This window comes from Choloepus didactylus, chromosome 4 (assembly GCF_015220235.1).
Source record: "Choloepus didactylus isolate mChoDid1 chromosome 4, mChoDid1.pri, whole genome shotgun sequence".
Lineage (NCBI taxonomy): Eukaryota > Metazoa > Chordata > Mammalia > Pilosa > Megalonychidae > Choloepus > Choloepus didactylus.
Window position 1 is genome coordinate 736,815 of NC_051310.1, and position 71,687 is coordinate 808,501.

General features: G+C 45.1%; 4 protein-coding genes across 4 annotated transcripts; all 4 read right to left on the minus strand.

Moving 5' to 3' along the window:
* Positions 1 to 5,019: 5,019 nt before the first annotated feature.
* Positions 5,020 to 12,225, minus strand: LOC119533109 (olfactory receptor 13A1-like). The gene is made up of 2 exons (XM_037835216.1): positions 12,178 to 12,225; positions 5,020 to 6,163 (listed from the first exon to the last, which is right to left on the minus strand). Exon 2 carries the CDS (start codon positions 6,081 to 6,083, stop codon positions 5,166 to 5,168), a length of 918 nt encoding a protein of 305 aa, XP_037691144.1. The 5' UTR covers positions 6,084 to 6,163; positions 12,178 to 12,225; the 3' UTR covers positions 5,020 to 5,165.
* Positions 12,226 to 35,714: 23,489 nt separating this feature from the next.
* LOC119530955 (olfactory receptor 13A1-like) lies at positions 35,715 to 36,650 on the minus strand. The gene has a single exon (XM_037831609.1). It carries the CDS (start codon positions 36,645 to 36,647, stop codon positions 35,715 to 35,717), a length of 933 nt encoding a protein of 310 aa, XP_037687537.1. The 5' UTR covers positions 36,648 to 36,650.
* A 13,145-nt stretch (positions 36,651 to 49,795) lies between these two features.
* On the minus strand, positions 49,796 to 50,728 carry LOC119533110 (olfactory receptor 13A1-like). The gene has a single exon (XM_037835217.1). It carries the CDS (start codon positions 50,726 to 50,728, stop codon positions 49,796 to 49,798), a length of 933 nt encoding a protein of 310 aa, XP_037691145.1.
* Positions 50,729 to 62,854: 12,126 nt separating this feature from the next.
* On the minus strand, positions 62,855 to 63,787 carry LOC119530956 (olfactory receptor 13A1-like). The gene has a single exon (XM_037831610.1). It carries the CDS (start codon positions 63,785 to 63,787, stop codon positions 62,855 to 62,857), a length of 933 nt encoding a protein of 310 aa, XP_037687538.1.
* Positions 63,788 to 71,687: the final 7,900 nt, after the last annotated feature.

Sequence of the window (71,687 nt, forward strand, 5' to 3'; positions counted from 1 at the left end):
TCCCACTTTTTTCTGGTTGTTGTTTGTGTGAAATATCTGTTTCCAAACTTTCAATTTCCACATACTTTTGTCCTTGTGTCTATAGGGAGTCTCCTGTAGACAGCATGTAAGATGGGTCCTGTTTTTTAATCCAATCTTCCAGTCTATGCCTTTTTATTGTGGAGATTAATCCATTAACATTTAGTTTTATTACTGTAAGGGCAGTACTTTCTTTTACCATTTTGTCTTTTGGATTTTATATATTATATCTTATTTTTTTCTCTCTCTCCTTTTACCCTTCCTGATATTATTCATTTCTACTCTTCTCCAAATGTCTCTCTCCTGTCTTGTCCTATCAGTCTCTAGCACTCCCTTTAGTATTTCTTGTAGTGCAGGTGTCTGATTCACAAACTCTCTCAGTGTCTTTTTTGCTGAAAATATTCTAATCTCACCCTCATTTTTGAAGGACAATTTTGCTGGTTATAGAATTCTTGATTGGCAGTTTTTCTCTTTCAGTGTCTTTAATATATCGTACCACTGCCTTATCTTTTCCATGGTCTCTGTGGTCTTCCATAGTCTTATCAAGCTTCCCTTGTCTGTGATGGATTGCTTTTCTCTTGCTGCTTTCAGAATTCTCTCTTTGTTTTTGATATTTGACAATCTGATGAATAAGTGTATTGTAGTAAGTCTATTGGGATCTACTCTGTTTGGGGTATGCTGCAATTCTTGGATCTATAATTTTATCTTTCTTAAGAGTTAGGAAATTTTCAGTGATTATTTCTTCTATTATTCTTTCTGCTCCTTTTCCCTTCTCTTCTTCTGGGACACACATAACAAATATATTCCTGTGCTTCATGTTGTCATTCAGCTCTCTAAGATCCTGCTTGTATTTTTCCATTCTTTTCTCTGTTTCTTTGCATGAGTTCAAATGATATCATCCTGATCCTTTATTCTGCCTCTTCAAATCTACTGTTGTATGGCTCCATTGTGTCTTTCATTTCTTCTATTTTTCCTTTCATTCCCACAAATGCTGCCATTTGTTTTTACAAACTTATGAATTCTTCTTTATGGTCATCCAGGGTCTTCTTTATATCTTTCATCTCTTTTGTTTTCCTTTAGCTTATTCATTTGATTCAGGAGATTTGTTTGAAAATCTTTAATTAGTAGTTTCAACTCCTGTTACTTAGTTGAAGTGTTAGTTTGTTCCTTTGTTTCCTTACAAGAAGTATGGTTCATTATTTTTTTGTTGTCTAGGCATCTGATTTTCTTGATTATTGTATTTTGGTTCTTGTTTTCACTCTTTTACATAGGGTTTTCTTGTTGGTTGACTTTGTTCTCTATCTGTTCTTTGGCATTAAGTTCAACTTTTTCTAGACCTCTAAGCTTCTGTTTTGTTCATCAGAAATTTTCACCTCTTGTTTTCCTGGGTTGTGCTGGTTTGGATGTATTATGTCCCCCAAAATGCCATTATCTTTGATGCAGTCTTGTGTGGGCAGGAAACATTTTGGTGCTGATTGGGTTGCAGACTTTTGATTGTATGTTTCTGTGGAGATGTGATCACTCAACTGTGGGCAAAATCTTTCATTGGATAATTTCCATGGAGGTGTGGCCCTGCCCATTCAGCATGGGCCTTGATTAGTATACTGGAGCACTATATAAGCTCAGACAGAAGAAGCAGGCTTGCTACAGCCAAGAAGGACACTTTGCAGAATGCCCAGGTGCTGAGAGAGGAGCTGCAGTTTACAGAGACATTTTGGAGACAGTCTTAGAAAGCTGACTTTTGCTCTGGAGAAGCGAAGAGAGGACAAATGCCCCAAGAGCAACTGAGAGTGATATTTTGGAGAGAAGCTGAAGCCAAGAGAGGAACATCCTGGGAGAAAGCCATTTTGAAACCAGATTTCTGGAGCAGATGCCAGCCACATGCCTTCTCAGCTAACAGTGAATGTACCTGATTGTTGATGTGTTACCTTGGACACTTTATGGCCTTAAGACTGTAACTGTGTAACCAAATAAACACCCTTTTATAAAAGCCAATCCATCTCTGGTGTTTTGCATTCCAGCAGCATTAGCAAATGAGAACATGGGTCTTGCCCTTACTCTATGTAACCTTTTTGTGAGAGGGTCACCCCAGATATGCTTGACCCCAATCAGGTTTTCACATTCCAGACAGGCCCAGTTCTCAGGAGAAGGCTATGAGGTTTCCCTGAGAATGAGACCCTGCAGGTTGTCAGGCCCTCCTGGGAAGCCTCTAGGCTGTGTTTTTTCCTATCCTGTCCAGCAGGTGGTACTTGTCAGCTTGCAGTGCCCCACCAGTGTAAAGACATGTCACAGGTGTCTTTAATTCTCTGCAGACCCTGTCCCTGCCAGGGGCATGGCTGACTAGCTGATTTCTGTTTTCTAGCTGCTGGGATCTAAGTTCTTTGAAGGAGGGCTGCCACTTGATCTAGGCCTTGCCCCCCTTTTCTTGGGGAAGTTATGCTCTCTAGGGAATTGTCTCCCCCACTAGACTCATTGCTTTTTCTCTCAGACCTATCTTAGCTCCACCCTTGCCTGGGTCCAGTGGTCAGTTGCAAATATTTGAGGCTTTCTGTAAAGAGCTACTTAGAATAGTTATTTTGAAAAAAATCCCTCTTCAAGGCCTTTCCCCAGCCCACAAGTTTTGTCAGTCCTAGTACAGACTATTTAAAGAAATATGCTTTAGGCTATTACTTCTTTCACCTGAATAGTTACTCTCAGGCAGCTTTAATTCCACCCTTGCCTGGGGCAGTGCTGAAGCAGGATCTCTGAGGGCTGTTGATGATTAAACAGATGAAGAGTCAGGGTGCAAGAAAAGAAAAGAAGAGGAAATAAAAGAAAAAAAAAACTTTTCAGAGCCAGACCCCAGTTCCCCAGCTTTGGAAATCAGAACCGTAGTTGGTAACCATTTCTATGTGCCCATTTTTCTTGGAGCTCAACACTTTTGCAGTATTATGAGCAACTCAAACTCCAAAAGCCTCTGTCTTTGGCTGTTGTTATCCCCACCTCCTCTCTGCTGGGCTGAATCCCCCAGATTCCTTTTGTGCCTGCTCCTGGTGTATCTGTGCTTGGAGCGTTTATTCAGCAGTACCAGTTTGTTAATTAATTCCGTAATTGGAGCTGGATTGAGCCCCCTTCTTGCTCATAGAACAGATTGCTTCTTTTTCCCTTGGGGGAACCAGCCCCAAGACAGTCTGCTGTGCCTTGGGGGAAGGGGCACTGGCCCCCTGCTGGGGAAACTTACAGGTCTGCACTGTGATATTAGCCATTCCACTCATTCCAGACTGGTGTATGATTCATGACTAGTCACAGAAGTCCCTGAAAAGACTGTTCCATACAGTTCTTGGCTATTTACCAGCTGCCCTAGAGAAGTAACTAAATTCCACACCTCACCACTCTGCCATCTTGGCCCATCCCTCTGGTGTGCAGGAACTTTCAAAGGTAATGGGAAAGTTCATGATCTCAACTACAGTGAAGGTTTCAAGGCTTTATACATATGTCAAAACTTATCAAATTGTACAATTTAAACATGCATTTTAAGTCAATTAATCTGTTTTTAAGCCTAGCTATTCACTAGTTTATAAATCAAAGAAATATGGTTTTGCACTATGGACCCATGGTTTCTGTCCATCCATTTCTCTTTTTTTTTCTCAAGACTGTCTTCTTACATAGCAGTGGGAAGTCACACTTCTCAGAAACACCTGATTTCTGTAAGTGTAGCAGAATATCTTAGAACATTATGAAACCTCACCATAAGGGCCCATAACAAAATTTGTGAGAGAAACAAAAAAATCTAAGTTGTAGAAAATGTTTAAAATGACTTTTTTTTGACAAAATAAAAATGTCACCATCTAATGCAATATCAAGTTGAACCCATCACCCTAAATACCCATCCTCCCCAGTCCTGCCCCTAATGTGGGTGGGTGATGGCTTTATTCCTAGGCAGACAAGGCTAAATTTACAACCTGATTCTGTCCTCCAGAATGTTAAAGGGAAGCAAGACTCCTTGGAAAATAGCTGAGGCCATTGTCTTGTGGAAAAGAGAAAGGCAAAATGGGTCTAACCATCCTGCTTCCTAAAAGGAAAGATGCTTAAGGAAAAATGTGTCCATTACAGTGCTGAATCTGCTGGCCAAAATGTAACAAGCTGAGTGTCTACAAGAAGTCCAGTTTAACCAAATGGAAGAACCTGAGTCTGTGCAAAACCATTCATTCATAAAGAGACTCAAGAAATCATTTTATTATGTACACAAACAATAAAATAGTACAAAGATTTAATTTTTACAATTAGCTTCATTTGATAAGGATTTGCATACATGAGCTTTCTACAGCCCAGTGTACTAGAGAGGAAAATCAGTCATGAAGACTCAGTGGCTCAGGTCTTGGGAGATGGAGCTTGTCTGCAGCCCACAAGGTGAAATGGATGAACCAAGCACCACATCTACACACATCTGTGTGCATGCAACACTTCAGGTCACAGTAAACCACCTAAGGATGCTCCCAGGGTCACCATGCATGGCACCAGGTAAAGACACAGTGCTAATTTGAATGGTGGGCTTTCCCCATCCTAGAGGAATCAGTGTCTGCAGGAGGAGGCCAGCTCTGAAGGCCTCTGGCCTTGATGCTGCAATCAGACCCTGGGTCTTGAGAAGAATCAGGGTTGTTACCGCAGAAATTCTAACCTCTTCTAGTGTACATCAGTATTCTTCCTTTAGGCCTGTCAAAAAATAAGGCCATAGAAAAAAAAACAATACTTGAAAAGTTGAGAAACATTCAGCCCTGTGATATCAAGGATTTTATGATAAGTTTAAGCATGGTTTAATGAGTTTTGTTATCATTATCTTAATTTGACCATGTCTAAAATACTAGGGCTGCAATCTAATTAACAGGGGATTTGAGTAAATGAGTCTAATATTTCAACATTTAAGATATTTTAATGTGTAAAATGTGGGTTTCAAATGTCCAGCTGTGTAATGTTTAAAGTTCTAGTAACAGTTTATATGATTTACAAGTCAGGCATTAAACAAACAGTGACAGTTCTATGCATACAAGAGTCCTTTGCAAAGAGCCTAGCAAAAATTTCTTGGAGAATGGGCCTTGCAAAGGTGACCAGCGAGCTCAAATGTCCCTCACAAGGATATGGAGTCAGGCTTCTCTCCTCTTCTCACAGCATCATTTGGAGAACAGGAAGAGGAGTTTTTTAAGGGATGCTTTGAATTCCTTGTTCCTCAGGGTATAAATGAGTGGGTTCAGAGTGGGACTCACGATGGTGTACAATACGGCAACCACCTTGTCCATAAGCCCAGCAGAGCCAAGGGCCGGCCGGATATAGGTGTAGAGAACAGTGGAGTAGTACACGGTGACCACGACGAGGTGGGAGGAGCAGGTGGAGAAGGCCCGCCGCTTGCCCTCTGCCGAGCGGATGCGCAGGATGCAGGCGATGATGCAGCCGTAGGACACCATGGTGAGCAGGAAGTTCATCCCGGACAGGAACATGCCTGCCATGATGGTCATGATGTCAGTGAGGAAGGTGGGGGGCAGGACAGGAGGGATTTCACAGAAGAAGTGCGCGATGGTGTTGGGGCCACAGAAGGACAGCCGGAGGACAAGTCCGGTGAGCAGGAAAGCACTGAGTGCTCCCACAGACCACACGAAGGCTGCTAGGGTGAGACAGACCCTCGTGCTCATCAGGGTGCCGCAGTGCAGTGGCCGGCAGATGGCCAGGTAGCGGTCATAGGCCATGGCAGTGAAGAGAAGCAGCTCCGCACTCAGTGACCAGGTGAAGAAGAACATCTGGCTGATGCAGCCACCGTAGGAGATGGTGTTCTCTGCAACCAGGCTCTGCAGGACCTTGGGCAGGATGGACGAGGTGCAGATCATGTCCAGCATGGCCAGGTTGACCAGGAAGAAGTACATGGGGGTGTGGAGGTTGGGGCTGCAGTGTATGGTTGCAATGATCAGGCCATTTCCGACCAAGGCCACCACAAAGAGGGAGAAGAAGAGGCAGAAGAGGGCAGCCTGGAGCTCAGGGTCTTCTGTGAAGCTCTGCAGGATGAATACGGTCACCTCTGTCTCGTTCCCAATGGCCATGGGCAGAGCTGGCTCACCTGTGCTGTGGCCAGTGCAGTGCCAGCCTCTTCCTTGTCAGGAATGGGGGACTTTTATTTGAACTAAAAAAAAATAAAGAATAAATGACTCCCTTTAATGAGCAATCCTTTGCAGAAAGGAAAACAAAGGATTTTGAAGCTTCTATTCATTTACAGTTTAATTAATAGAGGAAAAAGCAAGCAAAGGGCAAATTAGTGCCATGAGGAGACCTGGTACATGCCAAGGAGCCAAATGGCAGTGGCTCACTCCCCTGGGTCCCTTCAGGCATTTGACATTAACCCCTTGGACACAGGCTGAGGCCATCCAGGCTCCCAGGGTGCAGAGGCCATAACAAATGGGACCACATTTCTATGAACCTCCACCCTACCCAAGGGGAGAGAAGGACAATGCTCCAGCCAGTCCATCAGGTGACAGCCCTATGTGGGAGGTGTTGAAATGGGGGACAAAGGGTCCTAAAATGCAATGGCAACTCTGAGAGAGAAGGCAGAGGGCTGGAGAAAAAGTTGATGCTCTGGTGCCATCACTGTCCACACTTCCCCTTAAGGAATAAACACATGTATACCCTACACAGGTGACCAAATACTCTGCAGGTACAGAGAATAGCAGGCCCTATGGAAATGACACACCTCACTTTTCACAGAGAGACCCAGGGGCCATCCCTCTAGAAATCTGACTCCCATGAGTTCTCACCTGCCTCTGGGATGTCCAGGTGGGGAGAAGCCAACAAGTCAGCAGGACTCAGGCCACAGGGTGATGTGGCAGCAGCCACCGCCTGCCACTTGGAAGAGCCCCCACCTGAATTCCAGGAGCTTTGTGCTTTGCTGACTGCCATCTTCTGGGTTGTTGCAGGACACTGTTATCGAGTTCTGACTTGGCGGGCCTGGGCCAGGGGAACTGATCAGCCCCTAGGAAAGGTAGTGGGGCACGGGTGGTTGCGCCCTCCACGGCCCCCCGGGCCTGAGAAAGTGGAGCCGAATGCAGGCCCCATTTCCTCACCCCAAAGCAAAAACCATTGGGGAGAGCTTGCCGGAGAAAACCGCCCCCTTTACCTTGCCCACCCACTCCCCGTTACCGGAGCAACTCCCGCCCCTTTTCAATCAACCTCCGCGCCCTCTCAGAACCAATCCAAGCCTTTAACCCTTACAGCTACCCCGCCCTCTAAATGCCCGATATAAGCTTGTACTCTCCCCTAATAAACTCTCTCTTGGTTTTCATCATCCTAAAAGAAACGTGTCCCGCCTGTTCCTTTCTCGCCGCCCTCCATACTTGCACGCCTCCCGCCGGGGACCTGGCCAAGTCCCCCGCCTCGCCCTCGCCTCCGGGAAAGAGCCCCCGCCGCCGGTACCCTCGGAGCAATCCTGAGAGCCTAGGATTTAGCAACCGGCTGCCACCCTCCCCCAGACGAGTCAACTGAGACCACAACTGGCGCCCAACGTGGGGCACCTGGAATTAAAAGTCCTCTCTACGCAGCGGTCCAGTGAAACCACCCGCTCGCCCGGACGCCTCTCCAGCTCCCCTTCTCCTCGCCTGCAAAGTAAGGGCCGCCTCTCCCTCGCCGCCCCGCGGAGCCGCCTCTCCCTCGCCGCTCCACGTCCGGAGCCGCCTCTCCCACGCCGCTCCGCGCCCGGGCCGCTCTTCCTTTCCCGCATTAACCTAACTCTTGCCCCCGACTACCTTTCGTCTTCTCTTCCTATGTCCCCCCATTCCTCCTAACACTCTTCCTCCAGTAGCTTTCCCTCTTCCCCTCCATTACTTTGCTGTGGTCCTCTGTGTCTTTGTTTCTTTGTTTAGCGCAGTGTGCCTCTTTGCAACCGCCCCCCCCCAAACTGCTCTCGCTACTAGAGGGTCCTGCCTTCTATTCTCACCGTCTCCTTTGGCCTCGCGGCCACGGTTTACCTCATTTTCTTTACTCAATAATCAACCCCCCTTTTTTTTCTTTTCTCACTCCGCTATGGGTAATCGTCTATCTGCACGCCAAGCACCCCAAGTTCGTGCTCTGGCGGGTCTCCTAGACACACATCGCTGTAAAGTGTCTGTCCGGCAGCTGCAGGTATACTGGGACCTCCTGCTGCCCTTTAACCCATGGCTCACCACTTGCCATCTTTGGGACCCTGTTACTTATGATCGCCTTATTGATCGGGTCACCAACGCCATGGAACATGAGAGCAAGCGCTTCCCTCCCGGCTTGCTCCCCACCTTAATAACCGTCCGCTCCTGCCTTCAAGGCTCCCTCCCCCCTGATCGAGGCCCCATTAAATCCAAGGAGGCCCTATCAACCCAGCCAACAGATTCAGACAGCGATACTAATGTAGACCGCGATTCGGACACAGAATCCTTAGTCGAGCAAATTAACAACGCGCTCGAAGTCGCCCCCCAAAAACAAAGCAATACTAAGCCTCGCCAAGATGGCGAACTTCCTCCTTCTTCTTCCATCGAGGGGAGGAAGTGCTCCGGCGATGACGTCAGCCCTAAGCTGGGCCGGAAACTGCAAGCGCTTTACCCCGCCCTTTCACAGGGCGGAGCTAGTCCGCCATCTTGTGTCTTAGCCACGCCTACCGCGCCGCCATCTTGCGACGCTTGGGGCCTCCCACTTCCGCCTCCCCCTTCGGCGAGCTCCCCCTCGGAGCCGCTACCGGCAGCTGCCGCCGCTCCTCCCACCCTGCCGACTAACAACCCCTGGCTGCCTTCTACACCTCAAGGCAACCCTTGGGGCAACGCTCCCCCTACCCCCACTCCCGTGCCAGGCCCTCTGCAAGCGCGTCCTCCTTTCTCTCGTGCTTTTCGCTGCTTTCCTCTTAACCTTACCCCCACACCACAGAAACCGTACGACTGGTATAACCCCCTTTTTCCACAGCCCCCCAGCCGCACCTCGAGTACAAGCAGCACACCCGGAAACCGCACCTCAGCTGCAAACGGCGCGTCGCCAACACCACCACCCCAACCTCGTCTGCCCCCCGCCCGTTACTCCTCTCCCCTCTTCAGCCTTATCCAAGCAGCCTTCACCTCAGTGAATTCCTCCAACCCCAATCTTACCTCCTCTTGTTGGCTTTGCCTCTCCACTTCCTCCCCCCTGTATGAGCCAGTTGCCTCCAACCTCTCCTTTTCAGAAAACACAGAGGACAGCCCCTCGGAATGCAATTGGAATACCTCTGCCGTCCCCCTAACCTTTCATTCAGTCTCCTTTACAGGAAAGTGCATCCGCCCTCGCTCAAGTAACTCTCCCAACCTCACAGCTTGTGCCGACTACTCATCTCCCAGCAGCTCTGCAAAATTTCTCATTCCTCTTAACTCCTCCCAATGGCTCTGCTCCCCTACAGGGCTTACCCCCTGCCTTAACGTGCAAACCCTCAATACAACTAATAAAACTTGCCTCCTAATTGTCCTCATCCCTAGGGTCCTATACCACAGTGAGGAAGACTTCTTCCTCCGCCTGGAAACAACTGCAGCTTCTGCCCCACTGCAAAAGCGAGAGCCCATCACCGTCCTCACGATTGCCTCCCTCCTAGGTCTTGCAGGCGCTGGCACCGGAATCGCTGCATTAGCCAGTCAAGGCTCCGCCCTAACTCACCTCCGGGCGGCTGTTGACGAGGACATTCGTCACCTACAAAACGCTATTTCCCATCTTAAAAATTCTGTCAATTCCCTCTCTGAAGTCGTGCTCCAAAACCGCCGAGGTCTCGACCTTCTCCTCCTCAAAGAAGGAGGCCTCTGCGCCGCCCTAGGAGAAGAGTGCTGTGTATATGCCAATTCCACAGGGCTCGCCGAGGACAGCCTAAAAAAGGTCCGAGAGGGACTAGAACAACGCAAAAAAGACCGTGAAGCCACCAGCTATTGGTCCCACATCTTTACCCCCCTCCTCCCATACCTCCTCCCTCTCCTCGGCCCCCTACTAATGATTATTCTAGCTCTCACCTTAGGACCCTACATTATCCGCAGAATTGTCCAGCTTGTAAGGAAACAAACGGATGCTATTTTTTCCTCGTTCGTGCAAGTCCAGTACCAGCGACTCGCCACCTCTGACGCTCCCTACTCCGAGATGACAACCAACCCTCCGCGACCTCACCGCCACCGGTCAACCCGCCGACCGCGAGGCCCTTCTCGATCGCCTGAACATCGCACCAATCTCGAGCTCCAGCCTCTCTAACTACCATCTACCCCTATCCCTTCCCCCACCTCCCCTTTCCCTCATCCCTTGGCGGATCTCTCCGGTAAGCTTCTTCCTCTAATTAGAAAAGAAGGGGGAAATGCGGGACACTGTTATCGAGTTCTGACTTGGCGGGCCTGGGCCAGGGGAACTGATCAGCCCCTAGGAAAGGTAGTGGGGCACGGGTGGTTGCGCCCTCCACGGCCCCCCGGGCCTGAGAAAGTGGAGCCGAATGCAGGCCCCATTTCCTCACCCCAAAGCAAAAACCATTGGGGAGGGCTTGCCGGAGAAAACCGCCCCCTTTACCTTGCCCACCCACTCCCCGTTACCGGAGCAACTCCCGCCCCTTTTCAATCAACCTCCGCGCCCTCTCAGAACCAATCCAAGCCTTTAACCCTTACAGCTACCCCGCCCTCTAAATGCCCGATATAAGCTTGTACTCTCCCCTAATAAACTCTCTCTTGGTTTTCATCATCCTAAAAGAAACGTGTCCCGCCTGTTCCTTTCTCGCCGCCCTCCATACTTGCACGCCTCCCGCCGGGGATCTGGCCAAGTCCCCCGCCTCGCCCTCGCCTCCGGGAAAGAGCCCCCGCCGCCAGTACCCTCGGAGCAATCCTGAGAGCCTAGGATTTAGCAACCGGCCGCCACCCTCCCCCAGACGAGTCAACTGCGACCGCAGGTTGTGAGAACTTTTGTGCTGGCAAACACCCCAGAGCCTTACTACCTTCCTGGAGAATGTTGTATAATTCAGATCTGTGCCCCACACCCTGTTTTTAATCCCCACTCAGTACCCAGCAGTTAAGAAGCTGGCCCAGGAGCTTCCAGAGCAGGTGTTCTAGAACCACACCAGCCAGTCACTGCCCATCAGTGTCTCCCTGATTGCGGGGACTGAAGTCCAGGAGGTGTGGGTCAGAGTGGAACAGGGCATCAGGGTCCATGTGACCTGAGCTCAGGTGCTCTCCACTGAGTGGGGAGGGAATTATTGTTATATCTAATTGGTAAAAAAAAATATGTGACATGCAATTGTCACAGTATCCTTTTTTTTAAGTGCATAAAACATGGCATTAATCACTTTTATGATGTGTTACCACCACCACTTTCTATTACTAAAATTTTTCATCACCCCAAGCAGAAACTTTTTATCCATTAACCCAGCAATTCCACTTTTAGGTATGTACCTCAAAGAAAGGAAAACAAGGACTCAAACAGAACCTGATACACCTGTGTTCATAGGAAAATAACTAACAAAAGCCAAAAGGGGAAAACAAACCCAGTGTCCATCAACAGATGGATGGGAGTTATCTGCATAGGCCATTTAATTGGGACAGGTGAGTCCTGCCAGCCAGACTGTGACCCAGAGGTGAAGCCAAATGGAGGTGCCCACATGTGTCAAGTGTATTAACTTAGTAATAAGGGTCCAGTTGGGGTTGATACTTACCTTAGGGTGTGTGTGAAACAACTAGTTCCTCTGCTGTCACACTGAAAGGGTTCAATGCAAGTTAACTAATATGACATGAACACTATAATGAGGTTGAAAGTGATAACTACACACTCACAAAAATACATTTTTTGGCTGTTTCCCATGCAACATTTGCTGTATACCAGAGTTTTGCAGACTGTTGTGGTTGTCCTGGTTGTTTTGGAGGCATTTGTTACACATGGCATGGACTCCCAGCTGCCATCCTGACCTCACAAGATTTGCTTCCTCCGACTGCTCATTGCAGACGTGCTGGGTCTAGGAGGTTCGTACAATGAACACTCCTGAAAGATAAACACTGTGTATCTGTCCCTTAAAGGCCTTTCCAACTTCCCCGATTGTGTCAGCTCTGCATGAATCATTAATGTTTGTACAAGCTTCCACTGCAGCGTGCCATTCAGCACTCACCCTTCTCCCACACCAAAACCAAAACAAAAGGGTAGTAAGAAACATACCTTCAAATCTCGGACACACCTGACACCTTGTCCAGGGGTGGTTTCTTTATTCACTTTAACCCAGGAGAAAGGGCAGAAGGAAGGTTGTAGAACCTGGACATCAAGTTGGTAGTCCACCGCCCAGCCTATCAGCCCTCCTGCCACTGCCCCTGAGGACACTGAGGCCACACACCCTCTGGCTTCTTGCAGAGGACCCTGCAGGTGCCAAGGCTGGGTTTCATGGCACAACCAAAGATCTTAAACTACATTACTGGTCAGAGACTGAGAGTGTTGAGTGTCTGGAATAGGGTTTGCCAGATTTTACAAACAAGGATACAGGACGCCCAGATAAACCTGAATTTCAGATAAACAATGAACACATATTTTGTCTCTCAAACATTTCATGGGAAATTCTTATACAAAAGTTACCTATTGCTTATCCTGAAAGTCAAATTTAACTGGGCATCCTGAATTTATCCAGCTAGACTAGTCTGGAGATGACCCAGACACCCACCTTTTTAAATAGCTTAGGGGCTGGCAGCCTTTGGAAGAACACTCTGGCTCCAGGTTAACACCTGTGACGGAAACCTCAGGTCATGGCTGGTTTCAGCACCACGTCCCTGTCCAGAAGCCGCGCTCACCCACACCTCACCTGCAAATGCCTCCCCAGAGGAGCAAATGCCCTGCACACCTCTAAGTCTGTCCGGGATGGCCCTGCCCAGGGCAGAGCAGAGTCAGTGATGTACCTGTGAGGGCTTCGTCCCGGCTGGTCCGACGTCATGGAAGTGTGAGAAAATGAAGGTGCTTTCTCTAGGTTTGCAGCAGGAGGGGCACCAGCACTTGCCCAGCAGTGTGCAGGATCTGTGGGGGATAGATGGGAGGTGGAGACTCTGCCTTCAGACATTTCACACTGTGTTAGGGGATGACAAGGAGAAGTGAGAGCAGGTTCCCCAGGAACAGGAGTTGGGAGAGCTCAGGGGTACAGCAGGGCTTGGGGGCTTCACCACAGGGATGCTGGGATCTAGCATTGTGGATTCCTGAATTATCCTGAAATCTGACAGAAGTATATCTGCAATCTAGGGCAAGATTGTACATTAACTCTCATTGAAACAAAATGCCTCGTCTCCTGAAACTGGAAAGACCATGTGACTAGGAGCCCCTCCCGGTGCCTCCCCGGACCCCTGGTGGGCTTCCATGGAGGTTGCAGAGAGAGCACAGCAGGAGAGTGGGTGAGGGGCTGGCACCCTGCTCTGGTCCCCACTCCCCTCCATCCCTGCACTTCCCTGCTGTGCTGCAGACCCCACGGGATTGAGGGCACAGGAAATCCCACTCCTCTCTTCCTCATCCACATTCTCCCTTTTCATATTGAAAATCATTGGAACTCCCTCACTAAACATTGGCAGTGCTCAAGGAAACTCATTTCTGTCCTTGTCATGCAGGAAGGATTTTCCAGGATCCTGGGACTTTCCCCCAGATTCAGACTCAGTGAGGTGAATCCCTCTAATTTTTCTGGGATGAAACAACCTTTGAAAAGGCAGGAAAAAAAATGAAAATAAATAAAAACACAGGTTGTATTTTCAAAGCAAGAACAAAGGGCTTTCCTTAAACAAATGAAATATTCCAGGTAAGCTCCTAAAAGAACTCAACTCTGCCTGTACCAAGGGAAGACATTGCCCAGTGCTGGCAGGACCAGCGTCCTCATCCTTGAGCACTGGACAGAGGTCTCCCTCCCCACAGGTCCTCACCCACTCAAGGGGCTCCAGCATGGCACAGTCTTGCTGTTCAGGAGTCCAGAGATGTCTCAGAAACACTGGTTTAAGCAGAGCTGCCCCAGATGTGTGAGGTAACCCCAGGCAGTCACCAACACCTCTGAGAGTCACCCTCCAGGTCCCTCCCTTAGATATTGTCAGCGCTTGGCTGTCACCCATAACCAGAGGGAGAATCAGCAAGTCAAGCATGTGAGGGACTTCAGAAAGCCACCACAGTGCAGTGTGCGGGCCTTCCCCAGGGGCAGCCTGACAGCACCTCGTTCTACTGTGTTCCAGCTACATGTGGCTGGGAGCCAGGAGGCTGCCCGAGCACCAGCTGGGTCCACAGCATCCAGGTGCCAGGTGGGGAGAGATGGAGGAGAGGGTTCCGTGGAAAAGAGTCTTATTTTTTTCCAACCTCACCCACCAGTTCAAAGGCAAAGATTAATCTTGTTGGATGACATGGTGAGAGAACCACTGGCATGATGAACATTGGAGCAGAAGCCAAGGCAGGGTCCTTGAAGCTTGGAGATGAAGTATGAGAAGAGAAGTATGAGATGAGAAGAGTCCATCATCAGTGCCACAGCCACCTTTGAAAGTTCTGGCAGTCTTGGCATGAGTCTAGGCTACCTCTCATGAGGCCAAAGCAGAAAGCTCTCCCTGAAATGTATAATTGTGTTTTCTTTCTTTTTTTTAAAACCTTTTATTGTGGTAACAAATATACAGCATAAAGTTTCCACTTTAACCACTTTCACATACACAATTCAGTTGTATCAATTACATTCACTGTATTGTACTACTATCATCACTTTCCACCACCAAAACCTTTTCAACACTCTGGACAGAAATCTGTACCAATTAAGTAATAACTCCCCATGCCCTGTCTACCCACACCCCACTGCCTTGGCCCTGGTCACCTGTAATCTACTCTCTGCCTCTTAAATAATCACGTTTTCTTTAATGGACTTGATTGATTCTCCCACTTCTGGTGTCATAATTTGTGCCCCATAATGAAGATTTCTTTCAGGTTATACAGACACTTTCAGTAATAAACTGTTGGAAATGGAAACAGGATGATGGTGAAAATTGCAACATAAATGTCAAGAAGCATTTAAATTGTTTTGTGATAATTTCACACCTAAAGAAGAGTTGAAAAAAGTTCCCATACCCTCCACCAGCTAACCCTGAGAACTCACATAATCATCAAACAATTATCAAAAATTAGAAAATTAGCCTTGGAACAATATTATTTAACTAAATTACAGAATTAGTGTTTCACCAGTTTTCCACTAATGCCTTTTTAACAAAAGTATTTACTTATTGAATGAATAATTTATTGAATAATTAATAATTACATCCACATGGTTAAACATTCAAGCAGTGCAAAAATGAGCAGAGAGCAAAGAGTAAGTATCTTCTCCAGAAGCAATCATTCTTAGTAAGTTTCTTATATATATTCCTAGACATATTTCTTGCTTGTACAAGTTTACATGGATCTCCTCCTTCTTTTCCACAAATAGTAGCCCCCTGACCAAACTTTTGTGCACCTCCCTTCTCCTTAACAAATATTCTTATCAATGTATTTAAAAGTTTATTTCATATCAGTACATACAGATTTGCCCAATTTTTTCACATTTATGGAAATTTTCAAACTTCTAGAAAAGTTTAAAGATTTGTCTTGTGAACAAATGTGTACCCATCACCTAGATTCTACCACTCAGATAAAGCAATTATTGCCTTATCACATAACTGTCCATTTATTCAGCCCCTATTCAACTCTCAATCCATTTAATTTATATCACATTTAAAATTGAAGGCATTACCCCTAAATGCTTCAACATGCATATCACTAACTAGAGTTCTATGCTTGTTTATGGTTCCTTTTTTGTAGGTAAAAATTGTTTAGAGTAGAATGCACAAATATTATGCATACCATTAAATAAGTTTTGACAAATGCATACACTTGTGTAATCTACTAGGCTGTAAATATTACCATGATTGCCTAAAGTTCCCTCAAGCTCCCTCCTAGTCAATCTCAACCTCTAGATGCAGCTAGTGTTTTGATGTTTTTGCTATAGATTAGATTTCATTTTCCAGAATTTCATATAAATGTAATAACATAGTGTATACTCTTCTGTGTCTTCTTTCACTCAGAATAACATTTTTGAGATGTGCCAGTTTGAATGTACCATGTTCCCCAAAACACCATTATCTTTGATGCAATCTTATGGGGGCAGACATATTAGCGTTGATCAGATTGTAATTCTTTGATTGAGTGTTTCTATGGAGATGCGACCCACCCAACTATAGGTGATAACTGTAGGTGATAACTCTGATTAGATATTTTCCATGGTGATAACTCTGATTAGATAATTTCCATGGAGGCCTGACCCTGCCCATTCAGCGTGGGCCTTGATTAGTTCAGTGGAGCCCTATAAAAGCTCAGACAGAAGGAGCGAGCTTGCTACAGCCAAGAGGGACACTTTGAAGAATGCACAGGAGCTGAGAGAGGAGCTTCAGCTTTCAGAGACATTTTGGAGACTGCCCTTGGAAGCAGACTTTTGCTCCAGAGAAGGTAAGAGAGGACAAATGCCCCAAGAGCAACTGAGAGAGACATTTTGAAAAGTAGCTACAGCCAAGACAGGAACGTCCTGGGAGAAAACCATTTTGAAACCAGAACTCCAGAGCAGAAGCCAGCCACATGCCTTCCCAGCTAATAGCGGTTTTTCGGATGCCATTGGCCATCCTCCAGTCAAGGTACCCAATAGTTGACTTACCTTGGACACTTTGTGGCCTTAAGACTGTAACTGTGTAACCAAATAAACCCCCTTTATAAAAGCCAATCCATTTCTGGTGTTTGCATTCTGGCAGCATTAGCAAACCAGAACAGATTTTGGTACCAGAGAAATGGGTGCTGGTGCTGCTGAGATTGCAAATACCAAACATGTTGGAAAGGCTTTTCAAATGGATAAGGGGAAGATTCTGGATGAATTGTGAGGAGCTGAATAGAAAAAGCCTAAATTGCTTTGAAGAGACTGTTTGTGGAAATATGGACTCTAAAGATACTTTTGATGAAGACTTGAGCAGAAATGATGACTGTGTTGTTGTGAACTGGAATAAAGGCAATCCTTGTTTTAAAGTGGCACAGAATTTGGCAAAATTGAGTCCTGGTGTTGGATGGATGGAAGAATTTGAGAGCAATGAGCTGAGATACTTGGCTGATGAGATTTCAAAACTAAAATTTGTGGATCTAGCATGACTTTTCCTTGCAGCTTATAGTAAAAAGTGAGTGGACAGAGGTAAACTTAGAACTGAACTCTTGGGTTCAAAGAAACCAGAAACTGAAGGTTTGGAAAATTCTGAACTTCCAGGGGGTAGAATCCCAGAAGTTACAGCCCCATGTGAGGATTTAACCAAACATGGAACCCGACCACCATTTCTGTACAAGCCAAGATTGGAGATGGAGTTATCCAGAAAGGATTTGTGGAAAGTCCTGTTGTCTGATGGCTTTGACCCCTGTGTGCTTCATGCCAAGCCAACAGAATTTTTGTGAGATCTTTATAGATGGAGCTGCTGCTGGTCTGGACTGGAGGAGACAGACAAGGAACAAATTGAAGGAAACATTTCTTCAAAGACAGAGCCATGGAGATTGAGGTCTGGAGTCAAGAGGTCTCGGGCTGGGAGAGCAGAGTGGCCCACATTCATGGACAGGGTGAGTTTGCCCCAGAGATTGAGGGTGGGCCTTCTGCCTCGATGCTCAGGAAGAGGGCTGTCACTCCAGGCCTCAGAGAGGGTGAAGCACATTTCCCGGGGATTGGGGAGAGCCTGGCTGCCACCCCACTGTTCTGAAGGGATTGAGTGTGTGCCCCAGAGATGGAAGAGAATTTGGGTGCTGCCCTGATGTTTGAGGAGGGTGGGGCTGAGAAGGTGGTCTCCCCAGTTTGTGGATATTTTGGCGCACTTCCCACAGCATTTGGAGAGAAAAGGGCTGCCACAAAGGCCCTTAGGAAGGGTTAAACTCCTTCTTTCTCAAGCCCCAAGGATAAAATGTCATTCTCTAAATGACTCTCAGACTTTGAAATCTAATGGAGTTTGCCCTGTGGGTTTTAGGAATTGTTTTGGTCCTGTTAACCCAGTTTTCCTCTCAGTTTTTCCTTACGGCAATGGGAAAGTTTATCCTGTGATTGTCCATCCTTTGTATATTGGAAGTATATAACTTGTTCTAAGTTTCACAGGTCCACAGCTAGAGGGGAATTATGCCTTAGGACCAACCATGCCTATTACTGATTCTAATGGGATCTTATACTTACCTATTTTTACTGAAATGATTTAAGTTTTTGTGATATTACAATGGGATGAATGTAATTTGTATATGGAAAGATCATGTCATTTTGGGGCCCAGGGGTGGAATGTGTCAGTTTGAATATCTTATGTCCCCCAAAATGCCATTATCTTTGATGCATTCTTGTGGGGGCAGACATATTAGTGTTGATTAGATTGTAATTCCTTGATGGAGTGTTTCATGGAGATGCGCCCCACCCAACTGTAGGTGATGACTCTGATTAGATAATTTCCATGGAGACGTGGCCCTGCCCATTCCTAGTCATTCCTCTGCATATGGACACTTGAATTGTGGCCTCCAGGTTTTGGTTATTATGAATAAAATTCCTGTAACCATTTTAATTCAAGTCATTTTTTTGTAGATATATGCTGTCATCAATCTCTTGAGTGAATACCCAGGAGTAAGATTGTTAGGCCAGAGGAGTAGGTGCATGTTTAATTTTGTAATAAACTGCCAGACCTTTTTATAAAGTGGTTCTGCCATTTCCACTGATGCTTTCTTAAAACCAAGTATCCACAGTGACATTGTATTTTGCCACTGTGCCCCTTGGGCTTCTCTAATCTTCCTGCAAAATGCCTCAGTGATTTTATGATGTGAGTTTTACGGAAGGTGCCTTGACTTGGTTTGTCTGCTGCTGCCTCATGGTGGGTAGTCCCCTCAGTGCTGACGTTCCCCTCCCAGGGGGTCATGCCAGGGCCACCCAGAGGGATGTGCCTTGTCCCCGGTGAAGCCAGCGTGCAGTCGGTCAGAGGTCTCCACTGTGAAATCACAATGTTTCCCTTTGAAAGGGACAGACTTTGAGACTATGCAGATATCTAGTTTGTTTGTTTGTTTATTTATTTATTTATTTATTTATTTATTTATTTATTTATTGTTTTTATTTATTTTTTGTTTTGTTGTGATTATTCACATGCCATACAATTATCCAAAGATCCAAAGTGTACAATCAATTGCCCCTGGAACCATCATACAGCTGTGCATCCATCACCAGAATTAATTTTTGTTCAATTTTTAGAACATTTTCATTACTCCGGAAAAGAAATGAAGACAAAAAAAGTAAACTAAAATCCTCCCATACCCCTAACCACCCCCCCCCTCCATTGTTGACTCATAGTATTGGTATAGTACATTTGTTACTGTTTATGAAAGAATGTTGAAATACTACTAACTGTACTATATAGTTTGCAATAGGTATATATTTTTTCCCATATGCTTCTCTATTATTAACTTCTAGTTGTAGTGTCATACATTTGCTCTGGTTCATGGAAGATGTTTCTAATATTTGTACAGTTAATCTCAGACATTGCCTACCACAAGGTTCACTGTTTTATACATTCCCAACTTTTAACCTCCAACTTTCCTTCTGGTGACATACATGACTCTGAGCTTACCCTTTCCACCACCTTCACACACCATTCAGCACTGTTAGTTATTCTCACAATGTGCTACCATCACTGATGTTCATTTCCAAACTTTCAAGTTCGACCGAGTTGAACATTCTGCTCATAATAAGCAACTTCTCCCCATTCGTTTGCCTCATTCTATATCTTGGTAACTTATATTCCATATCTATGAGTTCACATATTATAATTAGTTCCTATCAGTGAGACCCTGCAATATTTGTCCTTGTGTCTGGCTTATTTCACTCAGTGCATTGCCCTCAAGGTTTTGTCATCAACCCATTTTTTTTAAGATGGTTTTGTTCACACCCTGTACATTCCATCCTAAGTAAACAATTGATGGTTCCCTATACAGTCACAAATTTATGTGTTCACCACCCTCACCACTATCTATATAAGGACATCTACATTTCTTCCACAAACATGTGGAAGAGTCAAAGAAGGTAGAGAGGCAAAAGAAAAAGTATAAAGAAAGAGGAAAACAAACAAATAAACAAACAAAACAACATAACAGCTAAGAAGCAGCAAAAGGAAAGATAACCTTAGATCACAGTAGAATAGAGTCAGACAACATCACCAATGCCGAGTCTCACACCCCTCCCCTATGCTGCCCTCTTATCTGCATTTACCTTTGTATATTGCCTTTTTTACATTAAAGGAAGCATAATACAGTGACTCTGTTAATTATAGTCTCTAGTTTACATTGATTGTATTTGTCCCCCAATACCTCCTTATTTTTAACACCTTGCAAGATTGATATTCATTTGCTCTCCCTTATGAAAAAACATATTTGTACATTTTATTACAATTGTTGAACACTCTAGGTTTCACTGAGTTATACAGTCCAGTCTTTATCTTTCCTCTTTTCTTCTGGTGTCCCACACACTCCTAACCTTCCTCTTTCAACCATACTCATAGTTATCTTTGTTCAGTGTACTCACATTGTGTGGTACATTGCTGTGGTACTATTGCAGCCCATGAGGGCCATGCCAGTCCAAAGGCCAAAGAAGACAACAAGCATTTCCTGATACATGAGCTTTTATTCAGGGCTTACTTACAGGGTGAGAAGTCAGGGAGAGATCATGATGGCTCTCTCAGGCCAGACAGGCATTGTGCTCACAGGGAAGATGACCTGGTGGTACAAAGAAGACAGAAAGCCTTTTATAAGGGTTTGAGACAAAGGCCTTCCTAAGGGTGGGGGGAGCATAGATGCAGGAACAGGTCATTCTGACCTGGGGGGTGGTGCAGGAAGGACTAGAATAACACTGGAACAGTTACATTTTGCTCTTTTTGTGAGACTAAGAGCCTCTCACTTCCTGCCTGCTTCCCATAAAGTTACATTTTAAGGTCAATTTACCCTTTTTCTCTTTACTGGCTTAGAAAGACAATAGGTTAAACATTTAGCTGCCTAGGTCATGCAGACTGCTGTGCACCAAAGATCTGCAGGCCTGTTTTGCTCAGGCCATGGGTTGCCACAGGTACCATCACCCAAAATTGTGCTCCAAACCTCTCACTCCTGTCTTTTCCTATCAGTCTGTAGTGCTCCATTTAGTATTTCTTGTAAAACAGATATCTTGTTCACAAACTCTGTCATTATCTGTTTGTCAGAGAATATTTTGAACTCTCCCTCATATCTGAAGGACAGCTTTGCTGGATATAGGATTCTTGGTTGGTGGTTTTTCTCTTTCAGTATCTTAAATACATCACACCAATTCCTTCTTGTCTCCATATTCTCTGCTGAGAAATCTGCACATAGTCTTATTAAGCTTCCTTTGTATGTGATGGATTGCTTTTCTCTTGTTGCTTTCAGGATTCTCTCTTTGTCTTTGATGTTTGATAATCTGATTAAATGTCTTGGAGTAGGCCTATTCAGATCTATTCTGTTTGGAGTATGCTGTGCTTCCTGGATCTGTAATTTTATGTCTTTCATAAGATATGGGGAATTTTCATTATTTCCTCTATTGTTGCTTCTGCCCTTTTTCCTTTCTCTTATGCTTCTGGGACACCAATGATATGTACATTCCTGTATTTCATTTTATGCTTAAATTCCCAGAGATGTTGCTCATATTTTTCCATCCTTTTCTCTGTCTGTTCTTTGGTGTGTAGGCTTTCAGGAGTCTTCTTCTCCAATTCCTGAGTGTTTTATTCTGCCTCTTGAGATCTGCTGCTGTATGTTTCATTGTGTCTTTTGCCTCTTGTGTTGTGCCTTTCATTTCCATAGATTCTGCCAGTTGCTTTTTCAAACTTTCAATTTCTGCCTTATGTACTACCAGTGTTTTCCTTATAGCCTTTTTCTCTTTTGCTGTATCTTCTCTAAACTTTTTGAATTGATTTAGCATTAGTCATTTAAATTCCTGTGTCTCAGTTGAAGTGTAAGTTTGTTCCTTTGACTGGGCCATAGCTTTGCTTTTCTTAGTGTAGGTTGTAGTTTTCTGTTGTTTTGGCATCTGACTTCCTTGGCCACCCCAAGCAGGTTTCCCAGATCCCAGAAGGAAGAAATATTCAGTATCCAGTTTCCCTTATGGTGTGTCTTAGAGGATGGACACACCCCGTGATTTTCTGCCCAGCAGGTGGCACCTGTCAGCCTGTCACTCCAGCCTGATGTAAGGAGGTGTGGCCTGTGGCTGTTTTTCCCCAGGCTTTGATGTCTGGTTCTGAATGGAAGGTGGGTAGTAGAGCTGGGCCCCACCTCTTTTCTCTTGGGAAGATATGCCCCCTAGGGAGAGGTCATTTGCATATAAATATATCTCCACCCTTGTCTGGGTCAGAGTGCTGTGAGTTTAAAATGGCTGAGGCTTTCTCTACTGTAAGGCATTGCAAGCCAAAAATGATTGAGGCTTTCTCCACTGAGCTTCCCAGGTTTAAAGAGAGAGAAAAGGGCAGAAAGCCCCCTTTCAAGAGCATTCCATGGCCCCCAGATTCACCTGTCAGCCAGAGATAGCACCCAATCTTTTGGGCTCCCCATCCAGAGACAGATATGTCCCCTGGCTTTCCAAGTTCAGTCATCACCAAAAGTCTCTGCTTTTTGGGGATTTGTAGTTTGTATTGAGCAGTTAACAGTGAAACCCCAGTTGGAGGTGGGCTGAGGTATATTCACTTGTTCAGAGAGTGCTGCTATCTAGCACCATAAGGCTTTGCAGTTCCAGCTGCCATGAGAAGAAATAGTTGCTGCCAAGCTCTCCTACCCAACTTCCATTCAGAACCAGACCCCAGAGCCTGGGGGAAAACAGCCACAGGCCACACCTACTTACACCAGTCTGGAGTGACAGGCTGACAGATGCCACCTGCTGGGCAGAAAAACACAGTGACTTGAGGCATCACAGTGTGGATCAATCTTCTAAGATACATTCTAAGGGCAACTGGATACTATTTCCTCCTTCTAAGACTTGAACCTGTTCTTCTCTCGGAAAACCTGATTAGGGTAAACAAGGAAAACAGATGCCTAGATAACAGAAAACTGAAACCTACACTAAGGAAAGCAAAATTATGGCCCAGTCAAGGGAACAAACTTACACTTCAACTGAGACACAGGAATTTAAACAAATAATGCTAAATCAATTCAAAGCAGTTTGGGGAAGATACAGCAAAAGAGATGAAGCACATAATGAAAACACTGGGTGTACAGAAGGTAGAAATTGAAAGTTTGATAAAAGAACTGGCAGAATCTATGGAAATGAAAGGCACAACACAAGAGACAAAAGACACAATGGAGACATACAACAGCAGATCTTAAGAGGCAGAAGAAAACACTCAGGAACTAAGAACAAGACACCTGAAAACCTACATACAAAAGAACAGATAGAGAAAAGATAGGAAAAATATGAGCAATGTCTCTGGGAACTGAATGACAACATGAAACACAGGAATGTACATGTTATGGGTGTCCCAGAAGGAGAAGAGAAGGAAAAAGGGGCAGAAGCAATACTAGAGGAAATAATCAATGAAAATTCCCCATTTATTATGAAGGACATAAAATTATGAGATCCAAGAAGCTCAGCATACCCCAAACAGAATAGATCTGAATAGACCTATGCCAAGACACTTAATAATCAGACTATCAAATGTCAGAGATAAAGAGAGAATCCTGAAAGCAGCAAGAGAAAAGTTATCCATCACATACGAAGGAAGCTTGATAAGATTATATGTGGATTTCTCAATAGAAACCATGGAGGCAAGAAGGAAGTGGGGTGATATATTTAAGATACTGAAAGAGAAAAACCACCAAGCAAGAATCCTGTATCTGGCAAAACTGCCTTTATTAGATAGGTTTCTTCAGGGAAACAGAATCAATGAGAGGTATCTAGGAATATATGATTTATAAAAGTGTCTCAAGCAACTGTGGGTATGCACAAGTCCAAATTCCATAGGGCAGGCAGCAAACTAGCAACTCCAATGAAGATGTTTGATGAACTCCTTAGGAAACAAACTAGCAACTTCAGTGAATGTGTTTGATGATCTCCTCAAGAAATGAACTTGCAACTTTGATGAACTCCTCAAGAAATGTTTCGTGGGGCAGCCAGAGAAGAAGTGAAGGTCCTCTATCTGTCTCGCTTAAAAGTCTTCAACTGATTAATTGGATTAAATCCAACAAACTGCATTCTCTCATTGTGGAAGACATGCCCTTCATTGATGTCATCAGTCACCGCTGCAGCCAATTAACTGATGATTTAATAAACCTGCCTGTTGGTTTATTTACCAGTCACAAACATCCTTGCAGCAATGGTTAAGCCAGTGCTTGCTTGACCAGACAGCTGGGTACCATCACCTGGCCAAGTTGACGCATGAACCTAACCATCACACTGTCCTTCAAATATGAGGGAGAGCTTAAAATATTCTCTGACAAACAGACAATGGCAGAGTTTGTGAAAAAGATACCTGCTCTACAGGAAACACTAAAGGAGCAATGCAGTTCGAAAGGGAAAGACAGGAATGAGAAGGTTGGAACATAATTTTGGGAGATAGTAGCACAGCAATGTGGGTACACTGAACAAAGATGACTGTGAGTATGGCTGAAGGAGGAAGGTTAGGAGCATGTGGGACACCAGAAGGAAAGAGGAAAGATAGAGAGTGGGACTGTATAACTCAGTGAAACCTAGGGTGCTCAACAATTGTGATAAAGTGTACAAATATGTTTTTACATGAAGTAGAACAAATGAATGTCAACATTGCAAGGTGTTAAAAATTGGATGGATTTGGGGGAAAATACAATCAATGCAAACTAGAGACTGTAATTAACAGAAACATTGTATCATGCTTCCTTTAACATAACAAAGGCAATATACCAATGCTAAATGCATATGGAGGGGAATGGGGGAAGGGTATGGGAGTCTTGACATTGCTGATATTGTCTGATTCTTTATTCTTTACTTTAATGCTATCTTTCCTTTTGGTGCTTCCTAGCTGTTATGTTTTCTTTTTCTCTCTCTTTCTTCTTTTTCTTTTGTCTCTCTATCTTCTTTGACTCTTACTGCTTCTTTGTGGAAGAAACAGAGATGCCCTTATATATATAGTGGCAATGGTGGTGAATAATAAATACATGACTATACAGGGAACCATTGATTGTTTACTTAGGATGGAATATACAATGTATGAACAAAACCATCTTAAAAATGGGTTGATGAGGAAACCTTGAGGGCACTATATGGAGTGAAGTAAGACAGATACATAAGAACAAATACTGCAGGGTCTCACTGATATGAACTAATTATAATATGTGAACTCATAGACATGAAATATGGGTTGCGAGGATATGGAGTGAGACTAAAGAATGGGGAGTGGTTGCTTATTATGAGCAGAATGTTCAACTAGGGTGAACTTAAACATTTGGAAACGGACAGGGATGATGGTAGCATAACTACTAGTGCTGAATAACTAATAGTGCTGAAAGGTGTGTGAATGTGGTGAAAAGGGTAAGCTCAGAGTCACATATATCACCAGAAAGAAAGTTGGAGGTTAAAAGATGGGAATGTATGAAACAGTAAATCTTGTGGTGGACAATGTCCATGATTAACTGAACAAATATTAGAAATCTCTCTCATGAACTAGAACAAATGTATGACACTATAACTAGAGGTTAATAATAGAGGGGCATATAGGAAAAATATACCTATCGCAAGCTATATACTACAGTTAGTAGTATTTTAACCTTCTTTCATTAACAGGAACAAATGTGCTATAGCAAAACTATGAATCAATAGTGGAAGAGGGTGCTTAGGGTTATGGGAGGATTTGTTTCCTTTTTTTGTCTTTATTCCTTTTCTGGAGCAATTAAAATGCTCTAAAAATTGAAAAAAAATTAATTGTGGTGATGGATACACAGCTGTATGATGGTACCATGGGTAATTGATTGTATGCTTTGGATCTTTGGATAATTGTATGGTATGTGAACAATCTCAATAAAAAAAAGAACAATGATGAGGTCTGCCCATTTATATTGCAGTGTCCCTGCTTCATATGCCTTTCATACTAATCTATGTGTAAAACTTATCTATTTCTTACTGTATCTAACCACCTATATGCATATATATTAAAAATGAGTCTACATTGATACCTCCAACATGATCCAACACCACAGGGTTTATTCTGGCCTCTGTCCCCACCCCTGGCCTATTTGTAATTTCTTTTCTCAACATGGGAAAACTCAGTTCTCACTGTCAATTTGTCCATACCTAATATATGAATAAAGTAGTTTCTGAGTTGCTACCCTGTACCTGGTGAGAAGCAAATTTGCCAACTTGTGTTTGTTTGCAGATCTTTTTGCTGTTTGCCTTATTGATTCCAGTCAAAACAGAGTTTCCCAAAGTCATGTTGGTGGGCTCCTTTCCTTCTCCCCCTTCCAGTGGCCACATTGTTTATTTATACATTAGATTCATTTGTTGGAGTCTACACTCCATCTCTCCCCATCCCAACATTCACAGAGCTGTGGATTTTGACAGTGCAGAGGGCCATGTCACTTCCATCACAACCCCACATAAAACAGTTCTTCGCCCAATATACCCTCACATTGTCCCTTCATGTTCAAACCTTCCAGTACCTCAAAAGAATTTTGATTCAACAATGCATTCTGCTTCATAGTCATTAAAATACAAAAAAATACATGAGTAGCAAGAGAATATTTGGACAGAACCCCACATAAATGTGCTTACTCATAGTCATAGTCTCTTATTCAAATGCTGGGCACCCCAGATTGCTCCCCCATATCCCAGGATCCCTGGTGCCAGAGAGGAGGCCAACTGAACTATGACACAAAATTTGTATTATCCACAAAATTCATTCCATAGCCCTAAAAATGGCTGATCTCTGCTAATGCATGAAGTACTGCAGGAAAGTGTTTAGTGTTCCAGGGAAGAACTGGCTCAGTCCTCAACCAAGATGAGACAGCCTTCAAGGGTGAGCTTCCTTCTCAGCCCTGGTCTTTGGGGATTGAGGAGGGGTCTGCAAACCCAGGCTCCACTGGGGAGGAAGGGGGACAGCTCTCCTTGGAGGGGTCACCTGGACCCATCCTGAATCTCTCCTTCCTGACATGGCCCCAAATATATTCTTACATGAGAAATCCAGCTGCCTTGTGCCAGTAGGAATACCCCAATGGAAATGGCACCTGAATGGGGTGGTTCCATGTTAAAGGCTGGACTTGGAGGTTTCATCTGCTGTTGTCAGAGAAGGGCTGGTGAGTCTCTGGTGAGGTGATGACTGGCCTCCATTTGTAGCACAGTCCCCAGGGCCTCACGGGATTCGTGATATATCCCACCACCTCTTTCTCAGAAAGCATCCATGTAGCTCAGTAATTACTAGTTACTTCATGCTGATAACTGATACTTCATTATCTTTTTTTCTTTTTTTTTTTTGGTTGTTACATTTTTTTATTTTAATTCAGTTTTATTGAAATATATTCACACAACCATACAACCATCCATGGTGTACAATCAACTGTTCCCACTACCATCTTATAGTTATGCATTCATCACCACAATCTATTTCTGAACATTTTCCTTACATCAGAAAGAATCAGAATAAGAATAAAAAATAAAAGTAAAAAATGAACACCCAAACCATCCCCCATCCCACCCTATTTGTCATTTAGTTTTTGTCCCCACTTTTCTACCCATCAATCCACACACTAGACAAAGGGAGTGTGATCCACAAGGCCTTCACAATCACACTGTCACCCCTTGTAATCTACATTATTATACAATCATCTTCAGGAGTTCAGACTACTGGGTTGGAGTTTGGTAGTTTCAGGTATTTACTTCTCGCTATTCCAATACATTAAAACCTACATGGTGTTATCTATATAGTGCATAAGAATGTCCACCAGAGTGACTTCTCTACTCCACTTGAAATCTCTCAGCCACTGAAAGTATTTCATCTCATTTTGCATCCCCCTTTTGGTCAAGAAGATATTCTCAATCCCACAATGCCAGGTCCAGATTCATCCCCGAGAATCATATCCTGTGTTGCCAGGGAGATTTACACCCCTGGGAGTTGGGTCCCACATAGCAGGGAGGGCAGTCAGTTCACCTGCCAAGGTGGCTCAGTTAGAGAGAGAGAGGACCACATCTGAGCAACAAAAGAGGTACTCAGGGAGAGACTCTTAGGCACAATTATATGCAAGCTTAGCCTCTCCTTTGCAGTAATGAGCCCCACAAGGGCAAGTCCCATGATAGAGGGCTCGGCACATCAAACCGCCAGTCCCAATGTTGGTGACAACATCAGCACCAGTCCAGGTGAGGAAGTCCAACACTTCTGCACCTTCCCCCAGCTCCTCGGGGTGGGGGTGGGGGGCTGTAAATATATTTTTTATTCTCTGCCCAAATTACTTTGGGATCTGTCACTATTTCACTCTAACCTATATAAACCCACTGTATCTCACTTCCTATTCAAAGTTCCATGCAATTGTGGTGTTTGAACAAACCGACTGTAGTTATACTGTTTAGAAAATATAGATCCTGCACCAAATAGACATCTCTTCCCTTGGTCTCACATGGAAGTTGAAGTTTTAAAACACAGTCAGTTTCAACCTTTACCCTTTGGCCTGATTTGCCATAGTCTTAACCAGATCTGCTTCATTCATATCACTGATTGAAGTCTGGGCTCTTTTTCAGCCTTTTTTTTAACAGATGCTGTTTGCACTAATACTGACATTCATATCTGCCAAGCTCTACCTCCGAGTTTCAGGTGTCTCAGAGATATGCATTGTTCCAGAGACCAATCAGGTCATACACTAAGGGATCAGCATCTCAAAGTTTAGATATAGGCATTACAATTCAGGAATAGAGTTGACTACTGTAAGGGACTATTAATAATCAAGTCCACATTAGGCTATGTTCTAAGATTCAATTCTTAGTTTACACATTGTAGTTAGTCCATATTGGCAAGGCATTATAGTGCCTGCCTTTATTTCTGGCATGCTTCACTCAAATGTTGTGTACAGGATCCATTCACCTCTTCGTCTCTCTCACAGCTTCACTCCTTGTAGGTGCTAAATATTCCATTGTATGCATACACAACAGCTCACCATTCTGTTCCTCAGTCTATGTACCCTTAGGTCACCTCTACCTGTTGCAAATCATGATTGCTGCCTCCATGAACACCAGTTTGCAAATATCCATTCATGTCCCTGCTCTCAGATCTTCAAATGACATACCTCATAATGAGGTTGCAGGACCTTATGGTCCCCACATACTTAACTTTTGGTGGAACCACCACACTGACCTCCAGAAGAGCTACACTATTCTACCTGCTCATCAACAGTAGATAGGTACATCCCTCTCACCATGTTTTCTCCAACACTTTTACTCCTATATATATTTTTCCTACAATTTTATAGGGTTATATTCACATACCATACATTCATCCACAGTGCACAGTCAGTTGTTCATGGTATCATCATAAAGTTGTACATTTATCACCACAACAGCACTGGAACATATTGATTACTACAAGAAAAACTGGGTTTTTTTTTAAGCAATAATAAAAAAGATGATAAAAAGAAAAATAACATGTCATACAATACAATATAATAGTAAGGACAGAGGATAACACCACTACCAAGAATCCCCCTCTCATATACACTTAGCATTGGCATATTGCCTTTGTTACATTTAATGGAGGTGATACCTCATTATCTCTTGTTGAGATTCTTGGAAGCATCAATTACTAGGAAAACAAATATGGTAGCTACTTTTTAAGCGACCAATTAGCAATATAAATCCTAAGGGATTTCTTATCTTGAAAAGCTGAATTTGAAGACAGGATAAAGTTGAGCATTCTTGAAATATTCAAGATTGAAAAAACATTTTTTTGATAATTTTTAGGAAGTATAAATTAAATTGATATGAATCTCCCTTGAGTCAGCTTCTTAGATTAATCCAGAGTTTATCTTTCTTATATTCCAAACGCTAAATTTTTAGGAATTGCTCACATTTAAAATTATGTGCTTAAAGCTGCTAATATTGAAGTCTTCTTTATTCATCATTTAATTGTTAGTAACAGATTCTGAGTCAGGTTCTGTATTAAATGCTGGGACTGTGTAGATGCCAAGGCATGAGCCTGCCCTCAAGGAGACCCCAGCCTCCAAACGAGGGTAATGTGCACATCCCCCCTGCTCCCCATCACCCATCCCAGGGTCTGAAACATGGAATCACTCTTGGGAGCATTTGATGAATGTATAAAGATATAGAGCTCTTTTGACCAAGAATGTTGTGTGCAGAAGCAGTTCATATATATTAAATGTTGTACAAATAGTGCAGCTGGTTAGGGATGATTCTTGCTTCCATGATGTAGGAATGTCAGATCTTGTGGAGCCATGGGCAGATTAGGGGTATACCAGTGTGGATTGGGGAGGAGGGGAAGAGGCCATTCAAGGTGTCTGCACCCCCTTCTGACTCCCCTGTTCAGGTCATTCCTTTGCTTTTCAGAAGCGGAAATCCAGGAGTGATGGCCCATTAGATGGCTTCCAGTGGCTGCCTTCTTCGTGTGGACGAGCTCCCCTTAGCAGGTGGCAGATCAAGTGCAGACACCTGTTGTGACCTTTTTCCATGTTTTGGAGAAGAAAGGGCTGAGACCAGGCAGCCTGGAAGGGGTGGGTCCTCAGGGCTGGGGGCAGAGCAGAGGGAGGGGGTCACAGGGCCAGGCTTGGGGTCCCCAACAGCCAATGGAGAAGTTCCTCTGCTCTTTGTCACCCTCCTTTTGCTTCCTTATTGACCAATGCTGCGGTTTGTAAAATTCTGGTACTTAGATCACATGTACAAAACACTATTGAATGAATTAACATGGAAACTATTGGAGGAGAAGGCAAGAGAAGAAGGATAGCAGGTTCACAGGAAAGTCATCAAGTAACCCTAGAAGAGAGCTGAGACACACACTGCAGGAGGGACAGCAAATGCTGCCTTTTCCAGTGATTTCAGTCATATGAAAATAATACCGCTTGGAGAGGTGTAAGTTGCATGGATTTCTGGTTCTCATGACAGCCTGGATATGTCCATGTCTATTTCAAGTCCTTTTCCTCCAGTTATAATTTTTCTTACTGCTAGGAGAGAAGATATGATTATGGTGTGATGTGATGTGTTCATTGAGGTTTGCAAGTGTGTGTGTGTGGGCAAGTGTCAGTGTGTTTTATGGAGGCTGGGTTGCTGAGCATGAACCTAATAACCTTTGGACAAAAAATGGGATAAAAAAAGCAAGGCACACTAGACACTAGGTAAGGAATCTGTCTTGTCTATGAACTTTCATTTTCGTATAGCGAATACCACTTCAGTAGCACCTCAGAGAGAGGGAGCTGTGTCTGTGGTTCTTATGGAGAGCTACAAGAAGTAGCACTTTACTGATTTCATTACACAAAGTCATCTAAAATCATACATAAATTTTATAAACATTTTGAAAATTGTTTCTATGTTCAGTTATGCAAATGATTGATCATGGCTAGAACCAGCAATGTTATATCCATTTTACCTTCAGTGGAAAATGGTTGGTATTCTAGGAAGCATGTGTCCACTCAGATTCTCAGCCATGCTGTGAATACTTCCCTCCATCTTACACATCTTCTATTTACCTCCCCTTTTACCTGCCCTCCTTTTCATGCCATTCATCCATCCACCTAACGACCCTAACTTCCTGTCACCCACCCTTCACCCTATCCTCCCTTGCTAGCCTCCCAAGCCTCCTCCTTCACATCACCACTCCCTTCTTCCCACCCACACTCCTTCATTCCACTTGCTCATCCTCTGGTCTCACCTCCTCCCCACCCATCCACATAGACTGTGCCACAATTTCTTTCAAGTTCTTTCTATTCATCAATCTTATCCTTCACATTGGTGGTAATTTGAAGCTCTTACATACCCCAGTAAAGATAATGCTCCTTTAATCCATTCCTGTGAGTGCAGACCCATTGTGGGTGGGACCTTTTGATTAGGTTATTTCTATTGAGATATGACTGACCCCATGCAAGGTGAGAGGACAAAAAAAAAAAAGAAAAGAAAAGAAAAGAAAAAGCCCTGGAGAAGCTCAGGAAAAATCCCTGGAAAAACTGAGAAAGGAACACAGAAAATAGGGAGGAAGCCACTGAAGCCAGAAGCTTAAAGCAATGAAACTTGGGACGAAGGACCAGCAGACACTGGCCATGTGCCTTCCCCTGGGACAGAGGAGTCCTGGATGCCGGCAGCCTGTCTTCAGAGTACAGGTATCGTCCTGGTGATGCCTTGAGACGGGCATTTTCACAGCCTAAGAACTCTAAATTTTAAGTTAATAAATCCACATTGTAAAAGCCAACCCATTTCTGGTATATTGCCTTCTGGCGGCTTTACCAAACCCACACAATTTTCCTTTCATCTTTCCCTTGTCCATTTCATTCTTCCTTCCAACATCCCAACTATTCATCTACTGTTTTTCTTCCACCCTCTGCTTTTCCCCTTCTCTGTCTCTTCTTTCCATCTTCCATATACATTCTACTCATCTTTCCACCCTCCTTGTATCCATCCTTTAGACTTCTATCCTCCCTTTCACTCTCATCCCCTTATCCATCTTCTTTTCCCTCAGTTCTTCTTTCCCTTCCTCTCTAGTTTCCTTCATTCTCTCCCTGCTCATCTTTCCCTTTGTCCATCTTCTCCACCCTTTCAGACAAGATCCCATTGTCTCATCCATGCATCCTCTACCCCTCTCTCTCCACTGGCAGCTTTCATCTTCCCTTACTTCCATTTGTGTGTTCTCTCACCTTCTCTCCTCATGTCCCTCTTCCAAGTGCCACCATGTAGCATTAAATTAGCAGTTGTTTTCCACTAACAATCACTCTCTAGCAATTTGAGGATGAATTTAATCCACAGATATTTATCTTATAAGTCAGTTCATTTCTGCCTTAATTCTCATTAGCCATATTGTTTTCTTTGTTTTTTGGTGCATCCCCAATTCCAGCACTTGTAGGAAGCATGCCGTCCACAGCGGCCAATGCTAGCCAGGTTCTTTGTGCAGTGTGCACTGTCAGGAGCCTTCTTCCCTTCTCCTAGCCCCTTCCTCCTCTATAAGAGCACCCTGACTGATTTGGGGACAATCTCCATGCCCAGTTGGAGAGGACGTTTCTGCTTGGCTGTCCATCGTCCCATGGGGATAATTTAGTAATGACCTTACTTTCAGTGTTAGGCACATGACTCAATGTGGCCCAATCAGCCAGAAAATAAATGTCACTTAAGCTTGAGGAAGAGGTCATGCTCTCACTCTCCAAGTTAATGGACTCAAGATCCCCTAGTTGGCAGTCAAAGAGGCAGCATGCTCACAAAGCCATTATCCTGATGATGGCAGCAATAGAGTTGGAAATGACCTGGGGCTCCGTGGCTCCATTGGGCCAGTGCATCAGGGGCCCATGGAGTCCACCCTGCACCAGATCTGATTATGGGAGAGCACATTTCCTCATGGTTTCCACAGTCTGAGATGGGAATTTTCTGCAGCAGAAAATTCCCTGTAAAACAACAGAGGACTCTAATTGCAAATCTATGGTAAAATGTTAACAAGTTGGTGAGGTTTACAGACCGCCCCCCCTCCCACAAATCCTACAGGCTAAGAAAATCTTGGGGGAGTAAAGAGGCTGCACATAATAGTATGTGAACACAAGTAAGAGAACACTTTTTGTATGTGAACACATACAAGTGATATAAAAGTACATCATCACACTTGTGCACATACACTTAGACACATGCAAAATATACACACATGCATATAAACAAATACAAAAACTCACACTCACTATGCACACAATACACACATTTTCTCACACAAAACTTACCCTCTCTCACACATTGTGAAACACACACACACACACGTTCACTTTCACACACTAGACACACACATAGACCCTCACACACACACTGGTATGGGAGAGGCCAGATGGGGTCCCCCCTCATGCCCTTCCCTGGATCCCACTTCTCTCATATCACTCATTGGTTGTTAATCCTCAGTGTCACTAACAAGTTAGTTTTCTTCACCTCTCATCTTGTGAGTTCTACATGCTTTTTTGTCTTATAGTGGGTGACTTAGAATTCCATTGTTCTTTTTCCACTAAAGCTTTCCACAACCACAGTAACTTGTAGCAATAAAACATCCATAAATAACCAATCCACAATAGCTTGTAACAACAAAACATCTAGAAGGCACAAATCTTCTTACAGCACCATTTGTTAATGGGTATGGCTTTCCTAGGCCACCTAGGAGCTTTGAATAAAATTGGGTTCCTTGTTCCAGAAAACTGAGCTTCTCCAACAGTATTTGAAAGGCTTCTTAGTTTAGAATGATGTCTATCCCCAAATGATCAGTTTTGATTACCACACAAGAAAATGTGAATTTGAAGAGAGTTTGCTGAATTAAAAATGAGCCCAAATACACACTACACACACACACACACGCAAATAATTATCACCATGGACCTGAAATTAATTTCCAATTCTTTTTCTGCAAATTGGTAAAACCAACAACAACTAAACTGTTAGTCTTATCTGGCCAAAGGATGACTCTCCTTCCTTGTGTAGCCCTGTTTACTCTCCTAATCTTAAATGACTACATTTTGCAGCCTCCTCTCAGTGCTTCTAGTAGAATAGGAACGATGGTTTGCTTTCTTTAGTACCATCTCTGTATTACTCTGGCTCCATAATGGGCTCTACTGCTCTGCACCTGACACAGAGAAGGATTCTTTGCCTGAACAGCTTGGTCCACCTCATCTGTGCTGTGGTGTGGAGAGGGGAGAGGCCACACACTGCCTTGGCTTTTAGACAGAAAGAAATTCTGGTGGAAGACACTCAGAAAATGGCTTCCAAGATCTTTAGAGGTTAAGCTCTCTAGGGGGTCTTTGTGTCGTCACTAATCTCCTCCCACCAGGAACCATTGAGATGTTCCCCATCCGAACACTTCCAGGCCCACGAGATGCAGGGCACAGCACTATGGCTGTAGCCTCTCTGGGGAGCTAGTTCCCTCCTTCCCCTGCAGCTTTCAAATGTGTTTGACCCACCTTCCCTTAACATCCCTAGCCTTTTCCCAAATCTGCTTCTGCCAGACCACCAAGGCCCCCTTTCCTCAGTGGTTCTGTTCCACTCAATCTGCATTCACTGAGCCTCTGTCCTGCACTTGATACTTGCATGGTTGCAGAAGGACCCAGATGTCTATTGTGGAGCTCACCAACAGTTAGGGACATTAGGAAAAAGGTTATAACATAATGCCTGTGTGAGAAGACCTTTGACATTGTCCTGTGAACCTCAGAGCTGTTACCTAGATTGGAGTCCGGTACTGGTCTTACAATGATAATGAACATGCCACATTCTGCCCCTTTTTACTTTGCATTATCACATGATGCATGTTGCATTGCCAATGTTAATGCAAATATCTATGTGTTTAAACTCTGTATTGTTAAAAGTGAAACAGGTTTACAGGTCTCTGATAGGTCTCTCATTTGTGCTGGTCTAATCTCAAGAATGTCTAGAAACTGTTTCAATGGACTTAGTTTTTGTTTCCAATATAAAATGGCACCCAATGAATACACTTTAGGTTGTGGTACCTTAGAATTTAAATCTTCTCCAAGGCAGCGCTTATCTTAAATTATAGTTTTCCTGTCAACAATGTAAAGACTTTGTTGAGAGCTGTCCTGACATCCTTGTTCCTTAGTGTGTAGATGAGAGGGTTCAACGTTGGGCTCACTGTGGAATAAAGCACAGCCATGACCTTCCCCATCTCTGGGGAGTAGCTAGAGCCTGGGGTCAGGTACGTGTAGATGACCGTAGTGTAGTACATGGTGACCACAATGAGGTGGGAGGAGCAGGTGGAGAAGGCTCGCCGCTTCCCCTCGGCTGTACGAATCTTCAGGATGGTGGAGATGATGAAGCCGTAGGACACCATGGTGAGCACAAAATTCAACACTGCATAGAAGATGTCAGCCATTATTGTCATTATATCATTCAAATATGTGGAGTAACAGGAGAGCAGCGACACAGGGGGGATCTTACAGAAAAAGTGGTCTATCACATTGGGCCCACAGAAAGTCAGCCGTAACAGCAGAACAATGTTGACTCCTGCACCCAGTATGCTGATGCCCCACACAGCTCCAGCCAGAGCGGCACACACCTGGGGGCCCATCATGGAGCCATAGTGCAGGGGCTGGCAGATGGCCACATAGCGATCATAGGCCATGGCAGTGAAGAGAAGCACCTCCGCTGCAACGGACCATGACAGGAAGTACATCTGGATAATGCAGCCCCCATAGGAGATGGTCTTTTTCTCTGCCACCAGAATCTCAAGCATCTTAGGCAAAACAGTGCATGCACAGAAAACATCAAAAACAGCCAAGTTGACCAGGAAAAAGTACATGGGGGTATGGAGCCCAGGGCTGAAGCTGATGGCCATCACGATGAAGGAGTTGCCACAGAGGGCCGTGGTGTAGAAGGCGAGGAAGATGATGAAGAACAGAACCCAGAGCTGTGGCGTTTCTGAGAAGCCCTGCAGGACAAATTCTGTCACCAGTGTTTGGTTACTCATGGCTGTTGACTAGTCTGGTCAGACTTTATTGATCTACAGTCAAGCTACAAAAAAGTGTTATAAGTAGTGGTCAGTATAGGTAGGTCATGATTCCTTCATGTGATTGGTTCTTCCCAAATTTAAACTCATTACATACAACAATCACCCACTAACAATGGCTTCCAAGAAAACCTGTTGTGGGGTAAGTGTAGGAGGAAGCATTTAGCTCTGTTTCAATGCCTCGGCCATTACTTTTAGGCATCTCCCATTCTATCCATTCTCATTTCATCTTTCCATCATCCTTCTAATCCATTTTCCCATTCTCCTGTCTTACCTTCTATCACACTCTCATCTTCCATTTTCCTTTGTATCTTATCCATCCTTCCAGACAAAATCCCATATCATTCAATGACCACCTTCTGACATATACACTTCCCCCATCTACGTCTTTCCATACTGCAATGTTGATCTTCTCAGCGTGCAAATCTCAGTGAGCTGTGTGCCTGCTCAGGCCAGCCGTATCATGCCCTGCTCAGGAGAGGAAGGCTATAGTCTCCAGTGAGGCAGGTTTGCTTGCCTGCCAGTGTCCAGCCTGTCCTGTCCTCTCCCTGAGGTTCCCTCATGTTCCCTCTGCCTGGAACACATTCTTTCCTTTACCCCTCTGTATTCCATTAGCAACTGCCCCAGACTTGAGCTTATTCTTCAATGAGCAGCAGGATCCCTGCTGTCCCACCTGACATGGAGCTTGGGGCATGGGGCTCAGGAAGGGTGGTCTGCTTAGGAGGTAATGATGTGGATCCCAGGGATAGGGGAGTCCAGTGTTCAGGGTCATATGGAACCTGTGGGCTCAGGTGGAGAGGCCCCTCAAAACCAGAACCAGGCAGGGACAATGGTTCTCCAGATGCACACTCAAGATCAGAGATCCCTGATTCCTGGGAGCAGGAGGAGCTAATGCAGACCAAGGTGAGGGTCAAGAGCCTCACAGGATGGCAGATGAGCAAGGGGTTCCAAGGGTTTCCTAAAACTTTTGTTTCTGGTCTGCTCCCTATAGCCCAGTCTTTGAGAAGGACACATCCCACCTGATCAGGGCAGCACCAGGAGCTTGGCAGGGGCACCAGCCACCAAGCCAGGGATGTTAGAACAACTCTCTCCCATCATGTCCCTCAGTCATGGATCCCCGTGGTCTTCAGAATGGACATGAAACTCCTTGGCCCCCTGCACATGGTCCTGTAATAATTAGTCTGTGCTCCCCCTCCTGTATCCTCTCCTTGCTGTTCTTGAATAGAGATGAACTTTCCTCACTGCTCATCCCACCTGATTCTGTGTCAGCATTTCAGAAATGAGCACCACTGCAGATGCTTTTCAGCATTATATATTCACATTTGTTATGCAGGAAAGTAATCACAGAGAAAATCAGGACTGAGCACTGAAACTGACTTGTGCCCAAACCCCAGCCTTCTGCAAAGGGGTTTTTCAGAAATATGCACAAGTACCAAGAAGACAGACAAAGGTCCATGGAGTCTTTCCAATGGGACCCAGCAATGGACCTACACCAACCACAGACAAGTTGGACCTTCCAGACAATCTGCAAATTATTTCTGAGAAAAAAGTGTAATTATTGCAGAATTATCTGTGTCATTTCTTGCTGAGTGGGAGAGTCTGCTTCTCCCCATCTCAAGTCAGGTAACACTGACTGTTCAGCTTGAAAGGAGGTGTGGCGTGAGCCACAGACAATGTCGCTGTGTGTGTCAATTAAGTCTATACAAAGGCACCTTTTTAAGGGTTTCCTTCTACAAGGGTGAGTGTGTCATGATTCATATTGTTAACACTGCTTTAATTTTTACTTTGGCATCTGACAGCAAAAGGGCAAGCTTTTCCCAAGCTGACAGAGGCAACCCAACCTAGAGAAACATATCCCTGCTTGAAACATCAGGTGTGCACAGGTAACCAGCATTTAAATTCTGCCAACACCTAAGAGGCCTGCATGTTGTACGCATGCCCAGGGAGCAGGCTCTGAAATCAGCTCTGTTGACTGCTTTGGGCCAGGCTGTGATGTGGCATTACCAGGGACATTCTTAGAGGTATTATTAAACATTCTGTTCTCTTCATTCCACCTCAGGATGTGCACTCTGTTCCTTTTCCTTGTCACAAATGAGTGTAGCGGCAAGAATGAGCCATTTCCAACTTTCACCCCTCAGCTTGGAGAGGGCTGTGAGCCAGCAGGTCAGATGGGCAGAAAGCCCGAAGCCTGAGACTCCAAGATCAGCAGCAGATGCACACGTGGGTCATCCAGGAGCCCAACAGCACTGTGGATGCAGGAGGTCCCCAAGTTCTGCCCTCCTGCTGTCCCCAGAGGTCTGAACCCCGGAATGGCTGCTGGGTTGTCAGGAGTCTGATTGAGAGCTTTGATAAGGTGCAGTTTCTTAGACTCATATATTGCATGAAGGAGCAGGGATCAGTGGAGATCAGACCTGGCTCTTCTCATCATGTCCAGGGCAGAACCTGTGCACCACACTGATATCAAAACTAAGAACATGAACCTGGCCAAGAAGAAAAGCCCAAGTTTACTGCCACTGGGTGTTGGAGGGCATCAGGTCTTGGCATTTGTGGACAGCCACATCCTAGTGCCAATGCCCCACCCAAAACCAAGACCACAGAAAAAGTGCATCACGCAGAGAGAAATGGAAAGAATCTCACACCTGTCCCCAACCTGTCTCCCATGGTCAGAGAAAGGCCTCTTTCCACAGGGTCAGAAAATGTTGAAATGTGAGCAGCACTTACCTCTGAGGATAGCAGAGCTGGCCTCTGCATTCTTGAGGTGGGGGGGATACTGCGGAATCAGCTGGATCCTGGAGAGAGTCATATGGACCTTGAAGTTTCTGCTCCTGCTCTGCCTACCCCCCACCACCTTTCCCCAATCCCACCTGGCCCCTGCATTGACTGGGCCCCTTAGCACTGACCAGGCTCCAAGCTGCTTCAGAGCCCATGGGGCTCACAGTCCATGGGCCATAAAGTCCTAAATCCTTCTTCCCCTTTCCCTGAAATGACTTTTCTATTAACATTGAAAGTAATTAAAACTCAGCCCCAGTACTCAGAAATGCTGAATGATAATAACTATTTTTCAAATAAACAGGATTTTATGAGCTAATTCTTTCAGGACTTCTTTCCTCTTTAGACACTATTATCCAGGATTGTTTTGGCTGCATTTTTCTAAAAATATGCTCTTTAACAATACCAAGAGGAAAAGGTCGGTGATCACTCCTAATACACAGCAGTTTAAAGGTGATGAACAGCAGAAGGTCTCTTTGAAATCCTGGGACCACTGCAGATGGACCGTGGACCCTGTGCCCATGGATCCATCACCCTTGCCTCAGCTCAGAAGAAACAAGCATCCTTCCCAGGTCCTCACCCAAGCAGGGCCGCAGGGGGCTGAGCATGCAGGGTCCTTGATGGCTCCTGGGCCGTGTGCAGCCTGGTTTTATCAGAGGAAGCTTTGCTGGTGTCTTCACCATGTGAGTCATTAGCCCCCTGGGAAGCCAGTGCACAGTCCCAGCACTTGGAAGCATCAGAGAAGCCTCAGGGGACCTGGCCCTGGCAGGTGACCCACGGGGCATCCCCAGGCATCAGCATGGAGGGAGGTGAGCACGCACCGTGGGCTGAGGGCTGCAGCCTCAGCTTCCACCAGGGCTTCAGCCCCGAGTGCAGGAAAGGGGAAGGCTTTGGTGATGGTTCTGTCTTCCTCAAGGTTTGGCACCCACTCCCTCCAGGGGCCCTGGGTGGGCCTTCACCACATGACCCCCTCCAGGTGCAAGACTCCAGGTGCTGTTTCCTTCATGGAAACTCAAAGCTGGGAAAATGTAGCTACCTGGAAATAATGAAGCTGTGTCCCACCTTATATGTGAGACAGGTAAGGCCAGAGAGAGGAGGGATTTTTCCACAGGAAGTTGTTTATTCAGAGGTGGGTTGGAACTAGCAGTGCTGGATCAAGGCTTGCAGGTTGGGAAGGTTACCCTGGAGAGCAAAATAGTTCAAAGAGAAATAGGAACCACTAGTCCTTCCATAGCTGACAGGGGCCCTGGGAATAGGGGAGGGGAAGGAGGAGAGAAAGGGGTTGCATGGCAGGCTGATTACAACAATAATGTCGGTGGCACTCACTCAGATTGAGCATTTCCTGTGCCTGATTCTCCTCCGGACACTTTCCTCTTATTACAATAAATCTGTGGGTACAAACTCACCCCCAGTTACTGAGAAAGAAAGTTCTACAGAGCTCGTGGGCCTTCCTGCATGCCTCAGAGGGGTTGCTCTGGAAGGCGAGTGGCCTTCAGGGACATCCTTGGCCTGCCCCTCCCCTGGGATTTAGCAGGACCCAGCTCTGGCCGCTGAGTCCTGGCTCTGCTGCTCATTTGGTGCAGTCACAGCCTCCTGCTGGGTCTGCTCCTTCTCAGGCTCTTTGTGGACCTCGCTCACCCCCACCTCCACCCCTCTGCTTGGCCCAGGCCCCTGTCTCCTCCCCACAGCCCTGGGAGCCTCGTCCTCTCTCCACTTTCACTGAATCACTTTGCTGACCGACCTTCCGTCTCTATCTTCTCTCCCTCCCTCCCTCCATCTCTCCCTTTCCTCTACAAAGAATTGAGTGGCCAGAGCTACTGCTTTCCTTTCCCCTCCAGCACTTGACCAGGAATATTCCACAGAGGTGGGGAACTGGCAGCCTCCTGTGGGAGACAGAGTTAAGAAGAGTGAGGTTTCCCGGGCTCGTGAGTTCACACATGTGCCTGGATCTCCTTGTTCATAAAGCACGTAAAGCATGGTGACAGTGACTACTTCATAGGGCTGCTGTGCTGTTTAATTAGCCTCTGTGTGTGGACACCTGACCCAGTGCTGTGGTTGGTATTCAGGGAGGGTGAGTGGGCAGCTTGGGGGTGGGTGTGCCAAGCAGCTGGACAGTCAGGCTTGAGGACAGAAGGTTGGAGTCCCAGCTGCTTCTCCTGCATGCTTCTCATGTCCTCCACCTCGTGGGACTGGCCTGCAGAGCTCGTGGGCATGGCTCCCTTCAGGCTGGCCCTCCCTGGTCCCACCCTGTCCACTCCTCCCTGGTCTCAGCTGCCAGCTGCCTGCCTCCTGCTCTGCTGGAGCCCAGCCCCTTCTCAGGAGCTCCACTCTACCCCTGCCCTCTTTCAGGCATCTTTACTTTGCCCACCTTGCTCACTCCTTCCCACAGTTTTCTCATTTCAAGCAAATAAAAAGGCAGAGCAATCCCTTCCTGGAGGCCGTGTTCCCTTCACAGCCCAGCATGTTGGAGGGTTGTCCTACAGGGACCCTCACTGGCTCAGCTGCAGGTCACCCTTCACTCTAACCTGATCCTCTTGTGCCTCATCCCTCTGCAGATTCCCCAATGAGCTTCACTTCACCAAATCCAAATACCTCTCAGTCTTCACCCTGCCTTTTCCTCAAGCGGCCTTCGGAACAGCAGACACCCTGAACCCCTTCTGGAAATGCCTCTCCCTTGTTCCTGGGCCAGCTCTTCCTCTCCCCTTGAACCTGCTGGAGCTCTGAGGACTGGTCTCGGCCTCTGCTCTGGTCACTGCCTCTTCCCAGGACTTCCTATTGGCTCCCAAGACGTGCATCTCCGACCCCAGGTTCAGCCCTTTCTTCAAGGGCAGCTCACACCCAACCTGCCTGAATTGGGCTCCCACCTTTCACAGGCTTCCCCTGCCCCTGCTCTGGCCTTCTCACCTCTGCGAGCTGCATTTCCACATTTCCACAGCCTCCCACGCATGTGTGGACTCTGTGTCTTCCCATCCCGGCACGTTGCCCCCAAAGGCCCGAGTCTCCAACCCACCAACACATGTGTCCAAAGCACCGTCATTTCCTCTTGAGCAAAGGCCCCTAGCTGACCTTCCCCTGCCCGGCCCTTCCCCACCCTGACCTCTGCTGCTGCCAGGTGTGCCTGAGACTTCACCGTCTGTGGCTGGTTCCCACTGCTGTCAGGATAACGTTCAAGACCTGTAACTGTGCACAGGCTGAGGGGCTGAGCCCCGCCCCAACCCCTGAAGCTGCGGCTCCTGCCCACTCCTCACTCTGCATGTTGCTGGGGCTCCTCACACTTGGGCTATGCCTGGAATATGCTCCCCGGCTCTTTGTCCCAGTGAGTGGTGGGGTTTCTCGGATGTGCACCCCCAAGTACCAAGCCTTTTATTTCACAGCACTTATCAGGGCTGTAAGTACACCACAATTTCTGTGATTTTTTGGGCTATTGCTTAAAGTCCACAGCTCCTCCCACTATGGTAAAACCCATGAGGGAAGGAGCTGTATCTAGAATAGTTAACAATCAGCCAGCAGAGTACAGGGTACTTCCTGGGCATGCAATGTACATTTGTGGGGGAGGACAGGAATGGGAAGGCGGTGTGGGGGGGCCAGATAGGGAGAGTGGGGAGCATCTGTAGACATCTGAAGGCACGGTGCCCACACCACAGAGAGGCTGTAAGTGTTGGTGAGGAAATACGTGCAGGTCATTTAGCAGCACAGCATTGCTTGGGGCAAGACTCAACATGCAGTTGCCATTGCTGCTGTTATAATATATGATAGTTTCCCTGATGGGAAGATGCCAGAGCCCAGCTGCTCAAACCTCACAAGCCCAATGACAGGCTCTGCCTCACTTCTGCCAGAGACTTCGATGTCCCTGCTTTCCCCAGGTGCACATTGTAGATTTGGAGATAGCTGACCATGTTTAGATTGAAATCCTAGGCTACTGCTGTTTTATTGCTGTCATAGCAGGTTTAAATAGACTTTATTTAAGGCCACACAAAGCCAAAACTGTCAGGGAACTGTGTGGTTCTCACCAAGGTAGCCCCAGCTTCAGAGCTTCTGGTCCAGACAGGCTCCTTGGCACTCAATCCTCGCCCGTGGCTGGTGCCTGGTGCAGCCAGGGAACTCGAGGCATCTTGGTGGACCTGGTTGTGTAGATGGAAATCAGAAGTCGAGGTACAGAGAAGTGAAACCCCACAGACCCTGATTAAGCCTGCACATAGCCAGCATGTTTTCCATGGGGTGTGCACAAGGACATACAGGAGTTTTGTGAAACTCAGCTCTGTGTCCCACACAGTGGGGGTCCTGGGCCTGCCCATGGGGTCACAGGGCCCTGCCCTGACTCTCCAGCCAGATGGGCTGGCCTGGCCTCTATGTAGAGCCCCATGCATTGTGGTTTATCTCCCTCTGTCTACAAAGGCAGCAGATGAATGTGGCCTTTGCCAAATTTCCCCTATGGGCCAGAATGGGGCCCCTACTTGCTGGGACATGGCTGAGAAGGGCAGCTTTCAAGCTTATTGCAAGCAGCTGGCCTAGACAGATCTTTAACCCCACAGTGCCACCAGCAGAGCTCAACCAGTGCAGCCCCACATGCTGTCTGCTGTGTCCCCACCCTGGGCAATCAGTGGGGTAGGGAGTGGAGAGGATGCTTCTTACATTCTCATGAGTAGCCCCGAATAGGAGACAGAGGATGTAGAATGTGCAAGCCCTGCTGACATGTTCCAGAGGATGTAGAATGTGCAAGCCCCCCTGACGTGTTTCAGAGAAGGGCAATGAGGAGAGGACTTTCTTGAGTAACACAGAGACAGTGTGGCCACATGCCCAGGTCACACAGAGAATATGGGTCCACATGCCTGGGTCAGTGGAGACTATGGGTACATGCTGGGGTCATATGGAGAAGTACAGGTCCATGCACCTTGATCACAGAGAGAACAGGGGTCCACACACCTGGGTCACATGGAGAACATGGGTCCACTTGCCTCGGTCACATGAAGAACATGGATCCACACCTGTCGGTCACACAGAGAACACCGGCAAGGTTCTCAGCACAGCAACTCTGGAGAAGTGGGAGAAAGTGACATCACCGGTGGAATCCAGTGAATTTCAATTCATCCCTCACTACATCTAATGACCAAGGCCCACTGGCTGGGCCTCCAGGGCAGCACATCCATGTCTTAGCCTCAGGGATTCGGGTGCCATCTGGATTAAGCCTTTCTGTCATAAGTGGTGAAGCTGAGGCACACACAGTGAGTGGGTCATGGTGTGGGACCAGGGCTGGGCCTCCTGACCACTCAGCACAGCTCAAGCCCTGGCTCCAGGCAGGAGGTACTTACTCTCCACAGCCTGTGTGGCCTCAGCAGACCTGGTGGGCTGTGTGCCTGACCCTCTGGGGAAGGAATACTGAGCTTTACATCAACTGAGAAGCACTGCTCACATTGTGGGTGGGCCTGAGAGTGGCTGTCATGTATTAACTTCCCTCCACAAAAGCCGATAAAGAGAAAAGGCATGCCCACTCCCAGGGAGAAACAAAAAGATGTGCCCCACACTCTACAGTCCTGACCAAGATGTCTGGTTTTAACAAGTCACTATGAGGCATATGAAGAGAGATTCTTTCCAATAGCACACTCCCATGGGGCAAATCAATTATTGGAACCTAAGATATGGTGCAGATGTTGCAGTTATCTGACAGGGAATTTAGATTAACCATGGTTACTATGTAAGAGCCTCTAATGCAAAGATGGAAAACAAGCAAGATCAGACAGGAAATTTCAGCAGAGAGATGAAAATTGTAAGTAATAACCAAATAGAAATGCTAGAAAACAAATACAGAACACTGTTAACAGAGACAAAGTATGCCTTTAACAGGCCTATCATAGAATTAGCACAACTAAGAAAAGAATGAGTGACTTTGAAGATACTCAAAGTGAAACAAAAAAAAGAGCAAAACAAGAAGAAGGGAGGGAAATAACAAATAGTTTAACACATTTGCAATGGCAATCAGAGATAGGGAGAAAGAAGGGGAGGAGGGGGAGAGAGAGAGAGGAGAAGAGAAGAGAGGACAGGCAGAAGAAATATTTGAAGAATAATGGCTGAGAATTTTCCAAAATTAATGACAGAACCAACCCACAGATCCAGGAATCTCAAAGAACACTAAGTAGTAAAAATAATAATAAAAATAATAAATAATAAACCTAGGCATATCATACTCAAACTATTGAAAGTCAAAGATAATGAAAAAATCTTGACGACCAAAAAAGGGACATATTTCATACAGAGGAACAAAGATAAGAATTATCAAAGACTTCTCATTAGAATCCACCAAAACTGGAAATATGTAGAGACATGTTTCCAGTGTGTCGATTTTTAAAAAAAGTTGCTAACCCAGAATTATTTACCCAGTGAATATGTCTTTCAAAAATGGAGAACAGCAGTATGATTTCTGCAGTAGGGGAGTAAGTCCTAGAAAACAAAGGTTTTCTGGATGCCAGTGGCCTTTCTCCAGTGAAGGTGCCCTTTGTTGATGCTTTACCTTGTTACACCTTATGGCCTTAAGACTGTAACTTTGTAACCAAATAACCCTCCTTTATAAAAGCCAATCCATTTCTGGTGTTTTGCAAAAGAGCAACATTAGCAAACCAGAACATCTGGGAATGTCTCAATCTCTCTCTCTCGTTTTTGGAAGAAAGTGCTGCTGAATATAAAATTGGTTGACAATTGTTTTCTTTCAGCACTTTAAATATTTCTAACACTGTCTTCTTGTGTCTTTGGTTTCTGTTGAGAAATCGGAACTTAATCTTCTTGGCATTCCCTTGTACACAACTCATTGCTTTTCTCTTGAAGCTTTTGGGACTCTCTCCTTTTCCTTGGCACTGGACAATTTGAATACTATGTATCTGAGCATGACCCTCTTTGAGTTTGTCTTGTTTGGGGTTCATTGGTATTCCTGAATGTGCATGTTTCATGTCTTTGGCTAAATTGGGAAGTTTTCTGCCATTATTTCTTTGAATATTCCTTCTGGCCCTTTCTCTCTTCTCTTTCTAGGACTCCCATAATGTTTATATTGGGATGCTTGGTGGTGTCCCACAGATCTCTTGGGCTCTGTTCATTATTTTGTGGTAGCATCTTCAAGTACTAAAAGAAAAAAATAAACCATGGAATTCTATACCCAGCAAAAATATCTTGCAAAAATGAGGGTTAAGCAACCACCTTAAGTATTAACAGTCAAAAGACCTGAATTAAAAGGATGAGACATTTTGAATAAAAAATAGATCTTAACTATATACTTCCTGCAAATAAGTACCCTTCAAATAAAAGGACCTAAGTAGGTTAACAGTAAAGGTGTGGAAAAATATATCAGACTAACAATAGTCAAGAGAAAGTAGTAATAATTTTTTTTAAATATCAGAGGAAGTTGTTTTCAGAGTAGAGAATATTACCTGGATAAAGAAGGTAATTTCATAGTAAAAGAGGTCAATTCACCAAGAACACATAAAAATCCTAAATGTTAAAAACCTAATAGCAGAGGTTCAAAATACATGATCTAAAAATTGATAAAACTGCTGGGAAAAATAGAAACACTGAAAATTATAGTAGGATACTTCACTATCCCTCTGCCCATAATTGATAGAACTAGTAGACAGAAAATTAGCAAGGATACAGTAGACTTGAACAACACAATCACCAATTTGAATTCATTGACATAAACAGTAAACTTCACCCAATTACAACAGAATATACATTCTTTTCAAGTGCACACACAACATTTACCAAGAAAGACCGAAACTAGACCATAAAATAAGTCTTACAAAATTTAAATGGATTGAAATTATACAAAGTATGTTCCCTGCAATAATGAAAATAAATTAGAAATCAACAACATAGAGATATCTGAAAAATATTCAAGTATCTGGAAACTGAGAAGCACACTTCTAAATAGTGCATGGGTCAAATGAGAAATTAGCACTGTGAACTTAATAAAAATGAAATCGCATGATATCAGAATTTGTGGGATGCCACTGAGGCAGTACATAAGGGGATGTTTATAGCACTACATCTGATAGCAGAGAAGAAGGTCAACAGAGGCCAGATGATGTGGCATTTCTAACTTCATCCATGAGCAGTAGGAAGCTACTCAGTGACTGTAAGCAAGGGAATCACAAAATTAGTTTTAAGTTTTTAAAACATTTCTGTGTAACACCAAATGTTTGTGTGGATGTTGCTGATGGGACTCTGAAAGGGTACAACCATGTTGGAATAAAGACTGATACTTTCTGATAAAAGCAAACGTAAAAACACCCTAGGACCCATCAGTTATGCTCCTAGTAATTAACACAAGAGAAACAAAAATACATTTGGGAAGGACTTGTATACAATGTTCACAGCAGCTTTATTTATAATAACCCAAAGTTAGAAGCAACACAAATGTCCATTAATATATGAATTGATAAATAAAAAGTGATAAATTCATACAATGAGACACTAATAAAAAAGGACAAACTAATGATAGAGACAACAAAATGAATGGTTCTCAAAACTAATGTATTAAGTGAAACAGGCCTCATGTACTCTGTAATTCCATTTATATGAAGTTCTAGAACATGCAAAATTGATCTGTGGTAGAAAAAATTAGAATAGTGATTTCATCAAGGTGGGGGCAGGGGTTGAACAGAAAAGGACAAAAGGGAACCTTCTAGGATGAGTTACATTCTACATCTTGATTAGGTTTTGGGTCACACAGCTGTGTGCAGTTGTTGAAATTCAGAAAATATGCACTTTATTTATGTATTTCAGTATTAGCAAATTTTGCCTAAAAAGGAATTTTAAATAAATGATGAACACTAATTAATGATGCAAGCTGAAATACTTAAGGAAAATCTTACTGATGTTTGCAACTTGCTTTGAAATGCATAAAAGCAAGATGAATTGATTTTGGAGAAGTAATAGACAAAATGTAGAAGCAAGTTAATGGTAGCATTTAGATAATTGGCACATGAATGTTCACTGTAAAATTCTTTCAAATTTGCTATATGCTTGAAACATTCCTTTGTAAATGTGAAGATTAGAACTCTGGATACAGGAAAGAAAACAAACCTTGGAAAGTCAAGAAAAGATGTAGGAAGACCAAGTGTCAGATGTTGAGTTATCCACTAGGGATGCCACGGCATCTTCGGATGAATGATAGAGGAGGGAAAAACATTCAGATTCAATCAGTGGGAACTGAGGATACTTTGGACATGGCTAGGAAGGAGGATCAAAAAATTTTCAGTAATTTAACTCTGACAACTAGAGGGGCTGATGAAACTGAAGATCATGCAATTACAATTGAATGAAATCCCCGAACACTTCCAAGTACTATGTTAGTTAGGCAGTTACATCAATGGGTCTGCGGACTGGAAATGAGGTGTGAAGTGTGCTCTAAATTTAAGCACCACTGGCAAATAATGATAAATGCAGATGGAAGCATGAATGCGATTACCAAAAGAAGAAAGGAGAGTCCAGGCTGAAATTGTGAAAAACGAAAAGATTTAGAGGCTAGATGAAAAGAATAAAACTAATAATAACAATAATAATGATGATGATGGAAAGACATTGAGAAGAGTCTGAATGCCTTAAAAATAATGTTGAAGCTTTGGTCAAAACTAAGGTTCCAAAAACAACTCTCTCCTGTGACGGTGAAACTTTTTGGTTAAAGAATGACAGTGCTCTTTGGTGAAAGGAAAAATATATAAAAATACACCTGTTTCCACAGGTATCTAAAACAGAGGGCCCTCTGATGCCATGTCTCATCATCTTCATGGGGTTGACACTCTGGAACCTCCTTGATACGGTGAAGAGCTGTGTTTCTTGTCTCTTGCACAACCTCTGGACAAGCAGTGTTGAACTGGAGGAGAAGTGGGTACCAGATGAAGTTCTCAAGATATTGAGAAACTCCAGTAAAAATGCACCAAGCAGTGAGCCTAAAGGACCTCACTCCAGAACCCAAGACCCCACTCTGAAAGCGGGAGTGGCCCATGGTGGCCGAATGTGAAGGACACAACCTTGTCCCTGGTGCTCATGAATCGGTGAAAACGTCAGGAGGTCCTGGAGTTAGGATGCAGAGGATGTGCCTTCCTGTGTCTCCTGCTGTTCCCCCTGGACACTGGCTCTCCCATGTTTCCCCTTCATATCCTGCTCCCCTGAAGCCTGAGAGTATCCACAGTTAGTTCTTTGGAAAGTTTAAAGTTCCCCATAAAGTTCGTCCAGTTCCCATTGGCAGAGGACACTGTTTATAAATCTATCACATGAAATACCTTCCATCCTTTAGATACCCAAAGTCTGGTTTTTGAAGCTATATTAATTTCAAAATTACACTTGACCATTTTCTTTCATTTACTGAATGTGGGAAGCACCCTCCTGAGGGCCACTTTTACATCCTTGTTGCGCAGAGTGTAGATGAGTGGGTTCAGGGTGGGGCTGACTGCCGTGTACATTATGGCGACCACTTTGCGATTTTCCGTGGAGGAGTCAGACCCTGGGAGGAAGTAGGTGTAGATGACAGTGGAGTAGTACAGGCAGACCACCAGGAGGTGGGAGGAGCAGGTGGAGAAGGCCCTGCGCTTGCCCTTGGCCGAGCGGATGCGCAGGATGCTGGCGATGATGAAGGCATAGGACAACATGGTGAGCAGGAAGTTGAACACCCCAAAGTAAACATCTGCAATGATGATCATGATATTGTTCAGATTTGTTGGACCACAGGCAAGGAGGAGCAGTGTAGGTAATTCACACAGGAAGTGATAGATTTGATTAGTGCCACAGAATGTTAGCCGTGCCATCAGGCCAGTGTGCACAGAGGTGTTGACCCCACTGACCGCCCACACGCTGCCTGCCAGCAGGGCACAGAGGGGTCTGCTCATCAGTGTGTGGTAGTGCAGGGGCCGGCAGATGGCCACGTAGCGGTCATAAGCCATGACCGTGAGCAGCAGCAGCTCAGCCCCCAGGATCCATGTCAGGAAGAAAAGCTGGGTCATGCAGCCTCCAAAGGAGATGGTGCTGCCCTGACCCATCAGGATTTCCAGCAACTTGGGGAGAACCGTAGATGTGCAGATGATGTCTAAGATGGCCAGGTTGCTGAGAAAGAAGTACATTGGGGTGTGGAGCCCCGGGTTCAGGCAGATGGCCATGAGGATGAGGCCATTCCCTGCAAGAGCAGTCAGGTAAAGGAGGACGAAGAGAGCACTGAAGACACCCTGCAGCTGGGGATTTTCTGAGAGGCCCTGCAGGAGAAACTCCACCACGGCCGTGTGGTTGATTGCTCCCATTGGGTGTGGAGGGTCTCCAGGGGTTCCTGGGAAGCGGCCAGCACCTGGCAGAGGGAGACACAAGGACCAGGTGAGTGATGTGTCCTCTCTGCCCTCAGGTCCTGCTAAGACTCTCAGGGATGTGTGTGGTGGAGCCTCTGCCCTGGAAGCACTTGGCAAAGATGTTAATGTGGGTTCCTGCACTAAGGAAGGTGATCTGAGGGTTAACTCTCCCCTGTGGACCTCCTACCCAATCCCCAGAACCCCTCCTGGCACTCAGCACCACCCTTTCAGGACAGCTTCTCCTTCTGGGTGGTGGCTGGGGCAGCAAAGTTCAGTAGTTTACATAAAAAGTGTGGCCTGTTTTCCACTTAATTGTGAATATTTCCTACATTAAACAGAGACATGAAAGTGACTGGAGATGGTTCATGGAGCTCAGTGAACTGGGTGCATTTTTGGGTGTGATATGGAAGAAAACCTGCACCGACAGGCTCATGGGCTCCAGGCCTCTATTTCCAACAAGTAAATCTCAGCTGGGGATTGGGTGAGGCTTCAGGGAGAAGACTGCCTCAAAGACAGGATGGAATTTTCACCTGCAGAGGGGGCAAAGTGGGCAGGACTGGTGAGCTCAGGTGGGGATTTCATGCACCTTGAGGGGACTAAGAACTCGAGGTGCTGCCTGGGACGTGTCCGTGGCACGAGAGCAATCCGAGTATTGGGGTGTGCTCCCAGGCTTGGAGCAGGTGGGGGGCACTGTAAGAACTCCTGTGAAATAAACTACTGTCAGGCTCTCAGTCAAAACCACAGCCACCCAACCCTGCCCTGCCAATCCAGGCTGCTGCCCAGAGTCTGGGGGCTGGGTTGGGGGCTCCCAGGGCTGCATCTGAGCAGCTGAACCAGCTGCTGGCAGGAGCCCGACTCCAGGCTCTAACCGCCTCCGGATTCTCCTGGGCTACGTGGGAAGCTTGTCCTTTCAGTGAGGGTCAGGCTGTGCCAGGGGCTGGGGATGCACAGAAGAAAGGCACAGACCCAGCTTGGGAGCTGCCAGGACCTCCTGCCAATGCACCCACCCAGCTGCATGGGCTGCAAGACCCCTGACCTCACCCACTCCTCCATCATCCCAACCCTGACCCTGGTCCCTCAGGCAGGACCAGGCCCAGGTTAGGCAAAGAGACTGTTTTCCTTGATCGGCACACCTTGGGACCAAGGAGCCACTGATCCATTGACCCCAAAGTGAACATTTCCCGCCCTCCCCTGATCCCCTGCACCCCAAGCCCCAGCACTCAAGGGAGAGGGAGGGTCTGAGCAGCTGCGCCTGGAGATTCTCATGGGTAAGGACTGCCTGAGAACAAGGAGATGTCAACGTGTGCATCCTACCTGGGGGGCTGGACTCCCCAGTGTCCCAGGAACAGAGACGCTGTGGATATGCAGAAATATGCAACTGGCTGAGAACACCCAGAAGACAGAGCTCGGGAACAGGTGTGCTCGGGGTTCTGAGACAGTGCCCACTGTGACCTGCTCATCCGCCTCACCCTGTTTGCCCCCCACCCTTACTCTGGCCGAGGACTGCAAAGGCTGCTGACCAGAGCCCCAGCTGTGTCCCTGAAGAACTGGGGTGCTAAAGGTTCAGGAGAACGGAGTGGGGGCTCCTCACTCCAGGGGCTCACATCTGAGGGTCATCACCGGGGCCATGCAGAGATCACCCCACACACCTTTCTCCCCTACGCACGGGACCCTCGCCGTGCAGGCACAGATGACCAAGCCCTCCTCTGACCCCTGCAAACCTCATCCACCGCTAAGGTCCAGGGCGCACTCTGCCTGCGCATGCGCACGTTCACCGCGGCACCTCCCACCCCACACCCCAGGAGCCGAGTCAGCACCTCCAGCTCCTGCAGCCAGAGCAGCTTGCTTTAAAGGCCTTGACCTTCTCTAGAGTCTCAGCCACAGGCACCGTTTTGCCCTCTTACCGATCAGCCACAGGTATGGGGCCGGGGGCAGCAGAGCCCAGGAGCTGGGGGAGTCTTGCTCAGAATTTCACACTGAAATAAAGACAGACAGGAACAAAGGCAAGGCAGGGGCACGTCTTCCACAGTGAACTGTCAATTCAGAAACACTGAAAAGAGAATTAGGGAAGATAGTTGAAAAGTCAACTCAAGGGGTGGATGCAGAGACAGTTACTCGTATTTTATATATTCCCTGTCCATGTAAGGGATGTGCCGCCAGCAGTTTACTCTCTAAATACGAGAAACTCACATTTTCATGAGAGATAAGCAATATCCTAACCCTGATTAAGGGGGAGATAGAACCTTGGGGTTCAGAGCCCTCTTCCCTCCCATTCAGTGCCTCCTTCGTTTGCTGCTGTCCTTTAAAGGAGTCTGTCTGCTCTGGGTGGACAACACGGTACGGGCTGGGAGCAGGACTGGCCCTCAGGGAGCAATTACCCCCGGCTGCAGGTAAACAGGGCCCTGAGGCACAGTAGCCATGGGCCTGGGTAGGGACCTGAGGTAAGGGCAGGGCTCCCAGGCCTGTCTCCTAGGGCAAGACCCTCACCCTTTGGACAGAACTTGTCAGGGGAGCTGCTGGGGCTTCTTCCCAGACCCCTGGATCCTACAGTCTTCCTTTGATGATGAAGAAAAGGGCCTGTGGAAAGCCCATCCTGCAGAAAAGGAGGGCTCTCCTTAATTCCAGTTAATTCCTTATAAAGTTGTAGATTTGCAGATATATGGAAAGGAGGTTCTGTGTGCTTCTAGGCTCCCCACACCCTGTCCCCTGCAGGTAGCCTGCTGCATCAGGGTGGGACATGTGTCACAGGTAAAGAATCAAGACTGATCCATTATTGTTAACCAAAGTCCTCATTCAGATTTTCTCAGTTTTCCCAAATTCCCCATTTCTGTCTCAGCATCTGTCCAGGACACCACATGACATTTAGTGGTCACGTCTCCTTGGGCTCTGCTTGTTGCTCAAGGTTTTTTAGGCTGTCCTTGTTTGATGACCTTGGCTGTGTGAGAGCTACTGCTCAGGGACCCTGTAGGGGGCCCCTCCAGGGGATTTGTCTGACATTCCCCTTGTGAGTGGACTGGGTTATGGGTTTGGGAGGAAGACCCCAGAGGTAAAGTGCCCATCCTATCACAACCTATCAAGGGTGCCTGCTCTCAACTAACCTCTCCACTGAAAGCATCGACCTTGATAAGATGGGATTGTGTACTCACTCAGGTTTTAGGGTCAGCAACATGCTGTGTGCCCATAAACTTGGGAGAGACACTGACCTGTCCTTGAGGGCCATGTCAGAGGTGGTCTCCGGAGTCCATGGGGTTGAGGGTCAGCATCTGAGGGCTCAGTCCTGGCTCGTGGCACCTCAGCAGGGTCAGTCCCAGTTCTGGGCCATGCAGCCCACAGCTCCCAGGACATTCAGAAGAGAAAGATATGGAGCCTGGTGCAGTGCTGCTGGCCTGGGTTATGGTGAAGTGAGATAATTGCAGCCAGCTGCCTGCCCCAAGTGGCCAAAATGTTCCCAATTGACCAATAAGAAATCTGCTGGTTGTCTCCATACAATATGGCCAGGACATGGAACTAGGAAAATAATATAGACAGAGAAAACCTAGCAATTTATCTTACAATCCAAGTGCACAAAATATGGCATGCAAACATCTGTTATTATAAAACAGGTAAAGAGAAGTCTGTTAATAATTTAAATGGTTCTTAACTTTGTGAAAGAAAAACCACTGAGTCATTATAGTTTAAAAAATCCCCTAATTCTTCAACCAATGCAAGTCAACCAATGCATATTTTAAATTTCTGAACAACTGTTACATATTTCCCATGATAGGTAATGCAATTGAATTTCAAAAACACAAAAACTTAAACAATTTAAAAATTTTATTTAGCTGAACCTTAATCTTCAGCTATATCTGTATTTCCTGAGTGAACACACTACTTCACTGAGGGATGATTTGGATTTATGAAAGTGATCAATGAGGAAGGTCCCTGCCACTCTGATTTCACATTATCCTGAGCCCCAGCAGGTACCAACATATATGCCCTATAAGCCTCATTATCTATGGGAATTTGTCAATAAACTTGGCTGAGCACCCAGTACAATCACAGAAGTGTCCTGTGGCTGGAAGGATCCTCCCAGCAATGCAATGGTCTCTCTCCCCAAGACAGTTCAGGTTTGCCATGGGCAGGACCAGCCCACAGAGCAAGGTTCAGCTGGGGGCTGCCTTGTCCAAGCTCAGCCAGCAGAGCCCACAGACTGTGGGGACCTGTGCTCGGCCTGCCAAGAGGAGACCAGCAAAAGGGACCTCGGTCCAAGAGGGAGATGATCTGCACAGTGACAGGAAGAAGCAGGAATACTTCCTCAGGAAGGACCATTTACAAGGCAAAGGAGAGTCAGAAGACCAGGGGTCCTGCTGTGATTTCCCTTCTCTCCACTTCAGAAAGCACCCTGGCTGAGGATTATTTGTGCATTTAATCATTGTTGAATACAGAAGAAGCACCAAGTGGATCATGCTCCCCTCCTCTGGGATGGAGCAGTGGGGACACCTGTGGCTTCAGGGGTTGGTGGGGGGCGGGAAAGTAGGGGCAGGGGCTCTAGTGTGAGTTATATCAGGTGGGGACATTTACACCCAGAGGCCAAGGTGATCATCTGGAGAGGGTGATGGAGCAGGGGCAGCAGGATTTTCCATGACAGCTCAGCCTCTGGATGTCCTTCTGTCCCTCTTACAGTTGTCAGGTGTTGTTACTATCAGAAAACACAGCCCTAAATAGTCAGGCCTGCCTGATCCTGCATCAAACAGAGAAGTCTCTTTGCTTTGGTGAGCAGGCCAGTATATCGAAGATGCATCAACTAGGAACTGGAGGATTAGAAAAAAAAAAAAAAAAAGAAAAAAGAAAAACTTTCCAAGACCAGTTCAGAGTGAGAAGAGTGGTTTGAGCTTTTATAACTCCAAACAGACAGGCAAAGAAGTGGCCAGGACCCAGAAGAAAACAGAAGGGGAAAAAATAGAAGAGAAAGCCTGTTTGGTCAGAATCTCATGTTATCTTGGAGTCCTCCCCTCATTTAGGCTTGTTTTTTCAAGGAGGAGAAGCCACTGGCTATCAGACCATATGGTGCTATCCCTTGCATCCTCCTGCAGGCAATGCTGGGAGAGTTCCTGGGAACAGAGAGTAAGGTTTTTGGTGGTGTTGAGTTTAGAGCAACAGAAAATTATTTTAATAAGGGCTTTTTCTGCTTAGAATAACTAAAGGCTGCTTGAGTGAAGTGATATTAATAAACAGTTTTTATTTTTTGGGCTACTGAATACTATTATAAACATTCTCCAGCTAAAGAAGTATATTGAGTATTTTGCTACTTATCCAGCTATCAAATCCCCCCTTTTCATGTGATATTTTCTTGTTCTTAAAAAGTGGCATCTTGTGAGCATGTCTTATAAAAGGGAAAGTGGGTGATGGTCTACCTTCTCTTACTGTTTCCTGCTGAGCAAGGATGAAGGCATTCTTATATTAATCTGGGAGATGATCTAGACGTATACCCACATATCCAATACAGGCAACAGTAATGCGAAATATATAGCAAGCAAAACAAAAGCCATGCTAATAAGGGCTGTTCTCCATTTCATAATTAAGTTCATTAACCACTCAGAAAATGAGTCCTGTTAACTATAATTTTTAACATGATCAATATCATCCTACATATGATATAATACTGAAGAGTTATTGTTGTATTCATCTGCTATATATGTGCATCACTTAATGCTAATGAATTCAAAAATTTTTTTCTGAGCTGCATTGGGTGTTAAGCTTACAGTACTATATATGTTATCCCCCCATTGGAGCAGACCTTGGTGTTAATTATGTTTTTAGGTTTCAACCACATCACTTTGGCAATTATAGCTCTGGGAGGTATTTTTTTTGTACAGTTGTTGTAGAACAGCATGGTTGGTCCTTTGAAAAACAGGATGGTTGGATCCAGGGTTCCACTGGACTGTTTCCTAGCACCTCCAGCACTGTGCAGCCGAGCCAGTCTGGGTGCAGTGTCCCCTGAAGAGCTAAAGTGACTGAGTCTTTTCCAGCAGACAGAGCTAAACGTGTCCATAGTAAAAGGTGTTCTCAGGAACAGCTTGTTCCCGTCTACTTCTGGAGCATGTCCCTGTGATGTGGTTGACACCTTTATGGTTTCAGGGGCCATAGAAATGGGTCTAGCCAATAACTCCGTTGGGAGACACCATGCACAGTACCTGGAGCCTGGTTTAACCACGCAAGTGCTTCAGTTATAACAAGGTCCATTTTTTTTTTTTTTTTTACATTTTTACTGGGGTTGTTAATGGGTAGAACATAATTTATATACTTTCCTTGCTTTTTAAAAAAAAAATGTTTTTGCTGTTGTTGAAGATGAAGCTCTGGCCCATAGCTGACTGCGAGTACTCTCAGAAAAACATCAGAGTAAAACAATGTAACTGATAAGGAAATTCAGCTGCTTTTGTGACTACATATATAAATGCATTTTTACTGTGAAATTTAACATACATACAGAACAGTGATAACTCTTAAAGTATGATTTAATAAGTAGAGAGCAAAGCATATACTATTTAAAAATAACTAAAACCATAACTAGCATCACTTTATTATTATTATTATGCAGATTAGTAATCAACAGAAGGTTAGAAAATCTCTCTTAATTTTTATTACATTGTCTAAACATTTCTTATGCAACTTATATAAAATAAACTTAACTACTTTTAGCACTTTATTCTTTTAAGGTGAAAGAACAAATCCTTTGCAACTGTTGGGAATAAAAAGATATCCTTTAGGGCTTGACTTTGAGAAAGCAGAATGTTAAAAGTCATCAAGTTTGAATCAATATTTGTTTTTTTATTTAACTAAAGTTAAGTAAAAAGACTTAGCTCTTTTAAAAGTGAGAAGACTTAATATTCTTAAGCAACCAAGGACATGATAAAGTTAACATAAATTACAAGAAGTTATTTTGATAAAACACAGATTGTCTGCCTTTTACACTGATTATGCAAAAAAAAACAATCTTTTATAACTTCTTATAAAGCAGACCAATAATCCAAGGAAACTTTGTTATTTTTAAAGACAGAAAACTTAATTTTTGTTGGATTAAGACTTAATTTTTTTTAAGATAGACCCATTAAATCTTTTGTGTATAAAATTACTTTCTTTTTTTCCTTTTAATAAAAACACATTTAAAAAACTATTTTATATTAAAAGTTACCAAATGATTCTGGAAACCCTTTTCAAGCAAACATTTTACAACATGCAATTACTATTAAAATCAAACTTGTCAAAATAATGCTAAATATTTAAAACACTTTAGTCAATGCATTTTGAAACAGTAATACGCAATCTTTTGACAAGGAGTAATGGAACATATAAGTATTATGTTGTTCCCCCTAAAAGGCACAATGATTTAATTTTGCATGAATTTTGAAATTCATGGAAGTATTTTGTCTTCATAATTTTGTTAAATCTTCAGAGGCATATTGGCTTTATGTATATGTCCACTACAATAGGATATTGAATGAGGTTAAGCCAGGTGTAAGCTTCACAATCTTATATAGCAGTTATTAAATCAGAGCACATGAGGGGGATTCCTAATGTTTCTGCCATTTTCCACCCCATGACTGCTCCTCTATGCCTGCCTTTTATATGTACCATAAGGCAACCTCCTCAGCAGGTGTGGGACATATTAGGAGGATATGGGCAAATACAGTTGCTTTTTAGTTACCAGGAGAAGTTTTCCCAATTTAAATAATTACCTGGCAGTGTATTCTCTTACAAATATAGTTTTATTTACTGGCTAAACAAGGCTGTTAAAGGGACTTTGTGCTGGTCTAACAATTTGCGCTTTTGCCAATTTTTATCTTGTATCAGTTATTTCTTGATGTCCTCCCAGGGATTTCAGGTTTTTGGATTCCAATTCTTGTTAGCTAAGATAACTTTGACCTTTGGCAGGGTCCCTTTTCTCTGTCTTCCTAATTTAAAAAAAAAAAAAAAAGAACAACAAACTGATAGGCCATCACTTCTATGTTATTTCTCTTATGTAATTGCTCTGGAAGGCCTGCCACTGATGAATGCAGAGGTAGAAGTCTGCATATCTTTTCTATATGTAACTTTTTCTTTGACTTGTGGATTTCTCTTTCTTGAGATAGCCTGCTATAGCTAGCTGTACCACAGATGATGGCCAGCCAACTGCAGCTGCAGCACATCTGTTATCTCTACTAAATTTCATAATCTTTTGTTCTTGTAATAAACTTTTAATTGGATAATTAACTGAAGCTCAGGAGTCCCATCTTCTGGCCACTTCACCCCTTGACTTAAATTATATTGTGGCCACATGGAGTTGCAATAATGTACTAACATTTTCTTCTTAAATGACTCTCTCCAAATTTAGACCAATCATTAAGAATTGTTCCCAAGGTAGATGTAGCTGGCACACTTTGAGAATTTCCCATGGCTGGTCAATACCAAGAGAAATCAGGAAAACAGAACATCAGAGTGGGAGCTCCTCAAATACAACGTGTTCTCCCAGCTGCAAACTGTGCAAACTGCACAGATTCAAAAGGAGAACCACAAATCCAGGGTCATGGATAGTGGGGCTCAAACCCAGTGAGTCCAGATTGCATGACACCTGGATCAACTCAATTAGCCTTTTCACACACAGGCTAACTGAAACAAAAGGAAGTGAAGTGAGCACAACAAACAAAATATCACACACTTATCCAGCATGGGGAAAGTCTTGATTGCAAAGTCACCTTCACCAAGATGTGTCTGGCATCCATCTGTGGCAAGTGCCTCCACCCAGAAACTCCAGTCCCGGCACTCCAGGAAAAATTCCCAGGTAGCTGACAGGCATGGAGCTGAGGGATCCAGGGGAGCCCCATGGCTGAAGAGACATGGATCAGAACTGCACTAAAACCAGTGAGGGTCCCTTCATGGTTGCCAAATTGTAACCATCAGAAAACATGGTCCTGAATAGTGAGGCCCACCTGATCCCACATCAAACAGGGAAACAAGTCTCTTTCCTTTGGTGAGAAGGTGAGTTTATTGAAGATACATCAGTAAGGAACTAGAGGGAAAAAAAAATCTTTCCAAGACCAGCTCAGAGTGAGAAGAGTGGTTTGGGCTTATAATTTACAAAGAAATGTAAAGGATCCAGAAGAATGGGGGGCGGGGGGGTAGGAGAAGAGAAAAAGCTATTTGGTCAGAATCTCATGTTGTCTTGAAGTTCTCCCCTCATTCAGGCTTGTTTTTAAAGGAGAAGAAGGCATTGGATATCAGACCATATGGTGCTATCCCTTACATTATCCTGAAGGCAATGCTAGGAGAGTTCCTGCAAACAGAGAGTTAGTTTTGCTGTTGTTGTTGAGATTAGAGCAACAGCAAGTTATTTTAACAAGGGCTTTTTATGCTTAGAATAACTCAAGGCTGCTTGAGTGACATGATCTTAATAAACCTATGTGTTTTTTTTTTGTTTGTTTGTTTTTGCTTCTGAAGACTATTATAAGCATTTTCCAGCTGAAGAATTATATTGGGTATTTTTTCTACTTACCCAGCTATCAGTGCTTGGAGTGAGGGATTGGATTGGAGGGCCTCCCTGCCTGGGCTTGGTCTCAGATCTTTGTCTCTGCCTTAGATTCCTCCAGGGGTCTGCCCACATGACCCCACTCCAGACAGGGTGCATGGGGCTTGTAAGGAGGAGATGAAGAGGGAAGTTGGGAGGGAGGGCACAGTGAGACCTGCCTGTCCCCACCCCACTGACATGAGGGTGCAGACCAACTGGCTGACCTGAGGACCAGACAGGTCTCCACACATCGACCCCAGAACCCAGGGTCTGCCCTCTAGGAGAAGAGGAGCCAAATGTAAGCCAGATTATGTTTCTGCCACCCAGGCACAGCACAGGCTATGTAAATTTCCAGACAATGGAGACAGCTTCATTTCTCATCCCATCCATTGGTCTGTGCCATGTCAGGTTGTGGCCACACAATCCTTTCACTCAGTGGCATTTCTCATGTTGCCCACATGGGCACAGCCCCCTCAGCCTCCAGCCATTGGGAAGGCTGAGAGCTGTGCAGGTGGAAGACCCCACCTTGGTGTCCTGGCCAACAATGTGGATTAAGAGACCTGAGGGCGTCTGAGATCTTGCTCCTGAATTCAAGGACACCCAACATCCCTCACCTGGTGGCAGGTGTTAGGAATGCTTACTCATCTTGTGTTCATAAAACCCTAAATAAGAATCACTACAAATATTCATTGATAGGGGAATGGATAAATAAAATGTGCTGTATTCATACAAGGAAAGAAAAAAGAACAGATTAATGATACATGTAACAAAGTGAATGACTCCCAAAAATATTATGCTATGTGGAGGAAACCAAATGTACTCTATAATTCCATTTATATGAAGTCTAGTACATGCAAAACTGATCTTTGGTGAAAAAATTCAGAACACTAATGATTTCAGCAAGGAGTGGTGTGGGTTGACTGTAAAAGGGTAGGAGGGAACTTCTAGGATGGAAGTAAGTTCTATGTATTGGTAAGGATTTGGGTCACAAGCTGTACGCAGTTGTCAAAGCACAGAAAATGTGTACCTTATGCATTTCACTGCTGAAAATTTTGCCTGAGAGGAAAAGATGTTGGAAATAAATAAAATTTCTAATTAAAGATATGCACATTGAAGTAGTTAAGGAGAAGGATACAGATGTTTGCAACTTGCTCTGAAATGCATAAAAACAAGGTGAATTGATGGAGGGATAAGTAATAAAACAAATGTATGGGCAAGTAATTGTTGAATTTAGGTAATGAATATGCAAGTAATCACTGTAAAATTCCTTCAACTTTGTTATATGCTTGAAACTTTCATGATAAGTCATGAAGTTTATAACTCTGGATAAAGGGCAGAACACAAATTTTGAGGGGTCAATAATTGATGGAGGAAGATGAGGTGCAAGGTATTAAACCATTCAGTAAGGACATTGTGGCATCTTGGGGTGAGTGTCAGGGGAGAAGCACAAGACATGAGAGGTGCTCAGATTCAATCACTAGATGTGAGGATGTTTGGATACCGAGGCTAGGAAAGAGGATCAGAATATGTTGGTGATCGTGATCTGACAGATGGGAAGGAGGGGACTGATGGGCATGCAGGTAGACTGTTGAATGACATCCATGGAAAATGACAAGTGCTGTTAGATCAATGATTCTGGGGCTTATAGGTGAGGAATGAACTACCACTATTAATGTGGGTATCACTGGCAAATAATGATAAATGTAGATGTGGACAAGAATGCAATTATCAGGAGAAGTCTAGGCTGAAGCAGTAAAGAATACAAACATTTAGAGGCAAGAAGCAAGGAATGAGGCTGATAATAATAATAATTAATTTCAATGCTAATAAAATGACATTGAGAAGGAACTGAATCCATAAAATAAATGTTGGAGAAGCTTTTGTCCAAGAAAATCTCTTTCCTGTGACAATGACAAAGTGTCTTGGTTAAAGATTGATGGTGCCTGCTTTTTGAAAACTAAATTATATGAAAATAGACCTCTTTTCTGCAGGTCAGTGAAATGGAAAGCTGCCTAATGCCATTATCCCTCCTCTCCCTGGTGCCACAGATGTGGTGAGGAGCAAGGAATTTTGTCTCTCCCCAAACTCATGCTGGGAGGAGATGGGTCAGAGAATCAGGGTCAATGTGAGGTTCTCAAAATCAGGATATTGAGAGATTCCATGAAACATGCACCAAGCAGTGAGCCGAAAGGGCCTCACTCCAGAACATGAGACCCTTCTTTGAAAGAGGGAGTGGCCAGTGGTGACCGAACGTGAAGGCCACAGTCTTGTTCCTGGTGTGCATGTGTCAGTGAAAACATCAGTAGGTTCTGGAGTTGGGATGCATACCTCCTGGACACTTGCTTTCCTCATGTTTCCCCCTCACTTCCTGCTCCCCTGAAGCCTGAGAGTATCCAAAGTTAGATCTTTGGAAAGTTTAAATTTCCTCAATAAAGATTGTCCAGATCCCATTGGCAGAGGACACTTTATAAATCTATCACATGAAATACCTTCCATCCTTTAGATACCCAAAGTCTGGTTTTTGAAATTATATTAATTTCAAAATTACACTTGACCATTTCCTTTCATTTACTGAATGTGGGAAGCACCCTCCTGAGGGCCACTTTTACGTCCTTGTTGTGTAGAGTGTAGATGAGTGGGTTCAGGGTGGGGCTGACTGCCGTGTACATTATGGCGACCACTTTGCCATTTTCCGTGGAGGAGTCAGACCCTGGGAGGAAGCAGGTGTAGATGAGAGTGGAGTAGCACAGGCAGACCACCAGGAGGTGGGAGGGGCAGGTGGAGAAGGCCCTGCGCTTGCCCTCAGCCGAGCGGATGCGCAGGATGCTGGCGATGATGAAGGCGTAGGACAGCATGGTGAGCAGGAAGTTGACCACCCCAAAGTAAACGTCTGCAATGACAACCATGATGTTGTTCAGGTATGTTGAACTACAGGCAAGCAACATCAGTGTGGGGACTTCACACAGGAAGTGATGGATCTGTTTAGGCCCACAGAATGTTAGTTGAGCCATGAGGCCAATTTGGACAGAGGAGTCGACCCCACTGACTGCCCACACAGTGCCTGCCAGCAGGGCACAGAGGGGCCTGCTCATTAGTGTGTGATAGTGCAAGGGCTGAAAGATGGCCACATAGTGGTCGTACGCCATGACTGTGAGCAGCAGTAGTTCAGCCCCCAGGATCCATGTCAGGAAGAAGAGCTGGCTCATGCAGCCTCCATAGGAGATGGTGCTGCCCTGACCCACCAGGTTTTCCAGCAACTTGGGGAGAATTGTGGATGTGCAGATGATGTCTAAGATGGCCAGGTTGGTGAGAAAGAAATGCATTGGGTTGTGGAGCCCCGGGTTCAGGCAGATGGCCATGACAATGAGGCCATTCCCTATAAGAGCAGTCAGGTAAAGGAGGAGGAAGAGAGCACTGAAGACACCCTGCAGCCAGGGGTTTTCTGAGAGTCCCTGCAGGACAAACTCCACCATGACTGTGTGGTTGGTTACTGCCATTGGGTGGGTGAGGATCTCCGGGGGGTCCTGGGAAGCAGATGGCACCTAGCAGAGGAAAGCATAAGGCCAGGTGGGTGATGTGTCCTCTCTGCACTCAGGTCCTGCTAAGACTCTCAGGGATGTGTGTGATGGAGCCTCTGCCCTGGAAGCACTTGTAATGTGGGTCCCTCCACTAAGGGAGATGATCCAAGGGTTAACTCTCCACTCTGGACCCCTCCAATCCCCAGAACCCCTCCCAGTACTCAGCACCACCCTGCCACAACAGAGTCTCCTTCTGGGTGGTGACTGGGGCAGCAGCACGCAGTAGTAGTCTTAGTAGAAACTGCAGCCTATTTTCAGTTTAATTGTGAATATTTCCTATAGTAAACTGACACATGAAGGTGACTGGAGGTGGTTCATGGAGCTTGGAAGGCACAGATGCCCAGGTGTGCGGTCGCTGTTGTCTCTTCTGGGGGTGGGGGTGGTGGCTGGTTGCTAAATCCTATGCTCTCGGGATTGCTCGGAGGGTACCGGCGGCGGGGGCTCTTTCCTGGAGGCGAGGGCGAGGCGGGGGACTGGGCCCGGTCCCCGGCGGTGGCGTGCAAGGTGTGGAGGGCGGCGAGAAGGAACAGGCGGGACACGTTTCTTTTAGGGTGAGGAAGCCAAGAGAGCTTTATTAGGGGAGAGTACAAGCTTATATCAGGCGGTTAGAGGGCGGGGTAGCTGTAGGGGTTGAAGGCTTGGATTGGTTCTGAGAGGGCGCGGAGGTTGTTTGAAAAGGGGCGGGAGTTGCTCCGGTAACGGGAGGGCGGGAGTTGCTCTGGTAATGGGCAGTGGGCGGGCAAAGTAAAGGGGGCGGTTTTCTCCGGCAAGCTTCCCCTGACAGTTGTACTTTGGGGTGAGGAAATGGGGCCTGCATCCGGCTCCACTTTCTCAGGCCCGGGGGGCCGTGGAGGATAGTACTGTCCGTGCCCACTACCTTTCCTAGGGGCTGATCAGTTCCCCTGGCCCAGGACCGCCAAGTCGGAACTCGTTAACAGTGTCCCGCACAGGTGGACAGGCCAGGGGGCTCCAGGCCTCTGTACTCCCAAAGAGTAAAAACTCAGCTGGGGATTGGGTGAGGCTTCAAAGACAGAATGGAATTCTCACCTGCAGAGGGGGCAATATGGGCAGGACTGATGGGCTCAGACAGGGATTTTGTGTCCCATGTGAGTACTAACAATCCAGGATGCAGCCTGGGAAGTAGTCGTGGCTTCAGAGCACTCCAAGTCTTGTGTTGTGCCAAAGAGGCTTGGAGCAGATGGGGACACTGTCAGAGCTCCTGTGCATTACCTGCTGTCAGGCTCTTCAGTCAAAACTGTGACTGCCCCACCCTGCATCTTCCACTCCAGGCTACTGCCCAGAGTCTGGGGGGATGCTGGATCATGGGCACCCAAGGCCACATCTGAGCAGCTGGACTAACAGCCAGTGGGAGCCTGAATCCAGGCTCTATCCCCTTCCTGGTTCTCCTGGGCTACATGGGAAGCTTGTCCTTTCAGTGAGGGTCAGGCTTTGCCAGGGGCTGGGGATGCAGGGAAGAAAGGCACAGACCCTACCTGGGAGCTTCATGGGACCTGCTGCCAATGCACCCACCCAGCTCCAAGACCTGTGAGACCCCTGACCTCACCCACCTCTCCATCATCCCAACCCTGACCCTGGCCCCTCAGGCAGGACCATGCCCACATCAGACAAAGAGACTTTTCCTTGAGCTCCACACCCCATGCCCAAGGCAAAGCCAATCCATCCACCCCAAGGTGAACATTTCCCACCCTCCCCTGATTCCCTGCACCCCAGGCCCAGGCATGCAGGGGAGAGGGAGGGTCCAAGCACCTGCAGTTGGAGTTTCCCCTGGGTAAGGACCACCTGAGAACAGGGAACTGCCAATGTGTGCGTGTCCTAACCAGTGTCCTAGGAAGACAGATGCTGTGGATTTGTAGAAATATGCACCTGGACACCCACAAGGCAGAGCTCAGGAGAAGGTGTGCTCCCGGTTCTGTGACAGTGCCCACTGTGACCTGCTCACTCCCCTCACTCTGCCCCCCACCCTTACTCAGGCTGAGGATTGCACAGGCTGCTGACCAGAGCCCAGCTGTGTCCCTGCAGAACTGGGATGCTAAAAGGGCAGGAGGGCAGAGTGGGGGCTCTTCACTCTGGAGGGCTTACATCTGAAAGTCATCACTGGGGCCATGCAGTGAACACCTGACACATCCTTCTCTCCATGCAGGCACAGAAGACCAAGCCCTTCTCTGGCCCCAGCAAACCACATCTACCTCTAATGTCCAGAGTGCACTCTGCCTGCACATCTGCACCTTCACCGTGGCACTTCCCACCCCAGATTCTCAGGGAGCTGAACCAGTCACCTCAAGGTCCTGCAGCCAGAGCAGCTGATTTCTAAGACCTGGACCTATTCCACAGTTAAAGACACAGGCACCGTTTTTCCCTCTTGTCGATCAGCTGCATAGATGGGGATGGGGACAGCAGAGCTCAGGAGCTTGTAATATCTTCAGATACATCAGCATTTCACACTTAAATAGTGAAATACAGGAACAAAGCCAAGGCAGGAGCATGTGGGAGAAGGAGCAGGATGCAGTGGAATCTCCCGTGACAGCCCAGCCTCTGGATGTCCCTCTGTCCCCCTTACAGTTGGCAGGTGCCCAGTAGGAGGGCTTGGATGGGGAGGGGCTTACTGCCTGGGCTCTGGCCTTGGACATTTATTTGTCTCTGCCTCAGAAATTCCTTCAGAGTTCTCCCTACATGATCCCACCATAGACAGGGTGTATGGGGCTTAGTAGAAGGAGATGTAAGGAAGGGCTGGTTGTAGGGGTGCCGTGAGGTCTGCCTGGTCCATCCCACAGACAGAAGGATATAGATCAGCTGGCTGAACCCCAAGGACCAGACAGGCCTCCACACATCAACCCAGGAACTCAGGACTCACCTTCTGGTGGAAGAGGGTGGCTCCAATTGGGCCTGGTCATTTATCTGCCACCTGGCCCACAAGGTCTAAATTAAATTATAGAGAAATGAAGTTGCTATTTTCTCATTCTCCTTCCCTGGGTGTGTGCCAGAGTTTGCATCAGCTCTATGTCAGGTTTTAGCTACTCAACCTGACTGCACAGCACTTTCTCAAAGTGTTTCATGGACTCTGCACACTCTGCGCCCAGCCACCTGTGAAGGCTGAGAAGTGTGCTGGTGGCAGACCCCACAGCTATATCCTGGTCACAGATTGAGTATGGTACCTCAGGGCATCTGAAAACTTGCTCCTCAATTCTAGGAGGCCACCAACATCCTTCACCTGGTGGCAGGGGATTGGGGTGGCTCCATCCATCCTTTAAACTTGGCCCAAGCTCTATTCACAGGTGGGCCTCACCCTGCACTCCGAATTCTGCATTCCTGTAGCCTCCTCCTCCCTGCTCCATTGCTCCTAGATTCTTTTAGCCCCTTCCACAACCCCTGCCTACCTTCCTATTCCCATTTGCTAAAGCTGCCAGAATGCAAAATACCAGAAAGGGATTGGCTTTTATAAAGGGTGCTTATTAGGTTACAAATTTACAGTTCCAATGCCTCCAAAGTAAGTCATCAACCAGAGGATACCTTCAGAGAAGAAAGACTGATGGCATCTGGGGTTTCTCTGTCACATGGGAAGGCACATGGTAATGTCTGCTCCTCCTTCTCTCCTGGACTCTGGTTTCAAAATGGCTTTCTCCAATATGTCTCTGGACTTCTGTCATAGCTTCTCTGGGTCCCTCTCCTAGTTCCCAAGGCATTTCTCTCTAAGCATCTGGGGTCCTCTCTTAGCTTCTCCAGGGCAAATTCTGGATTTCATCTTTCTGTTTCTCTCCTGGTTCTGGTTTCAATGGCTGTCTCCAAAACATCTCTGGGCATCTTCTCTCTAAGTGTCTGAGCTCTCTTCAAAGTGTCTCTGCCTCCTATGCTCTCATAGAGGGTGCCAGTAAAGATGAAACAAACTCATCAAAAGTTCCCAAACACAATATATCTGCCCCAGCACAATTGGATTAAAAAGCATAGTTTTTAATGGGATACATAAAAGGTTCAAACCAGCACACTTAACCCATCCTCCACCTGCCCAGTGAAGATTAATCCATGTTGACAAAGTTATAGATTCTGTTTGAGTTTTCTGGTTAACCTCTTTTTTTTAGCTCCTTTTGGAGTATTATGGATTCAACTGGACTTAAAGCAGCTAATTGGGTTCATTTTCTTACTTCTCCACATTTTATAAGCTACTTTAATCAGGACCTGAGAAACTGTCCTCAATCCACGAATCACTGTGGTGTCCCTGTGATGTGTCGTGTATTCTGCCAGACCCTGGGTCGACAGTGAAGACAGATGGAAGCCTCCCTTCCATCAGGATGAAGGTCCCAACTTTCCCAACTAGAACCTCATCAGAACCTCCCTGCTCATGTGCTTCTGCCATGTGCCAGGGCTGCATACACATCATCTCTCTTATCTTTGTTTCCTTGATGAAGAAATTGAGAGGAAGGGAAGCCACACGTTTGCTCATTTCCTCACAGTTGAGAAGTGTGCACTGTCAGTATTCACATCAAGTTCTGACTTTAGAACCACTGTTTTAGCCACAAGTCTCCACTGTTGTCAAATCCAATGAAACTTAGGGAGAATTAGAAAATTCAAAATGATAGTTGGAGACTTCTGAACACCATCAGAAGTTCTTTGAGAGATGCTTGCAGGACGATGGTAGAGTAGGAAGCTCCAGGGATCAGTCTCTCCACCAAAACAACCGGTGAACTGGCAGGAACTGTCTGAGTCAACCGTTGTGAAACTCTGGAGTCTAGGGGAGCCTGTGCAGCATCCTGGGAGCGGCTGCAAGAACAGTCTGGTAAACTGCAGAACACACCGGTGAATTTCACCCTCCCTGCAGTGACCACCACCCCTTACTCCCCAGTCACGTGGCAGGCGGTAGTGGGGACTGAATCCCAGGCTCCTGGTGCGGCTTGGTAGTGTCAGTGTGGACTGTAATGACCTAATTCAGTAAAATGTGGCAGTGTGTTGGTGCATGTGTGTGGTGTGATCAGTGTTCACTGTCTGTGATCACCTATTTCAGATCGTTGTGTGGGACAAGCTTTCAGGGCAGCCAGTTTTCCGAATCCACTCTGGGAAAAGAAGCAGAAGAGTCTTAAAGAAGCAGAATCAATTTTTTTCTCTTTTCTCTTTCCATTTCCCCTGTGGGAGCAAAATTAATTTGTAAAATTCACAAATTGATGGCTCCTGCCCTAAACAACAACAACAAAACCGGGCAATCCCAGAAGAGTGGAAGAGTTAGATTTCCACAGAAATAACAACATAAATTCAGAATGTCCAGTTATTTTTTTAAAAATGCAACACATAATAAAATAGGAACGTATAAACAATTCACAGGAAAAAAATTGCCAGAAACCATGAGGAAGCTTACACACTGGAACTATTAGTCAAAGACTTTAAATGTACTGTCCTAAATATTCATTGAGCTAAAGGAATCCATATAAAAAGATCTAAAGAAATTAGGAAAATATGGTGTGAATGAAATAAGGAGATAGGAATTACAAAAATGAAAAAAGAAAAGAAAAAGCACTTAACAGAAGGTTTGGAGTGGCAAAGTACAGTAATTGAAATGAAACTCATTGGATGGATTCAACAGCAGATTTGAATAGGTTGGAAAAATGATTAGTGAACTAGAAACAAGAAAATGGAAATAATCCAGTGTAATGAGCAGAGAGGAAAAAATGAATATGAGAAGAACTTAAGTGACATGTTGGACACCATCAAACATACCAACATACACATCATTGGAGTCCCAAAAGGACAAGAGGGAGCAAACAGTGCACAGAAAGCATTTCAAGAAATAAGGGGCAAAAATTCACAAATCTGATGAAGAACACTATTATACACATCCAGGACATGCAACAAACTCCAAGTGGGGTAGACTCTAAGAGATCTGCTCCAAGACACATTTGAGTGAAATTGTCAAAATCCAAATACAAAGAAGATTTTGAAAGCACCAAGGGAGAATTTTCTTCTTACATACAGGGGTTCCCCAACAAGAAGAAAAGCAGATCTATCAAAAACCATGGAGATAAGAAGACAGTGGTAAGGCATACTTAAAGAAAAAAAAATACTGTTAACCAAGCAATCTCTATTCTGCAAAATAATCTTTCAAAAATGAAGGAGACATTAAGGCATTTACAGGTAAAAAGCTTAAGATTTCATTACCAGAGATCTACTCTATAAGATATTCTAAAGGGAGTCCTGCAGGCTGAGCTAAAAGGACTCTAGACAATAATGTGAATCTGTAAGAGGACATAAAGAATATTGTTAATGTAAATACACTGAAAAATATAAAATCCTGTATTATGGTACTTTTGGCTTGTAACTGCCTTTTACCCCCTTATATTTTAATAGATAAATATGTAAAGTAACATTTAAAATCTATGCTAATGAGCAACAATGATAAAGATGTTATGAGATGATAAGTAAAGGAGGAGAGATGGCAGTTTCTAGGAGTAGAGAGTTTGTATAAAACTGAAACTAACTTAGCAATGGTTGAACTAATTTGTTTTTAGTTTAAGATATTAATTGTAATTGCAAAGGTAAACCACTATGAAAATCTAAAAAAGTATGTGGAAAAGGAAAATAGAAGAGAATCAAAATGGTACACTACAAAAAATCAACTAAATACAAAAAAAGGCAGTAATGGAGTAATTGAGGAACATAAAATATACATGACACACAAAAAACAAACAGCTAAATCACAGAAGTAAATCCTTTCTTATCTATTATTACTTAAAATCTCAGTGGATTAAATCCCCTGTTAAATGACAGAGGTTGGCAGATTGGATGGAAAAAGCATGATTCATATAAATGCTCTCTATAAGAGACTCACTTTGGGTATAAAGAAACAAAAAATTCTGAAAATAATAGTATGGACAAAGATATTCCTTATAAATAGTAATCAAAAGAAAGCCAGTGTGACTGTATTATTGTCAGAAAAAATTGGACTTTAGATCAGAAAATATTACATGAGACAAACAAGGGTATTTTCTATTGAAAAAAAAGTTCAACCAAGCAAGAAGTGTTATAAATATATATGAACTTCACAACTGGTCCTTAAAATATATGAAGAAAAAACTGACAGAATTGAAAGGAGAAATAGCTAATTCTACAATATTAGTTGCAGACTTCAATACAAACTTTCAATATTTGATTTATCGATAAGGAAACAGAGGAGTTAAAAAACATTACTAACCAAAGAGACTTAGTGGATATATATGAGCACTCCACCCAAGAAAAGACTACACATTCCTCCCATGTGAACGTGGAACATTTTCTAGGATACACCATATATCAGGCTTTAGATGAAATATTTATAAATTAAAAACTATTGAATTTAGATGAAGTATCTAATCAGACAACAATGGAATTATTTTCAAGATAAATTCCTTTGATGGCCAAAAGTTTTCAATCTCGATGAGGTCCCAGTTATCAGTTTTTTCTTTTGTTGATCGTATTTTGGGTGTAAAGTCTGACAAAACATTGCCTAACACAGGTCTTAAAGATGCTTTCTTATGGTTTTGCCAAGACTTTTATAGTTCTTGTTCTATAGTTAGGTCTTTGATCCATTTTAAGTTGATATTTGTATATGGAGAGAGGTAGGGATTCAACTTTATTCATTTGTATATGGATATCCAGTTTCCCGTCACCATTTGTTAGAGAGATTATTCTTTTACAGTTGAGTAGAGTCAGAACCGTGTCACAGATCAATTGGCCATAGATGTAATGGTTTATTTCTAAGCCCTCAATTTGATTCCATATTCTATATGTTTTCCTTTGTGCCAATACTATGCTGTTTTGGTTGCTGTGGCTTTGTAATAAG

Bases quoted from the DNA above. Each gene is read 5' to 3' on its own strand.
- LOC119533109 (XM_037835216.1), bottom strand. From the start codon at position 6,083: ATGGCCATTGGGAACGAGACAGAGGTGACCGTATTCATCCTGCAGAGC.
- LOC119530955 (XM_037831609.1), bottom strand. From the start codon at position 36,647: ATGAGTAACCAAACACTGGTGACAGAATTTGTCCTGCAGGGCTTCTCA.
- LOC119533110 (XM_037835217.1), bottom strand. From the start codon at position 50,728: ATGGGAGCAATCAACCACACGGCCGTGGTGGAGTTTCTCCTGCAGGGC.
- LOC119530956 (XM_037831610.1), bottom strand. From the start codon at position 63,787: ATGGCAGTAACCAACCACACAGTCATGGTGGAGTTTGTCCTGCAGGGA.